The following is a 60948-nucleotide window of genomic DNA, read 5'->3' as shown; positions in this document are numbered from 1 at the left end:
TAATTTGCACGATTTTGCCTGTAGCCGCTCTACTATCTGTAGTTGTAGCCCCACAAGGACGGGATGGCGCCATCTGGAGTTCAGTTCTTGGCACTGCACTGACTGCAGTCATGGAAGATCGCTTGTAAGATCATAGACATTAACTTGTCCAGCCTGTTGCACAATTTTGCAATTGTTAAGTTTCTTAAAAATTAAGGCAGTATGCGGCGGCAAAATAAAATCAACCTTCTTTGTTTCTTATCTTTCTTAAATTTGACCCAAATGTCCCTCTGCCAAAAAAATACATATCCCACGATGCAGTTCATCAATTACAAAAACAAACGCTGCTCATGCAAGGTATGTCCTACTTTTGCAAGCACCGGTGACCCACATCCAAGATGGAATGACTTCTGTACGTCTTTAAAGGTTGGTTGGTTTTCTGTGTCATTTAGTTAACGAATAAAAGATGCACGTTTAAGGACATTCACTTCTCCAAGTCTGTTACTTTTCACTTGCTGACTGGTGGGTTGGCTAGCTAGCTAGCTAGGCCTATCACTTCAGCAGACGTTAGCTAACGTTAACTAGCGTTGGTTTCAAGTTTAAAGATGATTGGCCTCTTTAATGTAACTGCCTTGTCACTTAAGTAATTCATAATTGTTCAACTGATGTTGAATTTGATTGATTTAGAGAACGACATAACTCTGTCACGGCTAACGTTAGCCTATCCGTATGTCAAGTGCTAAAAACAAATCGGACCTGTCATGACAGTAACGCGGCGAAGCGGCACACTGGCACACTGTTGCCTCGACGAGTGCTTCATGATACTCATGTTATATGTCTGTCTGATGCAGGCTGCAACAGGCGCTGTCCAAAGCATCATGAGTTGCTCCGGTTTGCTGTGTCTGCACCGTGGGGACCTCCATCGTGCGTTGTTGCCCCTCTACTGCACCCTCACCGTCCGTGTCCTCAGCCATGGCCGCCGCATGAGCCCCAGCCTCAAGCAGAGCTACCGCGTATTGCAGCTGCCGGTAAATGAGGACAGCAGCCAAGCCGATGTGAGGGAGGCCTACCTACGCATGGCCAAGCTCTACCACCCGGACTCTGGTGCGCCGACGGCCGACGCGGCTCTCTTCGCCCGCATCGAGGAGGCGTACCGAGCTGTGCTAGCGCACCTTGCGCGCCAGAAATCCGCGTTGCAGTACACCCAACCAGCTGAAGAGGAGGACGAAGAAAAGAACAAAGGCAGTGCTGTTGCCCACCGGCAATATCTCAGCTTCGAGGGGGTCGGCACCGGCACACCCAGCCAGCGGGAGCGCCGGTACCAGCAGTTCCGCGTGGACCGGGCCACGGACCAGGTGCTGGAGTACCGGCGCAAGGAGATGGAGCGTTCAGCGGCGGACGAGGGAGCCATGGTCGAGCGTGACATGCGCCTGCGCAGCCGGCAGATCAAGATCACGCAGGCGGTGGAGAGGCTGGTGGAGGACCTCATCCAGGAGTCGATGGCGCGCGGAGACTTCCGGAACCTGAGCGGCAGCGGCAAGCCGCTCAACAAGTTCGAGCACAACCCGTACGCCGACCCCACGACACACAACCTCAACCGCATCCTCATCGACAACGGCTACCAGCCCGAGTGGATCGTGACCCAGAAGGAGATCCGCGAGAGGCTGGCCAAGTTGCGGTCAGAGCTGCTGGAGGCCCGGGGCCGACTCGGGGAGCCCATGCGGTCCCACGAGCAGCTCCGGTGGCAGGAGCTGTGTGGGAACTTCGCCGTGGACCTGGCCAAGCTCAACAAGAGGGTGGACACGTTCAACTTGATCGTGCCCTTGCTCAGCCGGCAGATGGTCCACTTCAGCCTGAAGAGAGAGGTGGAGCGGGCCTTGAGGGAGGACAAGGAACGGAGGGAGGAGAGGAGGAGGAGGGAGACAGAGTTGAGGCAGATGGAGAGAGAGAGGGAGAGGGAGACGACCCAGGCACGACAGGACGGCAGACAAGGACTGTTGGCATGGATGCAGAATCTATTGAAATAGCTACGAGATACAGACAAACCAGACCACCAGCTCAAGGACGGTTATATGGCACAGAGAGAGCTCTGAGTCAGCTGAACAAGTGAACTGAGCAGTGCTGACATTTATGATATGAAAAAGTGGCCTTTCAGATTCTCTGACTACATGAATACTTTGGGCGGCTATTATACTTCGATGGACACACCTGTCTATTTTACCTCCTTGCGTATTTTAAATAATATCTATTCAAATCACAAATGGATTGGAAACAGTTTGTGTGATTCAACTTGAGTGTCCTTGATTTTTTTGGAGCATGGAGGCCCTGTTGTTATTGACTAACATGTTTATGTGAACAGTGATTTCTATTGAGGCTTGAGGTCCACAGAGACTTCCTGATGAACTCTTACATTTAAGAATGGCAGGGTAACTGTCCAATGCTGCTAATATTACAAAAATGTGTACTGTATACATATGAAATAGACTAAACCGTTAATGAAATGTATTATATGAGACAGATCACATCCAAAATACCTGTATGCTCAAATGCTTTACTCTCAAATGCTGTTTTTGGCATCTGACCATGGAATCAACAACTGAGCACTTTTATAAATAATCATAAACCAGACACACATTTTGTCTATTTATTTTCTGAATGTAATATTACATCACACTACTTTCCTCCTACACAGTGTTAAATTGCATATTGCATATATTTGAACTTGAGTGTATGCTGAGGAGCTGCAACCAGTTCATACACAAATACACACGCTCGCCCAGTTTCCAGTGTTCCCCCCCCCTCAGCCTGGGAGACGCTCCATTGTAGTAGGGTTGGCGATAACCAGCGGGTCCTTCCTCGGGTCTGCCCCTCTCAGCGTCTGCTTGAATGTAAGCGAGGGTGGCGTGAGAGGACTGGCCCAGTCGCGGGCAATATATTGGTGGTACGGGTCCTGGGAGTTCTCCAGCTTCTTGGAGCGAATATAGCTCATCATGATGCCGAAGGTGAAGAAGCTGAACAGTCCCACCACCAGGAAGATGTAGATCATGCCCTGTCCTTGGGCTTGACCCTTGATCTGACCCTGGACCAGAGGCAGGGAGAGGGCTGGGTGGACAGTAGAAGCAGAGGAAGCAGGGGACGGACCCACTGACGTGCTGTTGAGGAACTCCAGGAGAGAGACTAGCAGCGACTGGAGACTTGTGCTGTTCGGCAGTAGCATGGTGCTCTAGAGTCTGTTCCAAACGAGATGTGAGATAAAGCTTAGTCAAGGTGGACAGGATTTCATATGAATTAGTATTAAGCACAGACAAACGTTAGTTCACGTTTCAAATCACATCTACTTTGACAAGCGAATAGAAATTCTAGTATAAAGACCACTTGGAAGATGGAGTAATTCAGTCTTGACATTACTTTCAAAAGTTAAATATCCAGCAGTATAGATTCTTAAATTCTTAACAGTGATCAATAATCAATAATAAATATATGAAATAAAAGATTTACCTTGGTGAACTCAGGAACAGGGTATAAAAGGTACCAGAGTACAACTATCTGCTTGTGCTGTTCTGTGCTGGAAAATCATAAAGGGTCTGACGGCTTTGTGTTCACTATTCTGGGGGAGCCCTGATCCGCCTCCTCCACTCATACACACAAATGCACACGTTAACCCCTGCCTTATGTTTGTCCTTCACATCCCAGGTTGTTCAACCTCCCAAACTGCAGATCCAATCACTGTCATTCTAGCTTCACCAGGATGTCATCAAGTCCTAAGATTTTCATCAGCAGGTTTAATTAAGCTGTAAAGTCAAGGTCATCCCAATTTCATCTCCCTTTCTCCACAGGCATGTTTTTGTGTCCCATGGCTATATAACGTCCAGCAGGTTCTGTTAAGTATAATATGGCTAATAATATTTCTCCAGTTTAACACCGACTGAACGGCTGGTAAGATAAAAGCTTTTCACACCCATTTTCTTGCATTTTTTTTCTGACAGAATTGGTCTCTGTTTTGTTTCTTATCTTTCTTAGCATGTCACCACAACTAATCGGGGATACAAATAAACTACGCGGGCCCTGACCAACTCTTTCATGATATGTGTACATTCAGAATCTCAGTTAAGACGAGATCCAAAACAACACTGTAGGCAGCCTCTCGTCCTGCTATCGGATGAATATTACCGAGTTACCTAAGCCTAGCGTCTGACCTTGAGCCTCACTGACTCAACGGAGGAACAATCGGCTCCATTCAGACAGCAGTGAACCAAGAGATACTGAACTCTTTTAAAAAGAGGGTCGGTAAGTGTTGCGCTCTCCTCCCCCACCGCCCTCAACCAAGTGGGTGCGCGATTCACCTTCAGAAGTCCTCAGAAATCCGTGCGTCACTGCTCCACCGTGAAAGGGGACACAGACGCGTAGGCTATACCTGTGCTTTGATTGAAAAGTGAGAGCAGAAATGTGACTATGAAGGGAATGAATACACATACACATTAATATGTGATTTTATGGAGTTTATTGTGTGAGTCTTAGTTGCATTTGATCATAATCTTGCTTGGATACACCATGTAGTGTACTGCACATCACCAAATCAATGCGTTATTCTTGTTTATGGATTTATTTGTTCTTTTTTTCTTGAAACTGAATGTTAAGAACAGTATACAAAAGGCTTTAAACACATACATACATACATACATACACTCTGATATATACAAACGTGCATTTATAATAGATCCTGGTTTCAGCCCTCAGAGTGCGTAGATTAATTCGCTTTTAATACATGAAACTCCCCAGGACTGATGCAAGGTTTTACATATTGCGAATTAAGTATGGCAAAGACACTTCTCTCACAAAGCATACACCTCGCAGAGTGCCTCCAAAGTAAATTGAGGTGTGCGGGCTGAAGAGATCTCGTCATGTCAGTAGATGTTCGTTTTTGTCAGGCAGAGCACTAACAGATAAACATTATATTTCAGGCACGCACGCACGCATGTTTTTTTTTTCATATTTGTAAAAAAAAAAAGGAAAAAAAAAAGTCAAACTTACATGTCCGAGTTAACATACATTGTGATAAATGGAGACAGGCCATAGAAAAGATGAGAAATCTATACACTTAGCACTCGATGTGGCACAATGGCAAAGAGAGACCTTAAGACACTTCATGGGTCTTAAACAGTCTGCAGTTCTTCACTTAGTTTTCTTCTGCACATCAAATAGCTCAAAAAGCAGACATTATCATGGCAAAAGATATTATTAGAAGCAGATGAATTCAGACAAAATTACCTTCTCTGGCATTTTTACTTGTCTATGTGCATGAACATAAGTGGATAAACACAGTCTGAAATTGCACCATTTCCAGCATCTTATTGGTGTAAACTCGCCAAGGTACATGTGTAGGAGTCAGTCAGGTTGTTACCTACAGCTTTTGTAACCAATGAAAAAAAAAAAGGACACAATGTTATATAACAAACTGTAATTTCATAACCACACCACTGTATGGGGATACAACATGCTCCCCAAAGAAAAACAAAATACATGTACAAGGAAAAAAATAATAACATTAAAGATTCCATGACACAAGACATATCCACCATACCCAGATCAAAAACCTAATCTTTCAATTAACCCTCTAAGCTGATCCCGTCTTCCACTAAATGCATGCAATGAAGACCCCACCCATTCGCCCTCCCAGTCCCGAGCTGTGAAATGGTGGAGATGTACAGTGTGCCCCATTCCCCAACACAGGGAGAGCTGAACTCTGGGCCACCTAGTGGCGAGGAGGACCAACTGCACGCCATGTCAGGCCGTCAGTCCTCCCGTCCTCCCGCCCACCCCCCTTCAGGGCCCCCTTCCCCCGTGACCGTAAAGCAGAGAGATCGGTGCGATGTGATTGGTCGCCCGCTGTTCACTGCGTTACGGGGTAGTCGGGGTAGTCGGGCCGGCGCGTCTGGATGATCTTGGGTCGCGGGCGTCGGGCGGCGTCCGTCTCGTCCTCGCCACCAGAGCTGTCCTGCTCGCTCTCGCACACGTGCACGACCACGCTGGGTGTTGTGGGGGTGCCGGTGTGCAGTTCGTACTTCTCACCTGAAACCCAGAGGAGAAGGCACTTCAAACACAGGAACATGCCATCACAGACTGGTTGTGAACAGCTTATATCCAGTACATACAGTGTGTGTGTGTGTGTGTGTGTGTGTGTGTGTGTGTGTGTGTGTGTGTGTGTGTGAGTGTGAGAGACAGAGCGAGAGAAGGAAGAGGACGAAGATGAGCAGGAAGAGGAGACCAAATGCGCCTGTGTACCTGGTCCGAGTTTGGCGATGGCGCAGAGCAGCTCATAGTTGATGACGGGCGTGGCGTCCTGTGCTTGTTCCCAGCCGACAGGGGGAGACGGAGGAGGGGACAGCAGGAACTGCTTATCTGGCTTGGGAGGCTCCAGCCGCGGGCTACCTATATGCACAGACTACAGAGAGAGAGAGAGAGAGAGAGAGAGGGAGAGAAAGAGAGAGAGAGTGAGAGAAAAAGAGAGAGAGATTTCCATTTATTCATCTTTACAATTCATTATTAACTAGCACACGGTGTGGATAAGATATACATTTCAGCAGTTTATGCTACCAAGGAGGGTTTGGTGCTGGTGCTGCTTTTTCTTACCAGTCAACGTAAACACGACAGAATGAGAGCGAGAAAGAGGAGAGAGAGAATGAGAGAGAGAGAGAATGAGGGAAAATGAGACAGAAAGAGGGAGAAGGAGAAAGGGGGAGACAGAGAGGGAGAGATGGAGAAAGAGTGAGAGAGAGGGAGAGAAGGAGGACAAGTGAGACAGAAAGAGGGAGAGAAGGAGAAAGGGGGAGACAGAGAGAGGGAGGGAAGGAGGACGAGTGAATCATACATGTACTTGGGGAAGAACAAGCAAAACGCATGGGGAGGATCTGAGAATGAGAAGGACAGGGAGATAAGCAGAGGAAGCCACAGAAGACCTCAATCATCAATCAAATCATCTTCCATTTGCTTCCTTTCCAGGTTGTGTCTGTTAGATGCCCCACTAAAAACGGGCAGTGGAAAGAATTACTCACGCCCAACACACACACACACACACACACAATAGAGACAAAAGGCATTCAGGCCTCCTCCATGGCAGTGATAAAAATAGAGCATTTAGAAGCAGCGGTGATGCCAATGGCGATGGGGGGGGGGGGGGGGGCCTTCATCACTCAACTCCGACTCTGCCGTCTCCAACACTCCATTTCCTCCTTTAAAAGGTTACGCAGATTCCATCTCCAAGCCGAGGGAGAGGCTGAGGTAACGGCGGATTCTCCGTGAGCTGACTGGTATGTTAAGTGAGGGAGACTTTACAGCGCATTACAGACAGGCAGGGAGCCGCTGCATGGGGGGGGGGGCTTTTAACAGAGGGAGGTCAGGGCTGGTTTTATCTAGCTGTCTATCTTAAGTCTTAATCTCCATATCGTTGTCCTTGGGAAGCCAATAACAATCTTGGTCATCAGTGACGTTAAGGGCATGAAGGATAAACCTGTGATGGTCTGGCTAACGCTTTTCCCTATGCAGAGACAACAAGGAGAGCCATGATTAAAATTTGACGAAGGCTGATGAGGCTTAAGAAGCACAAGGTGAATGGCAGCCATCCAGAGCCACAGAGAAACTACAGCTGGGATCTGAATGTGAAATGTGAAATTGAGAAAATAAATATCAACTCTTAAAACAATTAACCTTCATCCTCATACACAGACCATCTGTAAGGGTAAGCCCACCCTAAATACAGTACACTGCCTCGTCATTTAGATATCTGTTAAGAGTTATCTGCCAAGTTATATGCAAAGTGTGATTCTGTGTATATGTTCCATGTCTTTTTGTGTCTTTGTTGATGTCCTGTCATGAGCACACTGAAGCAAATCCCTCGCAACTTGCACTTGAGTTGTATGGCAATAAAATATTGAATCTTCAAGTGTCATCTTGTGTCCTATCCTGAAATGAAAAATGAGGGAAATGAAAATTGAGCGGAAGTATGTAGGAGGGCGGAGCCTCATATGAATAGTCTGTTGAAGCACAGCAAGGACAGGTGTGTGACTCAGAAAGCAACACTAAGAGCATCACACGGAGCCAGGTGCGGGCATCATTACTGTAGTTCTGCATCTTGCCAATTACATTCAGTGGCCTGATGACCTCTGCCAAGGGGGACATGTTCTCGGTGCGCTGTCTCTGCGTCCGTAAGCGGGGTTATGCAAAAGGACTTCCACTACACATGGTGGGAAGGTGTAGCGTGTAGCGTCACAGAGGAACCCTAGAGTCCTGTCTCACACACACACACACACACACACGTACGTACGTACGTACCTGGGCGAAGTAGAGTCGCACCTCCTTGCCATGGAAGTCGCTCTTGTGGAGGGCAGCGCGGGCCTCGGCGGCGGCCAGGGCATCGCTGAAGTTGATGCGCACGCGCCGGAAGCTCTTGAAGAACTGGAAGGTGGCCTCGGGGTCGAAGGAGCGGAAGAGCTCCTCAAAGCTCGCCTGCAGAGGGACAAGGCAAGAGGGACAGATGAGAGGCTGGCTCCAGTTACCCTTAACAGGGCAAGCAGGCCAGGGGAAAGGGCTTGTGGATTTGGTCAAATGTTGAAGTCATAATTATTTATATAAATTGATTTTTCAAATGTATAAAAGCCCTGCCAATGCCTGAATTCCAGTACAATGTCTAAGAACTTTAAGTCCTGCATCAAGCTCTAAAACAAGCAGATTAAACACACGCACACACATGTGACCAATGACACACATGGTCTCTGCAGTAGGCACTGTGAAAAACACAGGTCTAAGTATAAGTATAAGTATAAGTATAAATACTCTTTTGATCCTGTGAGGGAAATTTGGTCTCTGCATTTATCCCAATCCGTGAATTAGTGAAACACACTCAGCACACACTGAACACACAGTGAGGTGAAGCACACACTAATCCTGAAGCAGTGAGCTGCCTGCTACAGCAGCGCTCGGGAAGCAGTGAGGGGTTAGGTGCCTTGCTCAAGGGCACTTCAGCAGTTCATACCGGTTGGGGTTCGAACCGGCAACCCTCCGGTTCCAAGTCCGAAGCCCTAACCAGTAGGCCACGGCTGCCCCATAGGTCCACACACTCACACCCAAATATGTTCATGTGAAACCTCCAAAACCACAATATTGAACACAAATAGGAGGAAGTCACACTTCCTCATTCAGTTGCGATTCTACCTAATGTATGTGAATGGAGAGCTGTCCAAAGGTAAGTTGGGACGTTTTGCATGAATAGACTGACATATCTGTCCCTCTAGAGAAGCACAGAGTGTCTGTAAAGGGAAGGGCTGTGACGCACACACACAGGCACGCGCACACACACATGCGCACACACACGCATGCGCACACACGCACACACACACACACACACACAACTAATTTAATACGGCACCTAAAATTGACCGTGCCCAAGAGTCCGTTACGGAAGATTCCGGTTACCACGGCAACGGGGACAGATAGGGGCGGCTCGAGTCTCTGACATGGTAAAGGGGACAAGTGGGCAAGATAGAAATGGAGAGAGAGAGAGAGAGAATGAAGGAGAGAGAGAGAGAGAGAGAGAGAGAGAGAATGAAGGAGAGAGAGAGAGAGAGAGAGAGAGAGAGAGAGAGAGAGAGAGAGAGAATGAAGGAGAGAGAGAGAGAGAATGAAGGAGAGAGAGAGAGAGAGAGAGAGAGAGAGAGAGAGAGAGAGAGAGAGAGAGAGAGAGAGAGAATGAAGGAGAGAGAGAGAGAGAGAGAGAGAGAGAGAGAGAGAGAGAATGAAGGAGAGAGAGAATGAAGGAGAGAGAGTGAAAGAGAGAGATGAGAGAGAGGGTGTGCGTATGTTTTACAGCAGTCCGCAAAGCATGAGTCACTATGCCGAGTGTGTAAGAGTATATGCCTCTGCACGCAGGCATGCACGTCAGGCTGTGCATAGCACAAATTCAGTTCTTTGCTGCACTGCAAAGTTTTCTCTTTTTTTTTCCATCTAGCCTTCCTTTAAAAATGAGGGCAGCCATTTTTTTCCGCTCTGAATCTTACAGTCAGTGCCAAGCAATCGTGGCATAGAGCCAAACACATATATGCATATCCACAGCACACACACCACACACTCGCACATTCATGCACAAATACACACACACACACACACACACACACACACACACCTCTTAAACAAGCTCAACACAAGTTAGAGTGATTCACTGCAATTGATGACTCTTCAGTTGTGCAATTAAGGCATTGACTACAGAGCCAATCACCACCATCACCACCACCATAATCATCCTCTGCATCCTCTCACTGTCATCAATGCCGTTACCATCCATCATCAGCCCCACCATAGCTGTTGTAATAACTATTATAACCACCGTCATCATCAGCAACACTTTTTCAGCATCATCACAGCGGTAGTCTTCATCATCATCACCACCATTGTCATCATCACCTTAATTAAACCGTACCTGTGACCCCCCCCCGGAAAAAATATTTGTTTTGTTTTCTGCATGAACACACTTTCACTGACCATGTTATCAGGCAGTTCCTGCAGCTACAGTTACCCATGTTTTGCATATGGAAAATGACCATAAAGCAAACCTCACATAGGCCTGCAGAGAGGAGAGCTCAGCAGGTCTGACTAGTAACCTGTAGTGGTTGATGTTTCAGCAAGCAGGCAAACCACAGCCTACAGTATGCCTTCTGTATCTGCACACCAAGGCTATAGGCTCCACTCCACTCCTGAAGATTGTAGACCACATCCACATAACAATCAACTGTGGCCAGCACTCCACTGCAGACTATCCTTCATTGACATTAAAGACAGCATGATCGACGTCTACTGATGCATCTCAAACTGAAACCAAATTGTAGATAGACATCACTCAAATGTGTCCATATGCTATGCTTAAGGAGTCAGTGGTATCAAGAATATAAAGTGAGTCCCAAATCCTGTTCAACTATGGGATGCTTTTGATGGATGAGCAGGATGAAGGCTAACTCAGGAGCCACTGCAGACAGAATGACTCTAGAAGAGCCATTTCAGACTACACTAGTGGTCAACTCCAGGACTACTGGACTACAGTGGACAATGCCACCATAGCAAACACCTGTTTATGAAAAGATGGAGTGAGTGACACAGAAAGGAAGAGACATATAAGAGACAGAAACAATACTGTCCATCAGACAGAATCAACACTGCAACTAAGACAGAAACAATACTGTCCATCAGACAGAATCAACACTGCAACTAAGACAGAAACAATACTGTCCATCAGACAGAATCAACACTGCAACTAAGACAGAAACAATACTGTCCATCAGACAGAATCAACACTGCAACTAAGACAGAAACAATACTGTCCATCAGACAAAATCAACACTGCAACTGAGACAGAAACAATACTGTCCATCAGACAGAATCAACACTAGCAGAGACAGCAGCAGCAACAGTGACGGCAGTACTGCTGGGCTGGATTGTGGCTGACCCAGTTCTGTCGGCCGTGGGGCCAGTGCTCCTTACCCGGGCCTGGGGCTGGTTGAACATGTCAGGGTCTTCCAGCGAGGCGATCAGACAGAAGCGGTTGCACTTCATGCTCTTCAGATGCATGCTGGGAGATGTAGTGCTGGCGGCGGTGGCGGCAGCGGAGGTATGACGCAGGCCGATCTTGCGCAGCAGCAGGTGCTGGACCGTTCGCAGCGGGCAGCTGGGCCGGGCGCGAGGAGCGGGCCTGTTTGCCTTCCCCAGCGTGAGTGACCCAACGGGTACTGAGCCCCGGTGAGGAACGAGAAGCCTGCTCTGAGAGCGAGAGACGCTGGTGGATGGTGAGAGAGAGGCTCTGTGGTAGCCACCTCTCGTGTGTGTGTGTGTGTGTGTGAGGCGAATATAAAAGAGACCCACACACACACAAAGTCCTCTCCTCTGCCTATCGGTCTATATCAGTTGTTCTTTGCAGTCCTTTTCACAGAGTGGCCTTCCTCTTTCTTCAGTATCTGCAGTTCCTCTTGTTTGCGGCTCTGTCAAAATCTCCCCGTCAGGCGGAGAAGACAAACGCTGTCGATGCAGGAACCTCTCTCGGTTCTGTCAACCAGAAATAGGTCAAGCGGTTCTGAAAGCCGGTGTTCTAAAGCCTTGGAGCTAGACTGCTCTGAAAGCGCTTCAGTGGGGAGAAGATGAGAGGACAGCAGGATGTAATCAGAGTGGGATCTGCGGATACCTGTTCAAAAGAACGTTCCGGAAAGGCAGACTGTGCAGCGTGGCGAGGCTGTGCTTCAGCAGCAGAGTTTCTAGTCTCCTGCTTATGCTGCTGAGGCAGCCTTTTATACCCCCCCCCCCCCCCCCCCTACACAACTCCTCCCCCAGACCGACGCAACCAGCTACAGCAGCCAGCTCTGCCCAATTAGGGAGGGACCTGCAGCCGCATGGCCACTCCCCTCCCCCTCCACACGGTGCTGACTAATCACACAAGCACACACACACTGCGAGTGAAAGACAGCGAGAGGGAAAGAGAGAGAGAGAGAGTAATAAAGAGGGATGGAAAATATGTGCCATAGCCCTCCCCACAGCCCCGGTCCAGCTCCAGTTCTGTCTGTGCTCCACTTTGACACACTGGTTCTGCTCTGCTGGAAACAGCTCTGTTCCTGCCAGCTCTAACACACACATTCCCTCTCCCTCTCCCTCTTTTTCACACACACACACACACACACACACACACACACGTACGTACGTAACTCCACCTCTACTATTCCCTAACATTCTATGTCTCTTCTCTCTCTCCTCCCCCCTCTCTCTATCACCCGTTCCTCTCTCTCCCTGTCATTCTGTGTGCTGGATGGAAAAACTGGCTCAGCTGAGCTGCGCTGCGCTGAGGTGAGGTGAGCTGAGCTGAGCTGGGCAGCTGCTATCAGAGCTCCCTGCAGCATAGTTTCCATGGGTGCTTATTCCCTTCCATCTCTCTCTCTTCCCCCCCCCCCCCCCCCCCCTCTCTGTCCCTCTACCCCCTCTCTCTGTCTGTCTCTCTTGCTGTCGCTCCACAGCGCAGTGCACATCAAAGGGCCATCATCATCACCCACAGCACAGCACAGCACACACACGCACGCACGCACGCACACAGGCACATGCATGCGCACACATACTGTTTATAAAGCCTTGGAATGACAGGATAGTGAGGAGGAGAGCCAAGGGCAGTATTAACTCAAGGTTAAGGCTCTTGCCATCTGCATCTGTGTCCCTGTGCCCCCCCCCCCCCCCACCCCTCTCATGGGTACTCTCACTGCCTTGTGTGTGTGTGTGTGTGTGTGTGTGTGCCCCCCACACCCCTCTCATGGGTACTCTCACTGCCTTGTGTGTGTGTGTGTGTGTGTGTGTGTGTGCCCCCCACACCCCTCTCATGGGTACTCTCACTGCCTTATGTGTGTGTGTGTGCCCCCCACACCCCTCTCATGGGTACTCTCACTGCCTTATGTGTGTGTGTGTGTGTGTGTGTGTGTGTGTGTGTGTGTGTGTGTGTGTGTGTGTGTGTCCCTGTGCCCCCCCCACACCCCTCTCATGGGTACTCTCACGGGTACTCTCACTGCCTTGTGTGTGTGTGTGTGTGAGAGCGTGTGTGATGTGCATGTGTACTGTGTGTGTGTGTGTGTGTGTGTGTGTGTGTGTGAGCATGTGTGATGTGCATGTGTACTGTGTGTGTGTGTGTGCGCGTGTGAGCATGTGTGATGTGCATGTGTACTGTGTGTGTGTCCCTGTGCCCCCCCCACACCCCTCTCATGGGTACTCTCACGGGTACTCTCACTGCCTTGTGTGTGTGTGTGTGTGTGAGCGTGTGTGATGTGCATGTGTACTGTGTGTGTGTGTGTGTGTGTGTGTGTGTGTGAGCATGTGTGATGTGCATGTGTACTGTGTGTGTGTGTGTGCGCGTGTGAGCATGTGTGATGTGCATGTGTACTGTGTGTGTGTGTGTGTGTGTGTGTGATGTGCATGTGTACTGTGTGTGTGTGTGTGTGTGTGATGTGCATGTGTACTGTGTGTGTGTGTACTGTGTGTGTGTGTGACGTGCATGTGTACTGTGTGTGTGTGTACTGTGTGTGTGTGTGATGTGCATGTGTACTGTGTGTGCGTGTGTACTGTGTGTGTGTGTGATGTGCATGTGTACTGTGTGTGTGTGTGTGTGTGTGAGCGTGTGTGATGTGCATGTGTACTGTGTGTGTGTGTGAGCGTGTGTGATGTGCATGTGTACTGTGTGTGAGCGTGTATGATGTGCATGTGTACTGTGTGTGTGTGTGTGTGTGTGTGTGTGTGTGTGTGATGTGATGTGTACTCCAGTAGCCAAGGCCTATAACGATACAATATGGCACAGGCCTAGTGTGTCCTAGTCTAGTGTATCTATTCTGCTGCTATTGGTCGGTTTAAGTGGCATTCAGGTATCAGACGTCAGTCTTATTTTTACCCGCATTGACGTCTTTCCCTTCCACTCAGCCAGACACTGTAGCTAGCTAGCGCTCTCTCTCTCTCTCTCTTTTCTCCTGAGGCTTGATCTCTCTCTCGTTCTCTCTCCCTCCCTCCTTCTCCATCTCTGTCTCCCCCCTCAAGTGATTACAGACCTTTGCCCATCAGCACCGCTTACTCCCACCCACTCACTTTCTCTGTCCTGTCGCAACCCTTAAAAAAAAGCTTTCTGACAGTAAACACAGTGTGTGTCTTTGGATGTGGATGTGGATGTATGTATGTGTGTGTGTGTGTGTGTGTGTGTGTGTGTGTGTGAGTGAGTGAGTGTGTGTGTGCGCGCGCGCGCGCAACAGCATGCGAGCTGTGTATAGCCCTACAAATGCATGAGTGTGTGAGTGCAGTCTTGTGTCTACGTGCTCGAGAGAGAGAGTGTGCGTGAGCATCAAAACCATCAACACAGACAGACCTTAACACGTGCATAAACATACATGGGTACACACATTGCACATGTACACTTACACACACCTATACACATGGCATTAGAGTATTATGGTATATGTCAGACATATTCTTTCCTCATGCCATCATCCTCATACAAATCATTATCTATGCCATATTTACTTGTGCTTCTTCAGATAGTGAATGGCCTACAACCTGCTTCACAACTACAAACACTGTATTGTACAAATAGTCGTACAGCAATTTTATTCAAGTCTCAAGTTTATTGTCATGTACTCAGTAAAAACACTCATTGCTGTTAGCAGTGCCACACAGACTTGCACTTTATGTATGGTGTTTGTATACTAATTTATTGCTTGTATATTGTGTATTTTATGAAAATAAGCACAATGTGCGATTTATTGCAAGATATGTGACATTTGTTTTAGACACCATCAGCCACAACCAAATTCCAAATAAAGACATTCAGAACATAATTTTAAAGGATATTGCCCAATGCCTGTATAACAAATTCTTATGGCCATTAAATGGTTCGAGAGTATTAACAGGGATCACTGACAGTGATTCATTGTGCGTTTCCTGCAGCCTTACTATGTGGTTACCACACATACTTGGAAGTTGAAGCAGTAATTCATTGTGCAGCTTGATTTTGGATAGGCGTTGTGCTGATAACAATGGGAATTTGACTCTAAAGACACCATTTTAAAATATAGGATGGCCAACCCTTCACCACAGCCCTGTGTGTTAACAATAAATAAATCTGCTTCTGGTTCTCATGTACACTGTTCATATGCGTACAAACAACTGTGTTTAGGGCTCTGTGTCTGTGTGTGCGTGTGTGTGTAGCCAAGTCAGTGGCTGACTCTGCACATTGTTCTTGTGGAGGCCAGGCCACTGTTGACAGAGTGGAAAAGTGGAAATATGATACCAAAATAAGAGAAGGGAAAGAACGCAGGACGGAAAATGCCAGCAGCAAGAATGTGTGTGTGAGTGTGCGTGAGTGTGTGTGTGTGTGTGTGTGTGAGCACCGTGTGAAGTAGCTAAACCATGACTGCCTGAGAGGTGCAGAACCGGCGTTTATGACAAGGACCATTTTACGTCAGACACGAGCGCTCCTAATCTAGAACTGTGCAGCACTTAGAACCGCTGACACCAGGCCCTCAGCAGCGCAGCTCCCCTTCCCCATTTCCCTCCCTCCACCCCAAACAACACTCGGAAAACTCTGGCGTAAACACAGGCCGGCGGTCGCGTCCGCGCCTGGGTGGAAACTCAGAGGGACCTGTAATCTCCGACAGACGACGCCCAGCCATTTCTTTCTCCCACAGCAGAGCACACTTAAACACCCGTCCCAGGGATAATTACACAGCAGAGCTGAAGCCCAGCTTTCCACTGGAAAAACTGTTGGCGCATACATGCACAAATAAAACTTCCAGTACGAGCTGTTGCTTCATTAGTAGAGCATGGTTTAAGCAGGGCATGGCCTTGAACCCCAGGGGAGGCCAAGTAGGTCAATGTTATGACACAGCTGTTAGTCACTTTACGTGACCTTAAGAGCGACACAATTGAGATGATGACTTGAAATGATAGCAGCAGACACAAGTAAGGGAAGAGATTTTGAAGGCTGGGCAAATGTAAAAGTACCAAAATGCAAAGACTAAAATGCAAAATATTTTGTTCAAATTTCCATAATTTGTTATGGCTTGAACCATTACCCCTAAAAGTGTAGGTTTTTGAACATTCTAACTTCCGCAACAATTGAAGGTTCTTAAATTCTATGTTGAATTCAATGAACCCAGATATTCTTTAGAACGTTAATTTCCCAACATTCCGGTCATACCGGTGTGACGGTACTCCTTTAAGGGTTAAGTTAACAAAAAAGCTTGTCAGCTGACTGGCTATAAGAGGCTGGAGGACCAATGGTGAAATTACTGTGGAGGCTTGTGGAAATGGAGTGCTAAGGAGATTAAACAACAGCCCTGCACAAAACCCTATTGTGAACCAACATAGGTTACTTTAAGCATGTGTGTTGGTCCGGTAAAGCAAAGAATTAGCTAATCACCACCAGCTAGGTGATGTCACAATAGAGAATGGAAAAGTTCTAAGCCTGGATTCCAACTGTTCCAAGAGCATCCAGCAACACCCACCGCATTATGGAATACTGACACAGTTTCAAAACATTATCCAACTTATCCAGTCCTGGGCCAAGCAGAGAGATAATTCTACATGACTGATCCACGCCAGCCAATGAAATCAACAAAACGGCCGTTGCCTGGAAACAAAACTACTGAAGGACTGGAGTGGAATCATTACATAATTTGTTGTAAAAATCTGGTGTCTAAAATTAGCTTTATTTTGAATTGTAATTTACCAAATTTGCATGAATTCAGCCTCCCTATACACCGAGCTGGTGAATGAAAATCAACACGCTACAGCTGTCCATGTTAATTTCAGACATCTGTCACCAACTGCAGGGCGTTACCCTCCCTAATGCCTCAAACCTGACACCACCACCATCCATTTTTACTAGCACATTGCCCAGTCACTGTATCAGACAATGGAAAATACTAGCCGTTAATTTCCATCAAAGTTTACAGTCTTGGTTTATGGGAGGGTGGTTTGTTTTGGTGAGCAGTTACTTAATGTCGCGGCAGGCACTTGCACATCAATGACTAATCTCCTCCATGGAATCTTTCTCTCTCTTTGCGTTTACCTATAACAACCTCACGTGCTGATCAGGCCAGTCATGTGATGTGCGGTCTAAGCAATGGTGAGTCACAACGCGCATGCAAAACAAAACAATACAATGAAACATCATGCAGAATAAGAGTAACTAAACCAGCAAGGTGAAGAATGCCTGAAACAGAGGTCAACCGCGGCAGACATACATGAGATAGAGATATATATTGGTCTCTCTCTCTATATATTTACAGAGAGAGAGAGACAGAGAAGAAAAAAAGACGAAGTGTAAAGTCAGAGGATCTAAACTACTGGCCTTAAAAGGGACAAACCAGAAAGAAAGAGAGAAATTGCCAAGAAACAGACAGAGAAAGAAAGAGAGATGTGAAAGAGGGAGTAGTCTATAAATGACTGGCAAAGTTAGACATGCAAGCGAGAGAGTGGGCACTTCAAGAGAGTGGCCTTCAGGACCAAGATATAACACAATGACACATCGCTGCGGAATGAGCCAAAACAAAACATTTGCGCACACGCACACAGCTAACAAAGCCCACCGCTCTCCTTTGCTGAGCCATGTTTGGTCAAACTTTTCATTTTTACTGCACCAAGAGCCTGTAATCGAATGCAATAAAAGAGACCCAGCAACACACACACGGCATCTGTGGCACACTAGGCTTTCTTATTTCTCTGTGACTCACTGGATGTGGTTTTTCTGTGTTCTTAGCGCTAACGCTAGCTCTCACTGCCTGAACCCCAGCTGCTCAGCCGGTTTGTGCGAGACGCAACAAAAAATTCTTCACTGAGTCAGGCGAATGCTCTTATGAGCTAAGACGTCCATTTTTCCATTCACTAATCACACACTGGGCTGGTTTATGACAGGGATTGTGTGTGTGTGTGTGTGTGTGTGTGTAGTGTAAGAAGCATGTGGACTCACCCACTGTCAAAGCACTGGGAGAAATGGAGAGAGGAGAGGGAAGAAAATGTTTTTTATAAAAAAAAAACCCCATCTCCTTCTGGGAGAAGATGAGAGGCCTAGTCAGAGAGAGAACAGTGCGGAATGTTCCGTCATGAGATTCCTCTGCTGTGCCGCACTCCTCCAGAGAGCTGCTCCGGGCAGAACCCTGACCCCGACTCACTCGGCCAGGCGCACCCAGCCACCCGCTGGGGTCATGCGACAGCGTCTCAGGGTCGGCCCTGCGTGCTCCCCACTGTGAGACACAAACACAGAGACCCGGATCCCCTTCCTACTTCACCGTCCACCTCTTCCCCTCCTCCACTGACCCCTGAGTGGAAACACTGGCTAATGGAAAGATGGACGGACACAAACACGCAGGGTTGTGTGGTTCTGAGGGTCAAGTGGTTGCTCAGTTTGACTGAGACTGAACAGAAAGTAATTATGTAACAGAGGTCGTAATTCGTCCGCCGATCATGGCCCTCGAACCCGCCACCTCGACACACACCAGCATGGGAATCGAACGCTCTAACCACTGAGCTAAAAGCCCAGGCTTCCAACTCAGCAGTTAGAAGCGTTCTTAAGGTTAGGGGTGTGAGGATTTACACGCGCAACTAGCATGCTAGCTCAGTTCAACTCTGTTACAATTAGTCAAGTCAAGTTTATTTACATAGTGCATTTCATACACAGAGGTCATTCAATGTGCTTTACATAAACAAAAGCAAACAGTAATAACAAAAGGGGGGGGGGGGGGGTAAAGAGAGACTGTATCAGCTGTGTATGTCCTGCACCTCACAGCACTGTGCAGACACACAGACACGCACACACACATTCACACATAAACAAACACAGACATAGACACACACACACACATACTGTATACATACACATACACACACTGAGAGTGCATGATAAATTGCACTGAAGTCCAGGTCCAAAGTTCTTGAGTTGTTGTCTTTAAGTGTTTACTTTTGGGAGGTTAGGCTCTGCGCTGCGCCTCCGTTATCTTGGGAACTGTGTGGGCGCTGTCGGGTTGTTACTGCCACAGTGCGCTGAAAATAATGCCACCAGATTGGTGGACAGGAGGCGGCGGTCAGTGAAGTAGCACAGAAAAGAGAAAAGAGGGAGAAACGCAACGCAGCTCAGCTTGCACATGCCAACAGTGTGGGTCCACGCTGAGCAGTTGGCTGCTACTATGCCACTGTGGCAGCTCCACGGGGAGGGAATGGAGGAGACACGTGTGTGTGTGTGAGTGTGTGTGTGTGTGTGTGTGTGTGTGTGTGTGTGAGAAAGAGAGAGAGAGAGAGAGTATGTGAGTGTGTGTGTGTGTGTGTGTGTGTGATGGGAAGATAGAAATGGCCAACATGAATGAATCAGTGACTGCATTTGTAGTGTCCACTTGAGAGAGAGAGAAAGAGACAGAGAAGTGTGTGTGTGTGTGTGTGTGTGTGTGTGTGTGTGTGTGTGTTTGAGAGAGAAAAAGTGTGCTGTGTGTGTAAATGATAGACAGTAATTACACAGGGTTACACTGGGGGGTCTCTGTGTGTGTGTGTGTGTGTGTGTGTGTGTGTGTGTGTGTGAAAACAATATCTGTATGTGTAACAGAGACGTGTGAAAACAGTGCTTGTGAGAGTGAACGAGTGATTCATGCTAAAGCTCTTCCTTCCTGTTTCAACAATCTACAAGGACACCTCAGTCCAGTTGATAAATCAGCTTCCTGCTCAACGGTGAGAAGGGCTGCTGAGCCGGTCACACATGCACTCGCTTGCACGCACACACACACACACACGCACACAAAGAATGTCACAAGATCCATTTTCCTGCTTCTTACTGTAACAACACATTCATTCTGTGTTTCCACAGAATACAGACTTCCTGGCTATTCTGAGCCCAAGAACAGAAAGAGTGAGCAACTACACACACACACACACTATTCCACATTCCTCCAGCTGACCATCTCTGTGAACATTCAGTGGAACACAGAATGGACTAATGGAATGAAGCCGACTACACCCACATAGCTAATGTCAAAGCCAGCCATTACGTATAACACATACAAAGCATTTGGTCTCACTTTATTTAAATAGCCGTCGTTTTTAAGTGAACCAATTAAGGTACTAGGGTTGATAGACTTGTTTAATGATGAGGTTGGCATCATGGTTAAGGCTAACGGACAGAACGTTTAGAGGTTGTTCACTTGAAGTTAACCAAATATGTTTGGGGGCAGCCGTGGCCTACTGGTTAGCACTTCGGCCCTGTAACCGGAGGGTTGCCGGTTCGAACCCCGACCAGTAGGCATGGCTGAAGTGCCCTTGAGCAAGGCACCTAACCCCTCACTGCTCCCAGAGCGCGATTCACGGATTCGGATAAATGCAGAGACCAAATTTCCCCTCGCGGGATCAAAAGAGTATATATACTATACTATACATATACTAATACTATATATTAGTATATATACTATATGTCATTATATATGTATGCTTTAGTTAGTGATGGCTGATGTGATGTTTGAAAGGGGCAGTTAATGAATAGTGATGCATCATTTTAGTGGATGAATGAGAGACAGACAGACAGATGGAAAGAGAGAGGAGGAGTGGGAGCCAGTGGTGTAGTCTATGTGATACGCAGGACTTAAAAAGCATCACAATCTCAGTATACCCACTCAAAAGGCATCACCATCTCAGTATACCCACTTAAAAAGCATCACTATCTTAGTATACCCACTTAAAATAGACAAGGATACGTATTCTAACATTTGGGGTTGATTACAGTATACCCACTACAACTAACTGCTACATCACAGTATACTCACTACAGCTAACTGCTACATCACAGTATACCCACTACAGCTAACTGCTACATCACAGTATACCCACTACAGCTAACTAGACTAGACCACTGGTGGGAGCCTAATGAGAAGTGACGGTGCAAGAGAACAAAGAGTGTTAGGGAGCACTAGCCACGTTTGGACACTTTTAATCTGATTGAAAACAGAATAATGGCTCAATCGGAATATAAATTCTCGTATAAACAACTGAATTTTAATAAAAATGCCTGATTAGAATTAGAATTTCAATCCGAATGAAAGAGGTGGTGCATTCCGTTCCTAATCTGACTGAACAGCCATGTATACGGCCAATCGGATTGCCTGCGGTATCTTCTCAAGGAAAAGTAGGCAACAACGGCAATTCCGATCAAAGATTCTAAAACACTTGAGAGCTCCTGATTGGAATAGAACGTACCCCATGTAACCAGACGGCACTGATTTTTCAATCGGAATAGTTTAATCGGAATGACAACAAAACTGCACATGTAAACCCACCTATTGTTCAAGTCTCAGTCAGCTGATATACAACCACAGAAAGCACCGAAAAGCCTTGGGCAACCAGAGGCTCACTGGTTCCCACTTCCCAGCAGCGGCAATGGCAACAAAAGACTCAGTGTGTGTGCGTGCGTGCATGCAGAGAGTGTGTGTGTGTGTGTGTGTTTGTGACTTCTCTGTGAAGACGGGCTTGTTAAATGGGCAGTTGTGTGGGTAGAAATAAGATGGCATGACTGTGACAGCCCTTACACAGGTGTGTGGGAGTCGACAACAGGTGAATGAGATGATGTCTCTTGCCCTCTAGGTTTGACATTAGGCTAAATTACACGCACCTGTTTGTGGTCTCTGGCACATACTGCTCGGCCAAATCATCTCCACACACACACACACACGCGCACACACACACACACACACACACACACACACACGATGCAGCCAACACGCAGGTGTGCACATGCGCTTGTAAAACCCACCAAAACGCAGACGCACGCACACAGACACAGATTCCCTTGAAGGGTTTAAAATAAAATTCCTCCATTTACTAGTTCCAGGTAAATTCCCTTGGGAACTTTCGACATCACATCTTATGTTCAGGGTGCAAAGCTGCATTGAACCACTGCACATCCAGCAGCGTCCAGCGTCCCATTAGATCAAATCTAAAACCGGACATTGGGGCGATGACAGGCCGTCTATAGAAGGCTAATTAAGCCAGCCCCGATGGAATTTACCACGCAAGCGTCGGCTTAAATATGGGATCACTACTACTACTCGCCTGAACGACAACAATACACACTGTCTGGATATGCAGGACATCACGTCTCTGTCAACAGCAAACAGAACATTCACACAATGACATGTTGCTAAAAAAGACGGTGACAAGTTGCTGGCTTAAGCTTGGGCTATTTAAGCACTGCTCAGATTGATGTCATAGTCATATTTCTCATTCAACAGGCTATGCTCTGTTCAATGACAGAAAGGTCTGGGTATTCTTGTGAAGGTTTGTGAGAGTGAAGTTAGCACAAAAAGATACATCTGAGGTGCGTTAAAATTCACAAACATAGGTTTTGAAAACTTGCAAACAGTTTGAGGAGATAGTTCTCTGCAAACACATTGGAGAGTTGGAGGGAGGGTTCTCATTGACATGGAACATTTAAAACAAAATGGTTCAAATGTATCCATTCAGACAAACATGTTCACCATGAACATTTGACTGTGTTCCAGGAATTTGAACGCACCACTGATCTTGTTGAAGCAGGCCACAACAATACACTTTGTGTCTTCCTACTGCTTGGGGGAGAATCTATCTGCTTCCACCTGTACTTGTAGTCTGCCATACAATACTTCTATAGAATCGGCCAGCCGCCCACAGATGAACGTCACCACAGAAACTGAGGTTCATACAAAGAGATGTTTTTATCAGCCAGTGGACAGAAAAAAAGTCCCCCATGTTGTTAAGAGGCTTTGAGGCTGTCTGGCTCTCTGGAGTGAGATGATGACAACAGCGGCCAGCAGAAAACCCTTTGAACCACGACAAATCTCCTTAATCACCACACACACACCAAAAAAAACTCTCTCATTGGCGTCATCTTTTCTCACACACTTACTTACTACCTTACTATGAATAGCCAGAAGAGGTCAGCTGACTGGCTCAATCTGGTTTCTGTGGAGGCCAGTGCTCGGTGGAATTTCCCCCTTTCTTACGTATTGTGGTAAAAGCGCTCTCATTCCAGCAGCCTAATCTGCCCATGCATGCAGGGCTCTAGAAAAGAGAGCCCCAGCGTTCATGACAACAACAGCCGCGTTGTGTCTGTCCCTGGTCCGCACCTCCTTGACGTGAGGTTGTTTGCTGCTCTTGGCACAACACAACACACAGCAGCAGAGGAGTGGAGTGTGTGTAGATGAACTGCTGCCGTGACCTCAACTTCATGTTTACATCATGGAAGTGTCTCAATGAATGGGAGAGATTGGGCTATTTTTTAATGCTCATCAAAGGCCTATGTGAATGTCTTGCATGCTATCAGACTACACTAAGAATTAATACATTCATCACAAGTGGCAAACATTCGTTCAGTGACATTCTAAAGTAGGCCTACAGTATGTCATGCCAATCTCAGGCATAACCTATATTTTAACATCCGCTCCTTATTTCATCAATGAGACGTTGCTAAGCATTCTAATTTCGGTCAAAGCTAAAATGACAAGCAGCTTAAAGAAGAGTTTTTTACTTTAGGTGTAGTTGTCAGACTCAGTTTGTTTCACTTGAGCTAGCCTACATTTTGTTGTCGGCAGCTCCACCGTGCTCTGTGCACCCACACAGGCAGAGCCAACCTAACTTTTGGCCACCCGCCCACCGAGTCCGGCTGACACCACCTGCTGTCACCCAAATTAAATAAAACTCACAGACCTCCTACACAAGAAACCTCATGTTGCCTTAAGACATTAAAAGAAATGGATACGTTTAACTTTCAAAAACTGCCCCACATCTTCTAGCAGCTGAGTTTAGGGACTGAATGTCTCATTTCTTCTCCTCTATGGTTCTCCCTCTCTCTCTCTCTCTCTCTCTCTCTCACTAATGGATCATAAATTATTCCATAGCTCCACAGCCTCGTTCAGATCTTGGAATGTTTCCACTGCTGCCAAAATGAGGATCTGTCTTTTCCTCCCCTTCCCCCTTCTCTGTATTTTTTCCACATTCTTCTCTCCATCCCTCTCTCTCCCACAGGGAAAAAACTTTATCTTTCCTGCTGACAAGGCAGGTCCAACCACTATGGAAACCATTTCCATGTGAGTGTCTTTTCAGTCTGTTCAATCTTGGTGCTACTGTAGGACAATTGTTGGCCCTGGCTTATGCCAGGGAATGGGTCTATGTCTTTGTCTCATACACATAGGCACACACATCTTCAGTTGCTGGGAAAACCAGCTGGGTGTCATACTAAGCCAAACATCCTGGTAAAAAAGTCCTGACCAAGTCATCTGGGCCACAAACAGTGGAACAATGGTGGCAGGACAGACACTCACAGGGTCATGACCTAGACACAAACCTAAAGTATTTATGGTTTCCATGGAAAAGCGGTGATACTTTCCATGCCAATGTGGGCATGAAGTTATTTTGCAAAATTAGTACTGAAGCCACTTGTAGACTATGATGCAGGCTTAACTATGCTTGAACTGTGAATTTTCTAACGTAGTCTTTAAGTGATGTTGGTAAGAGGACGACGTTTTCTTTTTTTTTTATTAGACCTACTTTGCTGACTGACGTGTAGCCTATATTGGGTTATAAACATATCACACAATGTAATCATAACATTTAAAAAAATATTTCTGGCCCACACCCCCATCTTACAAGCAAATTGGCCAGTTATGGTTTTCATAGGCTCCAGTACATGTCACCGGGCGCAATGAGTCAGACTAGCAAGTTTGAGCGGGCAACAATAGCAGTAATCAGGCCATCACAGGTTAGCAGGTGAACACAGGTGTGTAATGTTGATTTGTTGAACACAAGAAGCGACCCATTTCAGTGAAGGTCAAGGACCGTCCTCGAAACGATCTTGATTCGTATAAAACATGGCGTGCGGTGACCACTACACGGCAAATGCAGGATCTTTATCGATAAATGTTGACGTGCACTTACTTTCAGACTGTGATTACTGAAGAGCTCCTCGGAAACTTTGCAGGCGACCAAGGCGTTGGGGAGGTCGGTGAATTGCACGTCTACAGTGGCCACTTCATCGTGGCTCGCTTGTTCCATGGTGAATGTCGCAATGGTCTTCAAGCTATGATAGACCACGTATAAAGTTGCTCTACGGGATTTACTTTAACTTCTTGACAGCTGTGATGCAGCTATATTTAGAAACACTCCTCTGAACTAGCTAGCATGCTAACGTTAATTGAAGACAGCAAACGAAAATGTTAGCTGATGGATCTCTTTTTTACAGCGGATAATGCATATTTAACTCGCACTTATCCTACCATAATGACAATGAGCCCACACAGCACCATACATGACTACACATATATTTATTGGTTCACACAACGGTGCTTTATCGACCAAACGAAGAGACCACCGAAAATATTTGCTGTCATCAGAAAAACGGAAGAGAAAAGACAACTGTTTTGACTGTTGTTCGTTGATGACTTGGTAAGCGTTTGGAAATAAAATGTTTTGCTACTGCCACCTGACGCAATGGAGGTTAAATACAGGTCATAGGCCTATCTGACAAATAAAAAAACAGAATGCTAGTTATTATGTCATTGACTCATTCATTGTCATGAGTTCATATTTACAAATAGATATAACTGTAAAATAGCCTATAACATAAGGTAGGGCTTTTCGGTTGATTTTTCATTTCATTATGAATTTCCCATAGCCCACTTCTTTTGGGATGTTAATTACCCTTGAACTCAGCCTTGCTGATTTGCAAGGTTTGTTTGGTACTTGTAGGGTACCAAAAGCAGTGGAGTGTAGGCCTAGCCTACTGTTTTGTTTGTTTGTTTGTTTTCGCATGAAAACATAGCTTCTACTGGTATTCCTGTAACTAATATTGCAGCCTGAAGAGACCTCTAGTGGTGGTGAAACAACAACATGGGGAACAAGTGGCCGACGCACATTATAATTATCTGCATTATAATCCATTTCAGCCTCCCCATGTATAGGCCTTGTATAGGCTACTCTAATCAGTAGGAAATGCTTTTGCATTCAAATATATGCATACTGAAAGCAGTTGTGAATCTGTAGAAATTATATGTCTAGGCTGACATGATTCAAGAAAAATGACATAGGGAACAGTATTCATAATCAAGAAACATAGTGAGATTTCACCTTGATCAAAGAAATAGAAATCCATAGAAATCTGGTTTTCCTCCAACAGGCCTGTGATTGGTTTAGAGAAAGGTCTCAATGAAAGGTGACTGGCTCAAATGCTCTTGGGGATCCACCTGAGGTTAGGGAGCTGCTGTCATGGTGATGAGCTTCACCTACCCAGGTAAAGCAGCTTGTTGTTATGAGTACCAAGCTATGTGGCCAAACACTGGCTCTGTAATGTTCATCTTTAGCAGATGCGTAGTCTAAATATTTACTCTGGTATGGCAAGTTAATAGTCACTTTATGGCCAGCAGCCTGTTCAGGAAACTATTCATCTCTGTATTGACCAAGCTGGACACACTGAGGAGCTATGTTTGTATTTATGAAGTCAAAGTCTAAATAAGCAAAGATGGACTGCTGTTCAAAACTCATCAGGTGGAGGCCTACACGAAAGCAGAATGGAGAGGGAGCTGAAGGAGGAAAAGGAGGAGACAAGCCAAAAGAACCCAAAATGAAGTAAGTGGTATTTCCTGTTTTATCCCAGAAGCACAGCACAGAGATTCATTTGAGATGTTGCAGGATTACAAATGTTTTCATATAGAAAATAAAATGAGCTTTGCTTGTGCCTTGAAAATAAGTTCCCTATTAAAAATGTCACCTTGGTGGAGGGTAAAACTCATAAAGATTTTTATTTAATTTCTACAACCCTGGTTACATTTACATCTAGTCATTTAACTGATGCTAAATCTAGTTACCTAGTTACATTCAATAAAATCAAGTTCAAGTAGTGTGTGTTTGGGTGGGGGTTCTGAGGTTTGAGGTTGATTAGCTATGGGGAAGAGAATAACAGTTCAGCATCCTGGTGGCTTGTGGATAGAAACTGTCTCTGTATCTGCTGGTACAGGTTTGCGTACTCTTGTACCTTCTACCAGATGGTAGTAGGGTGAAGACTGTGCCTGGGGTGACTGGGGTCAGCGAGGATTCGCTTGGCCTTTCTCCTGCAGTGCTGGCTGTAAAGGTCCTGAATAGTTGGTAACTCAGTCCTTGTAATGCGCAGCACTGACCTGACCACCATTTGCAGAGCTTTGCGGTCATGAACAGTGCTGTTACCATACCATGCTGTGATGTTGCCAGTCAGGATGCTCTCAATGGTACAGTGGTAGAAGTTGGTCAGTATTTCACCATCCATACCAAACTTCCTCAGCCGCCGAAGAAAGAAGAGCCACTGTCTTGCGGACTTTGTGACCATACCTATATGGTGTGACCAGCTCATATCCTTACTGATGTTAATTCCAAGGAATCTGAAGCAGCTGACTCTCTCTACTGCTGTGCCTCCAGTGTAGATGGGTGTGTGCTCTTCCTGCAGTCTCCTGTAGTCCACAATCAACTCCTTGGTTTTGCTGACGTTGAGCAGCAGATTGTTGTCTTGGCACCAGGATGTCAGGGTTGCCACCTGTGCTCTGTAAGCAGACTCATCATCACTCATGATACAGCCGATTATGGTGGTGTCATCAGCAAACTTAATGATGGTGATTGAGGTGTGAGTTGCCATACAGTCATGAGTGTACAACGAGTACAGTAGGGGCTTAACACACATCCCTGCAGGACACCTGTTAGAGTGAAGCAGGGGGCTTAACACACATCCCTGCGGTGCCCCAGGGCTGAGTGTTAGAGTGAAGGAGATGATGTTACCCAGCCGTACTGCCTGTGTCCTGTCAGTCAGGAATCCAACTGCACAGAGAGAAACTGATGTTCAGGTCTCTCAATTTCATGATCAGCCTGGATGGAACTATGGTGTTAAAAGCGGAGCTGTAGTCGATGAAGAGCATCCGTACATCTGTGTTTTTCTTATCCAGGTGAGAGAGAGCAGTGTTCAAAGCAAATGCTATCACATCATCTGTGGACCTGTTTGGCCTATAGGCAAACTGGAGTGGATCTAATGTAGAAGACAGGGAGGATGTAATATGATCTTTAGCTAACCGCTCAAAGCACTTCATATAACAACAGAGGTGAGAGCAACAGGTCGGTAATCATTAAGGCAGCTCACTGTTGATTTCTTAGGGACTGGAATGATGGTGGACAGACTGATGCAGGGAGAGATTAAAGATGTCCATAAAGACCTCAGCCAGTTCAGATGCGCAAGCCTTGAGAACACGACCTGGGATGTTGTCAGGTCCTGGAGCCTCATGTGTATTTACCCTTCTAAATGATTTACACACATCTCTTTCAGATATGGGCAGCAGTCTTGCTCTAACAGAGACTCTGACCTGATGTCATTCTCAAAGCGGGCATAGAAGGAGTTCAGCTCCTCTGCAAGAGAGGCAGACACCTCTGCTCTGACGCTCCTTCCTCTGTAGTCTGTAATTGTCTTTAGTCCACTCCACATGTCTCTGGTGTTAGAGCCGCTGTAGTGTGACTGCACCTTTTTTTCCTGTACTGTCTCTTAGCCCTTTTAATTGATTTTCTCAGTTCATAACGTGCTTTACTGTACTCGCTTGGGTTGCCAGAATGGAAGGCAGCTGTCCGCGCTCGGAGTGCTGAACAGACCTCTCCGTTCACCCATGGCTTTTGGTTAGGAAAAGTTTATACGGTCACCCTCGGTACAATGTCATCAATGCATTTACAGATAGATAGATAGATAGATATACAGTATAGATAGATAGATAGATAGATAGATACTTACTTTATTGATCCCCAGGGGAAATTCAAGGTCTCAGTAGCCTACAGACAACACACACACATTCACTAACAGCAGAAAAAGTAATTAAAAGTAGGCTATATAAGAACACAACTAAGCAGTAAGGACAGTAGAAGATAAAGAATATACTAAATATACAAATTATACTAACTAACACTTAATCTAAATCAATTCTAAAAGCAGTATCCACATAGTGGTGATTAATCAATCAAGAGGCGCTTGCAATGACAGGCAGGAACTGAGCCTGTGATTCTCTGTGCATAGTAAGGTAAGGTAAGGTGCTCTGTGTGAGTGAGTGAGTGAGTGTCACAGTGATAGTGCAAATGAGTAAGTCCAACAGTGCAACAGTGCAAGAATAAGTCTATATATCTATATATCTATATAATTATTTTAAGAAAAGGTATAATTGTGGCCACAGTTCGGCTGTGGCATGGAGGGAGGGGTTATGCATATGTGCTAATGTGCTAATATAGCATGCAAACAGTGAGGCAGAAAGACAGTGGTAAAAAGTGGCTAGTGGACAGACAGTATCCAAACATGGAGGGGGTGAAGATGCAGACAGACTATGCAGAGAAGTCTATCTCTCCTCTTCCCTTAAGTGAAGCATTGAACAGTTCAATGGCCCAATTACTTCCTCAGTCTGACTGTTGTGCAAGGCCGTGAGCGAAGTCTCCAGCTGATCAGGCTCTTCTGCTTAACAGTAGTGCTGTGGAGTGGGTGACATTCATTGTTTTTTCATTGTTTGATCAGTTTGTTCAGGGTCCTTTTGTCAGATATTGAAGTGTTACATAGTGTAATCGTTGATCAGCAGCTGTCCGAAAAACTCCCCAGTCTCTTGTGTGGAAACAGTCACGCAGGGCAGCATCTGATTGATCTGTCCAGCGCTGTACTGACCAAATCGCAGGCTGCTCACATTTCAGCTTTTGTCTATAGGCGGGCAGTAACAAGACTGAAGAGTGATCTGATTTGCCGAAGGCTGGGCGAGGGCGTGCTTTGTAGGCATGGCTGTATGGAGTGTATGCATGATCCAGGATGTTATCACCTCGAGTTGGAAAACTCACATGTTGATGATAACTTTTGGGAGTGTTTTACTGCAGGCAAAGTTATATCAGCCATGCTTTAGAATATTTGAAAGATGTTTTTGTGTATCTGGAACCTTCTGTATATTCTGTGCTCTCTTTCACCCCCCCCCCCCCCTCCACCTCCACCACACCCACACACAGACAAATACCTCATGACACAGACTGTCTCTGTCCTCCCCCAGCTGGAGAGATTGGAGACACTGGATAGTGAATCCGTCTGAAGAGTTCTACTATGTCTGGCTGCAGGTCATGACCTTCCCCATCTTCTACAACTGGGTCATCATCATCTGCAGGTGAGGTGAACACACCGGTGTCTCCGAGCTCAAAAACACTCAGCTCCACACTCCATAGCAGACCAGGCACAGTGCAAACTCTGATCGTCTAAATCTGAAATCCCATATCCCGATTGTCATAGCAGACAGTAAAAATTGGCAGCCACTGCTATTTACAAGCAAATCTGTATTACAATGTATGACAATCCTGTAATGTTAAGTCACACTTATAATTAAAGCAGATTAAAAAATAAATACATACATGTGGTTTTTAACTTTGCCTGTTTTTATCCCAGTCCTGGTCATGTCGAGTGTTTGGAGATGTTTGGGGAGAGTCCCTCTCTTTAAATGAGCCCTTCACATGTCTGCTGCACAGGGCCTGTTTCTACTCCATAGATGAGAACTTCCTGGCTGTCTGGCTGACTCTCGACTACATCTCTGACCTGTTCTACATGACCGACATGGCAGTGAGAGGACGCACAGGTAAACATGCTGCACAGCTCACTTGTATAGTATGAGAATCTATGGAAACTTGTGCGTCTACCATGTTGTTAGCCAAATGTAATGTAATGTAATGTCTTTGTTGCATATACTTCAAGTTAGATATTGTTTGTTAGGGCGGCCAAATATGCCATCTTATGTTTGTGATTGTCCAGGAGCACACATGAAATGTCCCCATGCACTCACTAAAGGCATGCATGCATGAGCACATTAAAATGCAGATCTACTGAACATATATCTACACATACACACTACAGGGTAAGCATATACAGTCTAGTGTACATAGTACACATACACACTACAGGGTAAGCATATATAGTCTGCAATGCCCTTTCATAGGCACACATTACAACACATCCCATAAGCACCACCACACCTACACACACATACATTCAGCATGTTGTGCAAACAAGGTGTGCAAACTGTTTATGAATATGGCCTTTTTCAGTTTATTTCAATCAGAATAAGGTGTTTACAAGACACACGCATATTTGGTTTATTCCCAATAAACTGATTTGAAACTGTTTATTGGCTGCATGGAAGCGTGCTGATAGTATATGACTTTGTGCTCCATGTCCCTGACCCCCCTGACAGCTTTCCTGGAGCAGGGCATCCTGGTGCACGAGGTGTCCCGTCTGCGCTCCAAATACCTGCTCTCGCGCAGTTTCCTGTTGGACCTGGCCTCCATGCTGCCCACCGACCTGCTTTACCTGCACCTGGGCGTTCACACGCCCCTTGTCCGGCTGAACCGCCTTCTCCGCACGAGCCGCCTCTCCGAGGCGCTGGACCGCATGGAGACACGCACGGCCTACCCCAACACGTTCCGCATCGCCAAGCTCATACTCTACATATTCGTGCTCATCCACTGGAACGCGTGCCTGTACTTCGCGCTGTCGCGCTACATGGGCTTCGGCTCCGACAGCTGGGTCTACCCCAACATGTCGGATCCGGGCTTTGCCTCGATGCAGCGCCAGTACATCCACTGCTTCTGGTTCTCGGCGCAGATCTTCACCACGGTGGGCGACACGCCTCTGCCGCTCCGCGAGGAGGAGTACCTCTTCATGATCGCCGACCTGCTTATCGCCGTGCTGGTGTTCGCCTCGATCGTGGGCAACGTGGGGAACGTCATTGTGAGCCTGCGCAGCAGGGACAACGTCTTCTTCCCCAACCACGAGCTCGTCAAGAGCTACCTGCACAGCAGGCACATCAGCAAGGACCTGCGCCACCGCGTCAACAGCTGGTACCAGCATCTGCACATCAACAAGTGGGTGCCTCCTCCACTCAGACAAGTCCACTGTACGTCAGACATGAGCCATAGGCTAGGTAGAAAAAGGAAACCGCACTCAGGGTGAATCTCACAAAGCCTGTCAAACTGACATCAAAATATTATCTACCTCATTTGATTGATTTTTTAATTTAAGTAACTAGAATGTGAACTTTTATTTTCTGATAAAAGTATTATGGTAAAACAATTTAATATAACTTTATTTCAATGTTATGGTAGCAAGACCTAGAATAATTCTCATTACCGATATGGTAAATGACAAACGGAGACCATTAGTAAGAAAAATATTTTTTGATTTTTCTTTTCATTTACACAAATAAGTACATTAAATGAACAGTACTGCACATCAAAATGTATATTTTATACATTTTAAGTTCCATTTTAAATTAATTAACTCTCATTACCGAAAATACAATGTGTATTGTAGAGTTCAATTTTTCAAATAATCTCTTTGTTATAGATATATTTTGAACAAAACCCACATGTGGGGCACAGTTAAGGAACATATTATAACAAAATGAAGAAATTTTTGTCTCTGAGAAATAACATCTTTACAATATCTATGCATTTTTATGCATTACGGTAATGAAAAGTCTGTTACGGAGGATGAGAATGTTACGGTAATGAGAATGATTTCATTTTACCAAATTCATTTCAGATACACACAGGAGAGGTGTTAAATTGCTAGTGTCACAGGAAGGGGATTTACCAGAGTGGCCAGTCAATCATTAAGCACTTTTACTATCAAAAAAATCACCAACAAAGCAACCTTTGTGGGCAAAAAACATCACCAAAAGAGTAGCCTTCGAGAGCATTTCACTGGGCTTACAAGCAGATACCTTCCTTCGTCTGTGTTTTGTTGAATTAGAACCCATGACACCTCCAGAATGCTCAACAGTGGTGTCTGGCTTCCCAGATCCACCCTCCTCCACACTCCTGATTGGTTCTCTACCAACAAATTCTTTGGGCATTCCGCTTCATTGCTGTGGCTGTTTATGATCCAATTAGCAACATAATCAGACAAACCTCAAGCCCTAGAGTGGGCACCAACAACTACCACTCTGGAAACACAGCAGCAAGATCTCATCTCAGTCATTTTCAGCTCCTTTCAGTGACCATATTTGAATACTAAAATCTAACAGAAGTGTTGTGGTCGACTTACAAAGCTTCAAACACCTATCTTCACTGTGTGTGCTTGTCAGCCACCTTCCCTTACCTCTGATACCAGTTCTGCATACTTTAACTTTCAAAAGCTTTCTCCATCACATCATCAAAAGAGAATAGTTAGCGCAATAAAGTAGACAATGTGCTTACTCTCCAAAAAAAAAAAATTCATGTCTGGTCTCAAAGCAGTCACATCCATGACCCATAGGCCTATGTCTCTCCAATTGCAGTAGCATCCATGGCCCTAGCCCTCTCAGTTGGTCTTCTTCTCCACATCATGCCAGTTCATCCATTTTCCTTGTTTTGCTTGAGGCACTGCTGTTGAACGTCTAGTTTGCTCCTCTTGTTCTCAAAACAAGCTGGTTACCATCTGTCTCTTCTCCTGTGCTGTGGACTTACCCAGAGGCGATTCTAGAGTCTGTGGGGGCCCCAAGCAAACATTTCAAGGGGGCCCTACAGACCAGTGTTCATCACCATTATGTTAGGCTAAAATAATCTGATACCAACGGAAAATGTATTAAATAAAACCTTTTTTTTTAATTCCAAATGTTCCAAACATGAAAAACTTCTTTGGATAAAGTCTATCTTTTATTCTTAAATAAGCTACTTGGTTGACCCATCTCCTGACAATGTTACAATGTTTATTGTTTGCTTACAAGAATTATTAGCATGCAGAGTGAGAAGCGAACTGAAGGAGTTGGAGCTGGGAGAAAAATAGCTGGGCCTATAAACAGGAATGGAAAGAAAACTTTGCGTTCATCTTAGCCAGTTTCACAAATGCAAAACCTGTGTATCAGATATGAAACAACGCTGTCACAATAAATAATATTATACCACACTACAAAACGCAGCTATTTGCTCCAAACAAGCACAAAGGCGCAATATTGAAGCGCTGGCCGAGGTCTATGCACAGCTAGCAGGATCCAGTGCATTCTGGTGTTCTTTCTCATATTTGTTTAAGCACCAAATCACAGTCTGATTGGTGAATAGGCTATTTGTAAATCGATATCGTAAAATAAAAGATATAAAAAAATAGGACTGCCAGAATAATTTGACTGGGCCAAACAATATCAGTGGCGGCAGCTTTGGCCGCCTGTTGCTGACCCATGTCGTAGATTATAGTTTAAACTCGAGGTGTGTCAATGATATTTTAATTTCATGTCGACTGAGCCGACAGGGATTTTACATTTTTTTTTAAAGTATAACGCCCATTCAGCCGACTGGGAGTTCAGAACTGCGTTAGGCGTTAGTGTTTATTAGCCTGGCTAGCGCCACCACTTCTCAGTGAGACGTGGTCTGGGAACCAAACGTTCATTTTCTCGTATTTGAAAAAAATGCCCAGATCCGTTTATTGGGTGCCACGGATGTCTATCAAATGCGTCTGTGCATAGCTCATCATCGTCTTGCTTTCCCCCCTGTTCTGTGATTGGTTCCCTATCTCAGGCGAAAATTTGCTCCATGGTCTCCAGGCTGCCTTAGCAGCGTGAATCAAATCGCGCGCAAGGCAGCATGGGAACACCCAGGCTAAGTGTTTATTATCTTCATGACTAGGCCTACAGGAGGAAGGCAGACAGTAGTTAGTCAGTTTGAGGACAATAAACGACGCATCAAAGGGTCAAAATATTGGCACCAAAGAGAATTGTTTATAACAGAACAAGTGACTGTGTAAAATTAAAAATCTTTGGCGACACACATTAATGTGATTAAAAAAATTAACATGTATGATTGGTCCTTACTCATTGGTCCTTAGCCTACTCATTAACACGTTATGCTGACAGCCCTAATATAAACATAACGTAAACCATCTCCTTGCTTTAACTAGTTGTAACTGTCGCTAGCTAGCTGAAGTATATTGTCGTATAGATGTAGCAAACCATGTTCAATCTTTCTGCCAATTAACATTAACCTATAACTTCATTGAGTAAATGTCAAAATCCGATGTTGATCCGTTATCACTGCACCCTCGATTGACGTTTACCACAGTAGCCTAAATATGTGTGGATTCTTTGAACTCTTTTGAACACAGATCCGCTGTTTATAAGGCCATAGCATAGGGCCTACATGTACAGATGTACTGTTTGTAGCCTACAACAGGACAGGAGCACGCAAAATCTCGCTTGTCCCACCGGCAAACGCGCTGAGACCAGGTCGGGGGCCCCCTAGCGGCTCGGGGCTCCAAACAGTTCCTTGGTTTGCCTGTTGACAAGGTGCGCCTCTGGACTTACCCCACGCTTTCCAACTGGTACCAAGACCAAACTCTTTTCTTCTTTTCTGCTCCTGCCCAACAACATTGTACCACCTCCCTAAATTCGTCATGTTTTTCACAATAGACGGAATCACCTCGCCATATATACAACTTTTCTTCCACTAGTTTCCCTAGATACACCTGTACATTTGCTAGGTCATATCCTTGTTATCCATTTTATCATTCAACTTGGCCTACGGGTACATGGAGCCGACGGATACATGGCCACAGGTACACACACACACACACACACACACACACACACACACATAGGCTCAGATGGGAGGTATCTGAGTGCCCACATAGGCTCAGTAGGGCCACATAGGCTCAGATGAGTGTCATCCTGCACCTTTTACTGTACCTCCAACAACCAATTTGACAACCCATTATGGTGCCCTCATAATTACCTCCATTGCCATGGTGAAAACCAATGGTAGTTACAGTAAAAGAAATAAAAAGAAAACATGACATTACTGATTGACAAGAAATAGAAAAAAACCACAAGCAACTGATTAAAACACTATCATTGGTCTTAATGCCTATGTTGTGGAGTGCCATGCAAGTACACTTAAGTAAGTAAGTATAAGTATATATACTCTTTTGATCCCGTGAGGGAAATTTGGTCTCTGTATTTAACCCAATCCGTGAATTAGTGAAACACACTCAGCACACAGTGAACACACAGTGAGGTGAAGCTAATCCCGGCGCGCAGTGAGCTGCCTGCAACAACAACAGCGGCGCTCGGGGAGCAGTGAGGGGTTAGGTGCCTTGCTCAAGGGCACTTCAGCCGCGCCTACTGGTCGGGGTTCGAACCGGCAACCCTCCGGTTACAAGTCCAAAGTGCTAACCAGTAGGCCACGGCTGCCCCCACTTGGCACCAAAAAATGAGACAGAATCCACAGTCAAAAACACAGAGCCAGTACAGAGCAGACCAGACAATCGCGTCAAAATTATATCAAGGAACCGGGCGAAACTGTGGATAAAACAGTAAAGTTAGTCAAAAATCCAAGAAGATTTAACATGAAATAGGCTACGCTTGAAAAAATGATCATCTGGGGAGGACAAAGCGATATCACATCAACTGTTTTAACGCCTTTTAACAACGGGCTGAGAAATAAGTTAGTGGAGAGAACACTAGATGTTAGGTGAACCTGACTAGTAGAGGGAACAGGTCATCTTATATCAAGATCATTACTGCATCATTACCGCAACTCAGCTTCTCATTACCATTATTACCCTTTAAAATGCGTGGTAATGAGAAATTGGAGTAACGGAAATGAGATGTCCTTGACTAAGTTGGCAAATAACACAAAATGCTAGCAAGCTATGCAACCTTAACCTTTACAAAGTCTTATATTGTCTTTATCAACATAAAATATAATTTCAAATATTTTTAAAAGCATTGAGTATCGCAGCATATCGGTAATGATAATCAACAGTGTAACAGAATAAAGATTCTATGACATTTACACAAATATCGTGATGTGAGAGAAGAGAGAACAACTGAACTTGATTCCATTTTAAACCTTTTGTCCCAAGTGATGCATCATGGGTCTGCATCATGGGTCTGCTTGTTAATTTAATGGAACACGGTAATGAGGACGGTAATGAGTTATGGTAATTTAGTGTGGACACAATATTTTTACAATAAATGTAACTTTCCTTTTGCAAAATATCATAAATATAAATATTAACCATAAATATAGACATTTTTACACAACTTTGCATAATCTTCTTCAATTTATGTAATTCATGAAATTAAAACAAACAATAGAATAATGGATCCGGACACATTTCGGTAATGAGAATTCACTGTGATTTTTGGTTAAATTGCTATGAAATAGTGTTATAATGATAGTAAAAAACATCTGTCCCTTTAGTATTCTTCACTGTCTTTGTAGAAAATATCATAGTTACTGTTAATAAAATATTGTTTTCGGAAAATAGGACCTGGACATGTTAACCACAGCTTCATGAGAATCACCCCTCAGAAACTGATGTTCAAATAGTGTTGTATTTAAATAAGCCGAAACAGTGTACAAAGGCCTTAGATTGAAAGAGACTGAGATATAAATGCTGGGCTTAGCTCATCTTCAGTGTCCCCAGTTTGAGAGTTTTGAGACACAGTGATTGGGACACACTGGCTAAGAGTTTTGAGACACAGTGATTGGGACACACTGGCTAAGCCCCAAACGTACGTCAGTCTCTGTGTATCTCAGTCTCATGCCCATTTAAGGCCTTGTGCAGTTTCCACTGAAACCTCTCTATAAGAGCTAAAGCTCTTGTTTATATATTATAGGTTATAATGTCTTCTTCACTTTTGAACTATCTGCTGCTTTAACTTTATCTGGTCTTGGACAACGTTCCAATTGTTTTTCCTTTTTAACTGGGCTTGCTTCTCTGCTTGTCCTGTGGTCCATATTGCTTTATGCAGAGCATTGTCCCCTTCCCTCCCTGGCTGATTGATTGTGTGTGTGTGTGTGTGTGTGTGTGTGTGTGTGTGTGCGTGCGTGCGTGTGTGTGACCTCTCCAGGAAGATCACACGTGAGAACGAGATCCTGCAGCTGCTGCCTGCTTCCCTCCGCACGGATATCGCTGTGAGCGTCCACCTGCCCACGATGTCCAAGGTCAGCATCTTCCAGAACTGTGAGACCAGCCTGCTGGAGGAGCTGGTGCTCAAACTCACCCCACAGGTATACTGTAGGTCACCCACAGGTCAAAGGTCAGGGGGGGGTTCATACGTCAAATGAGGGAGAGCCACAACCACAACTGACCTGGGCCCTTATAATGCTTGTCAATAAGTAGAACTACAGTATAGGGTTATATAGATCTGAGAAAATTTTGGCTGAGGAGACATTGTATTGTGGGATATTGAGAACAAACAAAAATCCAATGGCTTGGTGCTTACAAATTTCTTGTTGGTATGTGTTTGTGATGATCTGGCCGATTATAGCCAGTCCAGTCTGCAGTGGTGTGATCAGTGTGTCCTGTGAATCACCTTGGCCAATACTTTAAGTTATCACACAGTAACCTGTTCGCAACCACAACTGTTCAACAAGCTTTATACCTGATTATAAGGTTTGGAGTTGTTGAAGGACAGTGAGCCTATCCTGAGTGATGCTTGTCCTCAATAGTATGAATCTGCACAGAGAAAGATAAGCACATAAGAAAGCACAGAGTTTGTACCCCTTCAGGCCTTGAGGTAATGTGAAGGTCAACCAAATGCCCAAACCCATTTCAAATCTGCTGTTAGTATCAGCAGCAGTACATGTTAATGTTTGACAGACATTATATTTTTTTTAAATTAACATCACAGCCACCTGTTTGCACTCAATATTTACACACTTGACTGATTTGACCCAACCTGGACTAAAGGTAATTCTGAATAATTCTGAACTAAGCAATAGCTTTATTTTCTCTGTATCAGTTGACTTAACAGACCTTTACAAAGATGAACTGATATCATCAACCTGAACCAACACAGTGATGTCCAGACAGCCAACAGGGTTTTGGGCTGCTCTGTTCAATGACACCATGCTCTGCGCAGTTCACGATAGTCCCCTTTGCCCATGGATATTTGAATTGTTTCAATGTAACCAATTAACTGATTTCACTTATGCATTTTTAAATAGATTTTTTACTGTTAATTTGTTTGTTAAAGATTTTTTTTTGTTATTGATGTTATTGTCTTGATGTCTGTGTGTAGAGCACTTTGTGTTTCACTCTGTGCATTAAAAAACAAATGCACTACAGTATATCAATTACAGGCTTACTTTCTTACCTTTCGTTTTCTGTCCTGCTTTCCCCCTCCATCCTCCTTGTCCCCCCCCCCCCTCCTCCTCCTCTCCCCAGGTGTACAGCCCAGGTGAGTATGTCTGTAAGAAGGGCGATGTGGGTCACGAGATGTACATCATCAAGGAGGGGAAGTTGGCCGTGGTGGCGGACGACGGGGTCACCCAGTACGCCGTGCTCGGGGATGGGCAGTTTTTCGGAGAGATCAGTATCCTCAACATCAAAGGTACCATGCAGCGCTGAACAGCAGAATCCACTTACAGGTACTAACCTGCATGCAGTCGGTACCCCCCACCCCCACCCCTCTGACATGCACCAGATGCTGAGTGGGAGGCTCACTTTACTTTACCCTCCTTTTTTGGGCAGCCTGAAGAACAAATAAATAAAGCAACATAAATGGTGTTACTGTTTTATGTTATTTTTTGTGTGTTTAAGGTTTTATGACTTATATAACTTTATCCGTTTTGATTTCTAAATAGTTTAAAACAAAAGCCATTTTAAATCAACCAGTTTATAATATCACTATCTGATATCCAGATACATTTATATACCACACAACTTGTTTAGAGTACACAACCTTTGTTACGTTATTATCGTTATTAACAAAAATGGAATAATGGGCAAGGATATGACCAGAATTATAAAAAATCATCCAACAATCCAATTCAATACAAGTCACAGTATATTTCCTCTCTGCTCTGCAAAAAAGGGAACAAATCTGGCAACCGGCGGACAGCAAACATCCGCAGCATCGGTCACTCAGACCTGTTCAGCCTGTCCAAGGAGGACCTGACGGCCACCCTGTCCGAGTTCCCTGCCGCCAAGCGCCACCTAGAGGAGAAGGGCCGTCAGATCCTCACCAAGATGGGCATTCTGGAGGAGACTGCTGACGACGGCAGTCAACAGGAGCGGATGGAGACCAGGGTGTGTGTGTGTGTGTGTGTGTGTGTGTGTGTTTGTGTAAAAGAGAGAGAGAAAGACAGAGAGAGAGAGAGAGAGAGAGAGGGACAGACAGAGAGAGAGGCAATTTGTGAGGGGAAATCCTAAAGCAGGGGTGGGCAAACTTTTTGGCTCAAGGGTTATATTGGGTTTTGAAAATTGGCCGGCGGGCTGCACCACAACCAACCCCACCCCCCAAAAAATGAAAATGTTTTATATAATTTAAATGATTACAATGACAAAAACTAATTTTGTTTTAAAATATGAATTGCTTAAAAAGTACTGCTAATTTGATGCTCTTTAACTTTAAGAACAATTCACGTTTAGTTCTCAGTTATCTTTTGCCAGATCAACTCAAATATAGCCTCCCTATGGCTAGCGCTGTGCCTAGACTGTGCTCTCTGAAATGGTCAGTAGTGGGAACTACTGTTTACTTAATGATTTCCTTGTAAAAGTTTCTGAAGGCGATGTCAATTATCAACAATGACAAGCCATTGCTGCTCTCTCTCAGAAACTAGCATAAGTAGCATAACGTTTAAGTTAGATCTGCTGCAAAGGAGATAACACAGAGTATCATCTCTGTAACATGATGTTTTGACATTGACATTGTAAACGATCTCAAAGAATTGTGAAAAGCAGTTTGCAGTAAAGCTAACCAACGTCGTCTCTTATCGCAGGAAAAAATAGGGAGCAGCCTGATAACCTAATTAAATACTCAGTGGGCCGGATCCGGTAACATGTTAAGTATCACAGCCAGAAGTATTGAAATCCACATTCTCCCATTTGTGCAACAGTTCTTTTAAAAAAAAACAAAAAAACAGAGAGGCCATATGGAGGCCAAAATGCTTTTTACTTGCTGGGAAGTTATGTTGTCGTTGTTGTTGTTGTTGTCGTTGTTGTTGTCATTGTTGTTGTCGTCGTCGTCGTCGTCGTCTCAGTAGTTTCCCTATTCTGTCTTCCCCAGGTGGAGCATCTGGAGCGGACGCTGGACACACTGCGCACTAAGCTGGCCCGGCTGATGATGGAGCTGGAGTCCAGCACGCTGAAGTTGAAGACGCGGGTGGAGCAGCTGGAGCTGCAGACTGAGGGCTGGGGAGGGGTAGTGGCAGAGGGCGGAGAGGAGGAGGAGGTGAAGGAGGGGGAGGTGGAGGAGGGGTTTAAAGTATGGGGGAGATTGTGGAGAGGAAGAGGTGGCAGAGAGAGGGAGAGGGAGGGAGGAGATGGGGAAGGAGGAGAGGAGGGGGAGGGGGAGAGAGGAGAGGGAGATGGAGGAGATGGGATGGTGGATGAAGGGGAGAAGGAGGGGAAAGAGGAGGAGGTGGGTGGAGGGGAGAAGATGGACGTGGAGAGAGGAGAGGAGAAGGAGGAGGTGACCGCTCAGGCTGAGGAGGAGAAATCAGGTGAAAAGAAAGATGGAGAGTAGTGAGGCAAATCAATAAAGGGTCTCTTGTGAGTGATGCTGTAAATTAATTTCCCTGGCTGCAATGAATCTAATCACCAAATAAACTGACATGACTGGAAATGTTTGTACATAGTCCACACATTAACAGTAGCAATTGTATGGAAATTGTATGTGTTCATTGTATTGTAGCCTACTAAATATTTGTTTTTCATACTGTATAACAAGATATTCAAATAAATTTAAATGTATTTAGTATTCAGCTTGTGCCTCGTGTTGATGTCCACTAGATGGCAGAAAACATTCAATTTCATGAGCATTACACACAAAGTTATCTTTTCGTCCTCGTCGATGAGAAGACTTGCTTTGACAAAAGTCTTTTGTTATACAAAATATCAAAATGTGTTTTGTGTGTTCAGATGCCCTGTGAAGCCTCATGGTAGTGAGAATAAGTTAACAATATTTTTTAGAGAGAAGAATTGTCAATCGGTCATATTTGACTGCAAACACAACAGGATAAGTGCTCAGTTTGAGGAGCCCATTAGGAGAGCTTTGCCTGTGAATTGTTGGACTCTTTCTCTCCTCTTGATGAAGAAGAGGTTTCTCTACTGCTTCAGCAAAGTCATCCAACAACATGCCCTTTGGATCCTGTCCCGTCTATTCTTCTGCCATCTATCACACCTGATGTTCTGCCAGCAGTCACGCATGTGACACTCACTACTACACTCAGTTCTGGAATAGTTCCTTCTTCTTTTAAACAGGTAAGAGTTATGTCTTTGCTAAAAAAAGTACACTTCATACAATTGATAAAGAACTACAGACCTGTCTCCCTTCTTCCTTTCTTGTTGGCTTTGGAGGAAGTGTTCTTCAAGCAAGTCTATGACTTCCTGTATCAGATCAAACTGCTAGACCGTATATGCAGTCTGGTTTCAAGAGTGGTCATTCTACTGAAATTGCTCTGTCTGTGACTGAAGCATTGACAGTAGCTAATGTAACCTATTTACATTTACTGTTACTGTTTAACCTGCGTGGTTCAGCCCTGCACACGCCCGGACTCAAACCCGTATACAGCAGCACCTTAAATCAGTCTGCTCAGTCATAATTCTACTAGATTTACCTGCAGCCTTTGATACTGTAAACCATGACATTCTCCTTTCTACACTGTCTGAACAGGGAATTTCTGGGAAAGATCTTGGTTTGAATCCTACCTTAAAGGAGAATTCCGGTGTGATATTGACCTAAAGTGTATTGAAACATGATACCGAGTGTGAACGTATGTCTCATAGCCCATCTCGGCTTGTCCCCTGCACTCCAAAATCTGGCGCTAGTTAGCCGATGCTACCAACAGTTTTTTCAATAGTGGTGCTTCGGCATCGGGCTAGCCATGCAAATAAATCACTGTTTTACACCCATTTACGAGGCTCAATGCATCTCCACACTTCATTGGTAGACTTCCGAGGGCCCTGACATTTAAAACGAGACATTGAGAACTTTGAAAAAGCACTGGTAGTTTACTTACAAGACGATTTATACAAACAGTATCTTCACGAAGTTTAGCGTTTGCAGCCATCTTGAATTTAGTCACGATAAGTCGAGCAACGAGTAAGAATGAACAGGTATGATAAGGGATCAGATTCCAAAAACAATTCAGTGGAAATGCATGGATTCCAGTTGCTGCTACTTGAAGAAACTGGAATCCATGCATTTCCACCTCACCACAGGTGTGCCATAAGGATCAGTATTAGGGCACTATTTACACCACTTCCTTGGGTGAGACCATTCACTCCCATGGATTTGACTCACTGCTATGCGGACGGCTTTACCTGTCTTTATCACCTGAGGACTGTTTCCCATCAGATTTCTGCATGCCTGATATTTCAGTCTGGATGACAGACCGACACCTTCAACTTCTTCTCTCAAAAACTGAGCTTTTGGTGTTTCCAGCTAAAACAGCTATTCCCCAACAGATTTACATCCAGCTTGACTCCTCTTCACTGACCCCAACTAGATTGGCACATAACTTTGGCGTCATAATTGATGACCAACTTAATTTCTTTGAGCATGTAGCCTGAATTGCAAAATCGTGTTGGCTTGTCCTTTACAACATTAGGAAGATCAGACCTTATCTGATACAAGATTCCACACAACTTCTTGTGCAGGCCATGGTTATATCCAAACTGGACTATTGTATTTCACTGTTAGCTGGCCTGCCTGATTGTGTAGTAAGATCGCTGCAAATGATTCAGAATGCTGCAGCACGCCGGGTCTTCAATCAGCCAAAGAAGACACATGTAACTCCTCTCCTACTCTACCTTGACTCCTTATAATAGACCTTGGCCTATAGGACACTTACTGGATCTGCTTACGGCTATCTCAATTCTATGATCCAGCTGTACATCCCCAACCACTCACTGGGGTCATCTGCTGAGCATCTGTTGTGTCGACCAGCCATAAACGCTAGATCAAATTCAAGACTCTTTTCCTCAGTGGTAACTCGTTGGTGGAATGAGTATCTCCTGATAGTTTAGGCCCAAAATCCCACATTTTGAAGATATTATTGATTTTATTTATTTTTTTGCCCTTATTTTTATGCCTTTAATGCGACAGGATAGTGGAGAGTGACAGGAAGTGAGTGGGAGAGAGTGTCGGGGTGGGATCTGGAAAGGACCACGGGGCGGGAATCGAACCCGGGTCGCCGGCGTACGGTGCAGGAGCCAGTTGCGCCACCGCTGGGGCCATATTATTGAATTTATATTGTACTACAGGGCTAGTATAGTTTTCTACATAAAGAACTGGAAAACAAACGTGGTTAAAAAGGTGTGGAAGATAGTGTTTTTGTGAAAAAGGGTCATGTTTGGGAAGGGGGTCTTCTGAAAGTTGCAATATAGGCTACTGATTATGTTTCATTAATAAGTGTCAGAATTCATAAACAGCCTACATCCGTTTCATTTCCATCTTTACTCCAAACACACCGCAGCTATTATGAAGGAGTCGTAATGAGCTTGGGCTCTTTCCAGTGCCCTGTGGTGTAAGTCAAAGTTTAACAGCCATTAAAATAGAAATAATGGGCCTTTTGCTGCCAAACTTCCCTCCACATGATCTGGTGTTGGTGGAGTCAGTCACACTGCTATGCATCTGTTTTGGCACGATTTTAAATAGCTTTTGATATTCTAGTCCGGTGGACATTGTGGACCCGGAAATGTTGAGTACACCAAAGTTTTATGATGGAAATATATAGCATGGGTTCCCAGCATGCAGAAACTGCCGGATGCTAACTTGCATATGTTGGGCAATTTGTGTAATTAAGCTAATTAGCATAAATGAGCATAATCGCCTATATTGATCATATTATAAGAGCTGCTTGGCCAAAATGGTCAATGATAGTATGTTTTTAGGGGTTACCGGAGATGCTGAGTCCATATCTGACATTTTCAAGATTCAAAATCACTATTTTAACTTGGTTTGGTCACGTTTTTTACTGTCATTAACCTGATTTTGCTAAATTTTTTTGGTCCAATTTAGAAAGATTTTTGGAGGATAGGGCTGTAGCGATATACAGTAGGGCTGTAACGATACACCAACCTAACAATTTGATTCGTATCACAATTTTTGACCCACGGTTTGATACAAACCTCGATTTTTTTTGGAGGGGTCGGGCTAGACATTTCAATAGCCTACCTTAGAACACCAGAGGATTACAATATAATATATCTGTATTATTTTATGTCCTGATATTAAAAGAGAGAATACTGCATGTCTGATATTTATGACAGCACACTTTATGCAGATTAGCTTATAGCTTAGGCCTACTATTTCTATTACAACTCTACCACATTCAGCTGTCTGGTTGAAGCCTGGAAATATTGTACACAAAGAAGCATAGTTGGCTAGCTTATCATAGTCTACTGATTGAACTGTTAAGTTTCCTCATATGTGTTTAAGGTAATACTCTTCTCGTAGGGACAAGCCCTTTTGGGAAACATTGGTATTGAGATGATCACTCAACTTGAATGCAAGAGCTTTAACAAATATGTGCAGCATGCTATTGATGCTAAGCAGATTTAATAGTGTAATGACTGATGAGACAGCGTTATCTAATCAAAAGCTTTATTAAAGGTCTGGAGCAGGGACATCGGCACAGAACATAGCACATGCCAGGGAAGTCAAGAACACTCGCACCTTACACACATAGGGTTGGACGCAGCCGCACCATACAGGCAAAAGCACACATAATAACAACCCCAAAGTTCTCCCAGAATCCCCAGCGCGAAACATTGTGGGAATCTCAAGCACAGTCCAGCACGCTGACGTTACACAACTCCCCCAACAAGCCATTGCCGTCCTCGGCACATTCAGTCCAGCAAAGTCTCTGGCACTGCCACACAGCAGGTGGGGTGCACACACCGCAAGAGCCCTACTCATGCAGGGGAACCACAACCACCAGCAGCCCAATGCGGGTAGTGCTGGCAGTCATCTGGCCTGTCGCCGCTCGTCCCTAGCTCCCTTCAGAGAACACCCTCAGGTCGCACTTTCGCAGTGTGCACCACCACAACGTTCCTCCAACACCTAGCGGGGCCTAGCCTCCACCGGCACAGACTCCCCACCACTGAACACCATAACTGGCACCGCACCTCCAACGCTCTGCTCCGTCGTCTCGCCAGTCGAGGCAGCAGACTCCAGCTCCATCGTAGCCGGACCACGCTGCGCAATCGGGCTACAGCTACCGACGTTGGCGTCCCTCCTCTGCTGCCTCGTCGCATAGCGGTCCTCCGCTGCTCCCGGCCACTCTACTCTGCCACGGTTGCGTCAAGGCCTAGACCTTCTCTCTGGCTCGTGCCATCCGATTTCACACAACAAACTTTTTTTCCCCTTATTTTTCTAAAGAGCGCCGGCAAACAGGCCAACAAGAACAAGCACCCGCACAGCATGGTGCCTCCCACACGCACCCAAAGGCTTAGAGTTCCATTTTTCAGAGGGCCCTTCCGCCGGAGCTGCCCAACCGTCGTGCCTCAAACGGCTCCGCCAACCGTCCATCCGTCCGTCCAAGGCACCACCTCCTTGCCGCTCCACCTCTGCTCTGCTCCGCAGACAGGGCCACCACCAACTCCAACCTAAAGCTGCCTGGCGGGCCAGGGGCTCAAGGTCTTCTCACGGTGAAGCAGGTCGGCGTCACCACCTCATCTTCCAGGGTCGCGTGAAGCCCTTCTCCACCGTGTCCACTGCATCGAGATCCTCTTCAGGCTAGCACTCCTCCCGTAGCCAGGCCCAGGCGACGGCTGGTCTCCTCCCGCGGCTTCTACTGAAGGCCTCTGTAAGCTTCTTAGTACCCCTTACAAGGGCTCTCTTCGGATCCTTTTGCGTGGGCCTCCACCTAGCGGTGAGCATGGACGGATTATGAACTTTCGGGCCCCTGGGCCCAGATGTATTAAGGGCCCCCCACTAATTGTCGCATGTGGAAGGGGGGTTTGGGGGTCCTTCCTCAGAAATGTTTTAATTGGTTTGATGTGATTTCCTGTATACTGGTGCATTTTGGGGATGGACTAAATTCAATCAGATTCATACACCATACATCCTGATGTATTGATATTGAGGCAATGATTTCATGCAAAGGCTTGGGCTTCAGGGCCCCCTGACCCTGGGCCCGGTAAGCCCGTGCAGTAATCCATCCCTGGCGGTGAGGCCTCCCATTCCCGGCTCCTCCAGCACTGAAGACACTGTCTCCTACAGAACGCAACTTACTCCTCCATGGAAAACGTGCCCATCTACAGGTGCTGCTTTGGAAAGCAGCTGACCGCCCTGATCCACCGGCTGTGGATATCACCGCGTTTGGATGGAGTAAGAAGACAGGTATGAAGAAAGGAGAGGAACTCGCCCACCCTCGATTCAAGTCCTGTTGCTCCTGCTGATTTGTTAGATGTTATCAGCAGTAACTGCAAAGCTGGGTTAAAACTGTGTATACATGTATCTGGAAAGTGCAGCTGTGCAGCTGCAGGCCTGGCCTGTACTAATTATTGTTTCTGCAAAGGCAGTGATGTTACATGTTGCAATATATATATATATATATATATATATATATACACAGCTAAAAGAGCAGAAGGACAGGGATGAAGAGTCTGGAGAAGATGGCGACAGGACAACGGATGAGGACAGGAGGAGTAGTAGAGGCTAGTTCTTCCCTTTGTTACTCAATTGTGAGTCACAGCAGAGGGCCAGTGAATAACTATTTCCAAAATTATTGTGTAATTCAGAAATAACTTGAAATTATTCCTGAACACTGAACATTTTTATCCTCCAAAAATCCATTTAAATCGCCCCCAAAAACTCAGCAAAATCATCTTAATGAGAGTAAGAACGTGACCAAACCATGTTTAAATAGTGATTTTGAGTCTTGAAAATGTCAGATATGGACTCAGCATCTCCAGTAACCCCTAAAAACATACTAACATTGTCCATTTTGGCCAAGCAGCTCCTATAATATGATCAATATAGGTGATTATGCTAATTTATGCTAATTAGCGTAATTACACAAATTGCCCAACATATGCAAATTAGCATCCGGCAGTTTCTGCATGCTGGGGACCCATACTATATATTTCTATCATAAAACTTTGGTGTACTCAACATTTCCGGGTTCACCTTTCTGTCAACTAGACTATTCATGTTAACATCTGTGTAAAATCCTCAGTAACCCCATCTGCAACTTAGAAAACACAATTTCTTTCATTATTTTTTCATTTATTTATTTTGATTAAGGCAATTGTTTCCAGTTAATACAGCAAAAAGTGGTCAATATAAAATCACTGACTTTTAGAGAAAGAAATATGAGAGTGGTACACACGTAAACAAGATGAACACTGAATGTTAAGTTCTTCACTTGCCCTGCTTTGTTGTGCCTTTGATAACTGGAGTCTAAACGCCTTGAGAGAAACCCAATACAGAGAATAGAGGAAAGATTTTGAAAAAGAAAAGAAAGTTGTGAATTGAAAAATAGTGTTATTGTTTTGTATATTTGAGGTTGGTTGTGAAAAACATATTGATCACCATACGTTTATTCTTCATTTTTTGTGGTAGAATACAATTTCTTGGATAGACACCTCAAATTGATTTGATCAATCATAATTCAATCATCATATTTAAAATTATTATAAAATATATAATTCCTTTTTTTTTTGTTATAAAACATAATACAGCAACACACTGAATGTTGGATTTCAAAAGAAGTCATCAAAGCACCTGGCCGTGGCCCCACATGATTTGCTTGGGCTGTTCTCCTCATTGCCCATCCCTTATGCCAGTGTTTCCCAAACTTTTTTTCTGGGGACCCACTTTTTAAAAATGACAGACCATCGCGACCCATTTCACTTCAATTACCCTGCAACCACCAATATTGTTTTAGGCCACAGGTTCTCCAACTTTTCTATACCTTCCCCAACCATACATTGCTATAGGATCTAGATAGATATAGAGCCTAGATCCTGCTTTGAACACGGCTGTGTTGCATTTTGAGCACCATCAGCGTGAAAAGTTGGAAATGACTACTGAAAAGATATGTTTTACATTTAATGCGCATCCGAGAGTTTGGGGAAATTCTCGCATGTTGCGCAGTCGTCATTCGTCAGCATAGTAAGCTGTTCCTGTATTTCTAAAAAAAATGTTGTAGGCTACGTTGCGTTGCAGACAAATGGGTCCATAACATTGTGGACGTCAATTCCGATGTAAACAGCAAATAACTCAAGTCGTTATATTGTATACGTATTATATTATATTGTATAGTCATTTTATCAGAACAAGAGGCTTTTGCGCAATAGCCGGATTAATGCGCCTTTACTTTGGAGTTAGAGGTAGAAAACGAGAGGAATAGTGTTTAAAATGTCCAATTAAATTGTAGCCTAATATAATGCACTGTTGTGCATTTTAAATCAGAAATAAGAATGTGAGGAGGTTGCTATTAACTTTAAAGATTGCATCTACAATCGAAACATGCAAATTGAACAGTTTTATGTCCGGTCTATGGATGTCTGCTTTAGTTGACAGCACGGTCACTAGATTTTAATCGGTAAAGTTGAGGAGTTGGTATCTGTTAATGTTCGTGCAAATAGGCGGATTCATGTCCCTTAGTTTGCAACTGCGAGGTACATGGCAGGCGCCCCACATAACGGTTTCATTTTGAGAGGTAGATATCCATGTTCTGGCACCCCCTCTGCAATGCGTTCGTCCCCCAGTTTCATGCGCCAGTTTCATGAGCTTTTATGACAAAACCGTGACTGTGGTAGTTAACAAACTACATCCTAATAGAAAACTGTTAGCTTTCCTGGTATCAAATGACAAATGGTATCAGTTAGGCCTATAAACAACATAAATTGTGCTGGCGACCCAAATAAAATCTCCTGCGACTCAGAATTTGGGAAACACTGCCCACAGCCTTCAGCTACAGCCAGTAATACACGCGCACACACACACACACACACACACACACACACACACACACAACGACACACACACACACACACACACACAGGGATACTCAACCACGGCCTTCAGCTACAGCCAGTGACAGCAATCTTTATTTTCATCTCAAAAAATATACCCACAGGGTGCACTACACACAGACACGCATGCACACACGCACGCACACATGATGTCAGTCAAGTTAAACAAAAAAATTTTTTTTCTGAAAATTGAACTGGTGCCCGTGTTGCACTCCATTGCGGTACTACGAAGCACGTTAGACATATCTAAGCTATGTAGACATAGCGAGGCTTGACTCAGGGGTATACGTTAAGTGATACTACGATAGCAGTTATGTGATATATTTGTCAAACTAGGCTTTCAGCTCAGATCTGTGCACGTTCTCGGTGTTGGGATGACGTTGGCCAATCCTGAAACGTGGAGACGCACAAGACCGCCTCAAAAACAATTACTTCCGCATTCATGAGCGATAGCTTAATCTACAATGCGGTCATTTTTTGTGTCTAACCAATAACATCATTTGTCATCAGTTGTTGTATGGTATGCACGTCCATAGTGGGATATTTGCACGCACCGCCTTATTAAAGCGCATTCGAGATCCAAAATGTTAGTAGAGGCGGAGCTCCACCTGTAAGATATATGACAGAATCCTACACGTGAGATAACTTCGTTTTTAAGACAATTGATTGGTCAGCGGGCGGTAGATTACACGATATGAGCTATAACTTAGCACATAACCTCCTCCCGACCAGGTTTGGTTGACAGCATAAGATACCATGGTGATATAGCGACACTAAAACAGATCCACTTTCGTGTCACAGCATACCCTGGCTTTGAGCGCAACATACCTCGCTAACCCACTAATCGAGATTCGTACTACACCCCACATGTCTATATGTTTCAAAGCACCTACTTTGGTATGTTGATTATCATATCTTGATAAATTTTTCTGAGGTTTAAATGTGTACTAAAATATAAAATGGCTCTTGACACTAACTTATATTTCTTATACATGTGTTGAAAAAGCAAACACATTGTGGTGTGCCTTGTCTGGCCTTATATCTGAACCTGGATGGAGAAAATGGGTCACAACATGACAGAAAGTGTCTCGTAATGAACATAACAAGAAACAGGTAAGGCGGTGACAAGGCTAATAAACAGAAACAGGTGAGGGGTGGGGACAGAGACACTATTAAATGAAACACATGGCTATATAAACAAAACATCACATGGTATAAGTAAACAAATGTCCACTGCAACCTTGGAAAAAGACACTCACTCATAGGCATGTAAACCATTTTTGATGCCTTCATTAATATAGTTTGATTAAAGCTACCAACTCAATATTTTGTGCATGTGCTAATTGAAACACATTCTTTTCAATGATATGGTTGTCTGTAAGAAAGACGTTGTCATACATGTGAAAAATACACATAAAACCTAAATGTGAAATTATTTTTATCATTTTTAATGTGTCATAAATCATAGATTTTGATTTCTTCTGGACATATTTCTACCTGTTAATAATGCACTACAATATGTCTATGTATAAATGTAAAAGATCTGATGTGGTTCGGCTTGAAGATATATTGGTCAAAAGTTGCTATTAAAAAAATATTTAATATTATATATTTAATGCCATATTCAACATGTCATAACTTGGCAAATATTAATCTCTGGGCCAAATAACTCTGCATTCCAAAACATCTATAGTCTTGCAATATTCCCTGAAAAGTTCAAGCATCTAGCATGAATTGTTCAAAAGCAATGACCGAAGGAACTTAGTGATTTTAAAAATCGGCATTTTATCAGACTAATGACCCTGTTTTTTAAGCCTCCATATCTCCGAAAATAAAGTAGAAACAAGCTTAATTTTTTACACGGTAGTTGTTGGATATTATAGCATTATTGACATAAAGTATGAAGCAAATCCAAGATGGTCAGGCGGGAGGCATCTGTTGATTTGGCACGGAATGACCCTTGTATGAACCTATATATACGTGCATTTGTGTGTGTTCACATATATGTGCAAGTGCATGTCTGTCTGTCCCTGTCTGCACTGTGTGTATTGTCAGTATGCAATAGACCACGGCTGATTTGATTTGATTTGATTTAATTTATATAGTATATTTAGTTTTTTAGTTTTTCTTATCTTCTACTGTCTCTATTTTACAGTAGAGTTTTGTTATATGTATATATATATGTTATATGTTTATATTTACTCTTTCTGCTGTAAATGCATGTTGTGTGTGATGTCTGTATGCTACTGAGACCTTGAATTTCCCATTGGGGATCAATAAAGTATCTATCTATCTATCTATCTATCTATCTATCTATCTATCTATCTATCTATCTAATCTGATGGATTTGTTCAGGCCCTACTTCCTCCACTCCCCATGCAGTGTGTACCTGGAACCCTAGGTCTGGTCCACTCTGTTCCGTTCATGTCCTCCGCTCCGACTCAGTACTTGCTCTGCCCAAAAGTTAAAGATTCAAGAGGAGCAGGGGTAGCCTCTGGCACCTGTTTCTTTCCATCCACCGCTGCTCAGTCAGCCATGACACACCACCCTGGCTCAGGATCATTCTCCATATCTGCTTGGCAAAAACACCACAGACAGAAGCAAGCACAGACCATTCTGAGAGAGAGAGAGAGATGATATTTCCAAGTTTTCCTCCCAGTAGCTGTGACAGAGTGGAGAATATAACAACTACCGTGTCTGATTTTGTCTCTGAGGATGGCTGAAGATGAATGTACACTTGACTGGAATGAGTTGGGAATACCTGTCATAAAAAATAAAAAAACATCAATTAATCAATATCAATCGTGGAATTCAAGGAAACTTTGACAGTTCACTCACAGATAGACAACCCTGCACACACACACACACACACACACACACACACACACACACACACACACACACACACACACACACAAACACAAACAAATGCACAAAAGTACACACACACACACACAAACACAGACATCCCCCACACACAAACAAATGCACAAAAGTACACACACACACACACACACCTGTGCAGTGTGCACACAAACATGAACCGGACATAACCCCATCATTAATAAACATCAGATAACATCTAGTCCCCTGGCCACAAGGTGACCGCTTATTCTTGGCATGGGTTTCAGAGAAAACAGGTCATCCACCCAACAGATTTACATACAAGTGCATTAACCGTTAACCATATGTGCAATGGATCGGAACACCACAGTTACACTATATAGGCACTCCCTGTCTTTTCTAAGAAAACTTTCACTATATTCTCTGAGAAAAGGTCTCGCCTCCAAGAAAAGGATCCCAGCAAACACTCTGATCAAGGTAAAGCACTTCCTATTGTGGTAATTTCCAAGAAGGTCCACAAAATGTTTTTGAATATATTAACAGACTGAAACTTTATTATCAAAATCAAAGGACAACAGTTTTGTGACAAATTGCAGCATTGTGATAAACTATGATAATAAAAATTAACTTGGAGGTTATTTTTTAAGGAAATAAAAGAGTATCAGACATGCTAGCTAAAGTGCAATACACAACAATGTCAACTTTTCAACAAGTTGTTTTTTCTCTTTCTGATAGCCCAAGTCCCACTCTGGTTCAGTTGGGTAGGCCTAATATTTGACAATATTAATTCCAATTTAGGGCCTACCACCATCAATTTTGATGCGATCTTGTAGCCTATAGGCTAGATTTTGGAAAAACTATGGGCCTTGATATACCCTCTATTTAGGCTATTGAATCAGGGGTCATTCATCTTGCTAGCCTGAATTCCTTCTTTATGGGCTAATTATCTATATCTTTCTTCACTTATTTTTTTTTTCTAATTTAAAGTTTAAGCTTTGGTCCGAAGACATTGAAGGCTAAATTAGCTGTAAGTAGACTAGGTAAAGACTGCCGTTTGTTTGCATGGCTCCTATAAAAATGTAACATTGTATGTCTGAACATTCCAAAAGAGATGGGCTAAATTTCCCAACGCATTGGTAGCCATAGTAGGGCAATCAGGGCAAATTTGAAGGTAGGCCTAGGCTAACGTTACTTTGGAAATTATACCTTAGTTTTTAGAATAAATTATTTCATATATGTCTGTAACCTTCTTTGAAATTAAACAAATCTTAACCTGACTATCTTGATAGCTGCATTGAATTATTCATAACGTTATTGTTTGTCACCTAACGTTAGCTAGTACCCAGAGAAATTAAGACTACGGTTAGCTGATGTTTAACGTAATCTAACTTAAAAGTTAATCTCCTAATGTCAGCAATAATATTAAAATGGTAAGTTAATCTCCTAATGTCAGCAATGATATTAAAATGGTAAGTTTAATCAAAAATGGGGTGGGCGAATACTGTCATTTGTGAGATGTGATCACCCAAGATATCCTCTACCTAGGCTTCTACTGACTTCACAGAAACCCCCATGCTTGAAAAGGTTATCATAATTGGTTAGGCTAACTTGTGGGGTAGAAGATGGCGAGGTCACGTTTCCCTGTGTTCTTCTGTGCCTGTGTTCTTCCGTGAATATGATCCCCTAAATAGCATGCTCATTGTGTACATAGAAGCAGTCATTCTCAAAAAATATGTTCAGCCGTAGCCTACTGGTTAGCACGGACCTGTAACTGGAGGGTTGCCGGTTCGAACCCCGACCAGTAGGCACGGCTGAAGTGCCCTTGAGCAAGGCACCTAACCCCTCACTGCTCCCCGAGCGCCGCTGTTGATGCAGGCAGCTCACTGCGCTGGGATTAGTGTGTGCTTCACCTCACTGTGTGCTGTGTGTGTTTCACTAATTCACAGATTGGGATAAATGCAGAGACTAAATTTCCCTCACGGAATCAAAAGAGTATATATACTTATACTTATATACCATACTAAAAAAATAGCCCAAACTAACACGTTGCATACGTTTGTTCAGTACCGTTATACAACCAAGGTACGTATTTCTCAGGTATGCATTATTCTCACTCACGTATCTTTTTTAGTACTTAACAACGTGTGCGGTCATCTCCCTCCTCGACACCATGGCTTCGCTCTCAGCTGGTAAAGAGGTGCATGAGGTCTCGGAGGTCAAGCCTAGGGCCAAGATAATGTGGGGCCGCACGCACTACGACCGCTACCTGCTCCCGTGCGTCGCCGAGTTCTTCGGCACGGCACTTTTCGTCTTCTCGGGCTGCGCCTCAGTAATCGAGAACTCTGCAGGCACGGGTCGCCTGCAGCCCGCTGTGGCACACGGCCTGGCACTCTCCATCTCCATCGCAATCACGGCCGGAATCAGGTGCGTGAAGAGGGGGGATTGTGTTTGTGATGTTAAATGCTCACTGGTGTCTGCTGTCTGCACACTTTCCCAATTACAGATGAACAGGTTTGCAAACTGCTCATCCACAAGGTTCCAAGAAGAGACTCTTCAATCTTATACTCATTTCTAGGAATGCATTTTACTTTGCCCCTGGTTGTTTATACGTTTCAGCACCATCAGTTACTGGCAGAAAAGGCTGCATTAAGTCAAACAGCATAGTTAATGTAGGGATGGGACCAGGGGCTTTTAACAACTTAACATAATACATCTACCCTGCATATACCTGACATTTGTTGGTAGTTTAGACATATCTGCCTTACTAACATCTGGTTGTCAATGTGTCTCTATTCAACTTGAATGTATTGACTGGTATTGATGAAGCAATATGACCTCTGACCTCTGTTGCTCTCCTAGTGGCGGCCACATGAACCCTGCTGTGACCTTAGGGGTCACTGTGGCAGGCGGCCTGAAGCTCATCATGCTCTTCCCCTATTGGGCAGCTCAGTTCTGTGGAGCCATAGTGGGCGCCGGCTTTGCCAGGGTAAGACCTTTACTGCAGAGGAACACTGCCTACAGTCAGTCAGAAACACATAGTCTTTTCAGATAGATTGAACGCATACTCTCTCGAAAGAGCACCTGTTTTAAGTAAATATTGCCATAAGATGACTAGCGCTTTGATCTTATTTTTCTACTGTGGTGATTCTTATTTAAACAGGCTGTGGCCTCCTCGCACGAGAGCTTTGTGAATGCGTCTGGCGGAGCCTTTGATGCCATTAAGGCCGATCATCAGGTGGGCGTAGCTCTGCTTGCGGAGGGGATCATGACGTTCTTCCTGGTGCTGTCGGTGTGCCTGAGTGCAGTGAACCGTCAGAGCAAAACGCCCCTCGCCCCCTTCTGCATCGGCCTCACACTCTGCGTCGGCATCCTGGGAGCGTGAGTATATGTGTGTTTCCATCTGTGTGTGTGTGTATGTGTGTGTGTCTCCATCTGTGTTTGTCTGTGTGTGTGTGTGTGTGTGTCCGTCTGTGTGTTTGTCTGTGTGTGTGTGTGTGTGTGTGTGTGCCCGTCTGTGTGTTTCTTTGTGTGTGTGTGTGTGTGTGCTTGTTAATATGGGTGGCTGCAGGTGTGCGTCTAGATTCAGGTGTTCAGTCTGTGCAGTACATTTGTGTCGTTATGGGTATGGGTGGGGTCAACTGAATGTTTGTGTGTGTGTGTGTTTGTGTGATCATTCATGGCCGATAGTGTGTATGATCTGTGCACACGTGTGTTCATGTTTGTCTTGGTCTGTGTACCGTAAGTCTTTCTGAGGGTGTGATGCTTCTGTGAGCTGTACAACCAGGATGAGGACAAGACATCTGTCTGAAACAAGGCACCTCGCAATCCTAGTCAGAAAAACTCCAGAACAATACATTCCCACATAACTGTCTTCTGCCCTCTCCCTCTCTCTTTCTGCCCTCTTCCTCTCCCTCTCTCTTTCTGCCCTCTCCCTCTCTCTTTCTGCCCTCTCCCTCTCTCCCTCTCTCTTTCTGCCCTCTCCCTCTCTCTTTCTGTTTTTCTCACTCTCTCTTTCTGCCCTATCCCTCTCTCTTTCTGTTTTTCTCACTCTCTCTTTCTGCCCTCTCCCTCTCTCTTTCTGTTTTTCTCACTCTCTCTGTCGGCCTTTTTCTCACTATCTGTGTACATCTTTTTTTTTCTTCCTTTCTTTTTTTTCTATTTCTTTATGTCCTTCCCTCTCTCTCCCCTATCCCTTTCTTTTCCTCTCTCCTTATATCTCTCATGCCCTTTTTCCCCCCTCTTTCTCTCCTGCCCCTTTCTCACTCCCTCTCCTCTCAACCTCACCTGTCCTCTCTGTCCCTCTCTCTGTCTCTGCAGTGGGGCGGTCTCTGGTGGCTGTCTGAATCCGGCCCGAGCCTTCGGTCCAGCCGTGGTGGCTAAGCACTGGCCCTACCACTGGGTCTACTGGGTTGGCCCTCTGGCTGCTGGGCTGCTGGTCGGCATTGTGCTCAGGTACGACCTTTGACCTTTGACCTTTGTCCTTTCCTAGCTCAATCCTAAAAAATGAGCTTATAAGTGGCCAGGTGCTGATGCATTGCATCAGACATTGGTACATGAAAATACAGAAAGGAACAGCTTGTAAAGGACAAGCTGTAATTATTTCTTAATAATGGCTAATATACTGACTGAGAACTGGTCAGGAACATTATAATACACATGATCACATGATCAATGGCAAGAAATTGAGTTCCCAGTCCCAGACCTTGTATAATGAATGGATATTCATGAAATTAAAGTCATGTTTTTGTGAGCTGCCCTTGCCATTTCTGTGGCTCTGAAAATAGAAAGGTTCGCTAAATAAAAGGTTCTTGTTCGTTGTCTTTTGACAGGACTTTGTTGGGTGACCCCCGCACAAGACTGACCTTCAGAAAGAGAGAGCCTTCTTCCTGAACAAAACCTATCGTTTGACTCAGTCTTCATCCCATTCAATTGAACTCATTATTTTGAAATTTGCTATCATATGAAAGGTGCAAGGCATATGAAAGGTTCAGGTACACTTGAGAGTTTGTACTGTATGTAATCACATGTTGAAACAGTTGATACACGCAAAAAAAGGGGGAAATACATGTAAATAGTAAGTATGAATGTACCAGTAGGTGGAATATTTAGCTATGTTTACGGTGTTGTTAGTTTATTTGTTTGTTTGGAAATGTATTTGTTTCTCAGAAGATTACTGTGTACATTACTAGATTATTTATGCTCTTAACTAAAATGTGGATGGCTCTAATATTGTTCAATGACTAACTTTTTCTTTAATCTATTAGCAATATTAAATCTTAATCATTGTTGCCTATGTTTACAGAAGCCTTGAAAACCTCTATATTTTCCATAAATAGATAAATCAGTTTTTTCCTGAATCCATTCTTTGGGCAGAGTGCATTATCCAAACATGATAATTTTATAGAAACATTCAGAAACTAACAGCTGTTTGCTAGCATCCAGAGGCAGTAATAAAAAGATCTCACTGACTTGTCACTTCGAAGGTAAGGATGATGAGTCCAGAAAGCTTTAGCCTACCTATTCAGAAATGAGCGCCTTGGTCGCTCTCCAAGGTACTGTCCATGTGTGGCATGGAAAAGTACTGACGCAACTCTTTTCGAAGTAGATGTAACAATGACGTGATGAATACATTTGTCTACACACGCACAGCCATAACCTCGTCGGTATATTTTGGTGCTGTATAAATTATATACATTTCAGTTGTAATTGTAACATATTCCACCTTTATTGGGGCGCATGTTCGGTATCATGTTCGGTTAGTATCTGCAGATGTTCATGTTCCTCGGTTTCACGATAGCTGAACAGAATTAAATCACGTCCCTTTTATGTTGTCCCGCCAGTGGAAGAGTGATGACGGCAATAGGCAATCAAGGATGCAACTTTTCATGGTACAGGTTGCAAGTCAATGTAGGCTAATGGACTGAATGTATTTTCACAAATAGGCTAAAAATATACACAATTACCCACATGAAACATTTGTTTATGTTTAATCCACATTAAACAAAAGATTCCCACTTATATTTAGCAAGCCTATTTACTATAAATAAAGTAAACTGACAAAACGTCTTCCTATTTTTAGAAATGTGTGTGTGTGTGAGAGAGAGAGAGATCGAGATCAGAGTTGGAAACAGCTTTTTCACTTTCCCCCCTAAAGGAGTTGGTGCGGTCCTGGGCTTCTGAACTGATTCATTTTTCGTCTGTCAGTCATCCGCTGTCCCCAAGAACATCAATTTGGCGTATAATTTTACAGCAACAATCAGAGATACAAAATGAGCTGGAACGGCGCAGAGGGGAATAGCACGTAATTGCCACGCGCCAGGAACAAGGGAGTCCGCTTTTGCAGGTATCGCGGGACGGGGCTTTTTCTAAAGTGCAGGTGCGTGCGTGTTTGATCAGAATGTGGCCCGGAGGAACCGTGAACGGAACGGAGCATGTGTTCGGATAACAAAAAATGAATTTGCCCTCCCTGCTTGTCAAGGGCGCGGGAAGGGGGGTGCTGCAGCACCCCCTGCTGGCAGAAGATATATTTAAAAAAATATATTATATATATTTTAAAATAATTACTAATTCACTGTCTGACATTATTTATATTTTTGTATGTGAAATGATGAGTCAAATAGCAAAAAAGGGTTATGGATAGGTTCGAATATAGGCTACTAAAAATGAACAGTTATAGAGATCAACGTGAACGTGAGTCCGTTACTGTAAGAACCGTAGCATGGTTTCATCTATGTGATAGCGATCAAGTGTGTAGGCCTACGGTTGATATAGGCCTACATATTCTATGCGATTAACATGTTCAAAAAAACCATGAATAAGCTGAAAGAAACTTTAATTGTGTTTTACAGTTTTGCAAAAATAATAAATGCATAGGTAGTGAAATCATTTCACTATCCTAGTCGCTATGATAGAAAGTATTAGGACACATACTTGCTGTGGAGACGACACACTTTAGGCTATTCAGAAATTATTTGCGAGATCATTGCAGCCTGATTATTAGCCTATATTTAAAGCCTAACATCTCTGGTGTGGTTTTGACGATCAGAAAATAAATTTTCCTTAGCTACTGAAATACGCTAACGATGTCAAGTGCGCTTCTGTGGGGTTAGGGTGGGCGCATTGGACTCGGAGTGCTGTCTCTATGATGATGCGGTATGACACCAACCTGCATTGACTAAGAAGATAGCAAATAATAAATAGCCTATAATTGAAATAAATGCATGTTGACAGAAAAAGGCATTCTAAAGCTTTGAATAACATTGTAGGCTAACGATTACAGAAATGACTTACTCGACAGATAGTTGTCCATCAGGCATGCCAGGTATGGAACGCTTTTTCCAGTTTACCTTATCACACCGGGAAAAAAAAGTCGACCACTGCTGGATGCAGCATGGCTACGAAGTGCTCGTTTGCTGCGACACATGATAATTCCTCTTCGGGTTGATTGTCCCTAGCCATGGATGGCAAGACCTGGTCCCACTCCGTACAACACAGGCACTCAGTCTCCGTAGGCATGGATTGAAAAGCCCCGCAATTGCACCACCTGTTCAGCCACATTCGATTGCCTTTCTCTTTCCAAGAGCTCTTCTTCTGTATATTCCAGT

The 60948-nt window shown here is 44.4% G+C and overlaps 5 protein-coding genes across 7 annotated transcripts; 3 read left to right on the top strand and 2 right to left on the bottom strand.

The window, feature by feature from the left end:
- Positions 1-857: 857 nt before the first annotated feature.
- dnajc28 (DnaJ (Hsp40) homolog, subfamily C, member 28) lies at positions 858-2607 on the top strand. The gene has a single exon (XM_042076244.1). It carries the CDS (start codon positions 858-860, stop codon positions 2004-2006), a length of 1149 nt encoding a protein of 382 aa, XP_041932178.1. The 3' UTR covers positions 2007-2607.
- Positions 2608-2658: 51 nt separating this feature from the next.
- LOC121695690 (potassium voltage-gated channel subfamily E member 1) lies at positions 2659-3555 on the bottom strand. Its single transcript, XM_042076759.1, has 2 exons — positions 3478-3555; positions 2659-3209 (listed from the first exon to the last, which is right to left on the bottom strand). Exon 2 carries the CDS (start codon positions 3194-3196, stop codon positions 2780-2782), a length of 417 nt encoding a protein of 138 aa, XP_041932693.1. The 5' UTR covers positions 3197-3209; positions 3478-3555; the 3' UTR covers positions 2659-2779.
- A 908-nt stretch (positions 3556-4463) lies between these two features.
- Positions 4464-25870, bottom strand: rcan1a (regulator of calcineurin 1a). Of its 2 annotated transcripts, none has more exons than XM_042076561.1 (4): positions 25465-25870; positions 8308-8481; positions 6262-6421; positions 4464-6048 (listed from the first exon to the last, which is right to left on the bottom strand). In XM_042076561.1, the coding sequence occupies exons 1-4, from the start codon at positions 25579-25581 to the stop codon at positions 5870-5872; spliced, it is 630 nt and encodes a 209-aa protein (XP_041932495.1). In that variant the 5' UTR covers positions 25582-25870; the 3' UTR covers positions 4464-5869. The 2 variants fall into 2 exon arrangements, with proteins under 2 accessions (XP_041932495.1, XP_041932502.1); XM_042076568.1 differs by lacking the exon at positions 25465-25870 and adding an exon at positions 11503-12281.
- Positions 22326-42273, top strand: cnga4 (cyclic nucleotide gated channel subunit alpha 4). Of its 2 annotated transcripts, XM_042075819.1 has the most exons (11): positions 22326-22384; positions 24556-24617; positions 26702-26815; positions 27070-27150; positions 30597-30707; positions 31063-31169; positions 31782-32451; positions 38415-38574; positions 39734-39899; positions 40383-40597; positions 41577-42273. In XM_042075819.1, exons 3-11 carry the CDS (start codon positions 26751-26753, stop codon positions 42033-42035), a joined length of 2034 nt encoding a protein of 677 aa, XP_041931753.1. In that variant the 5' UTR covers positions 22326-22384; positions 24556-24617; positions 26702-26750; the 3' UTR covers positions 42036-42273. The 2 variants fall into 2 exon arrangements, with proteins under 2 accessions (XP_041931753.1, XP_041931743.1); XM_042075809.1 differs by lacking the exons at positions 22326-22384; positions 24556-24617 and adding an exon at positions 25894-25971.
- A 13112-nt stretch (positions 42274-55385) lies between these two features.
- LOC121695517 (aquaporin-8-like) lies at positions 55386-58631 on the top strand. The gene is made up of 5 exons (XM_042076431.1): positions 55386-55768; positions 56204-56330; positions 56505-56722; positions 57662-57796; positions 58174-58631. Exons 1-5 carry the CDS (start codon positions 55515-55517, stop codon positions 58232-58234), a joined length of 795 nt encoding a protein of 264 aa, XP_041932365.1. The 5' UTR covers positions 55386-55514; the 3' UTR covers positions 58235-58631.
- Positions 58632-60948: the final 2317 nt, after the last annotated feature.

Source organism: Alosa sapidissima, chromosome 2 (assembly GCF_018492685.1).
Source record: "Alosa sapidissima isolate fAloSap1 chromosome 2, fAloSap1.pri, whole genome shotgun sequence".
In the NCBI taxonomy this organism is placed as follows: Eukaryota; Metazoa; Chordata; class Actinopteri; order Clupeiformes; family Clupeidae; genus Alosa; species Alosa sapidissima.
The sequence above is the reverse complement of the archived record's forward strand: the minus strand, read 5'-3'. Positions and strand labels throughout refer to the sequence as shown.

Excerpts from the sequence above, each read along its gene's own strand:
- dnajc28 (XM_042076244.1), top strand. The coding sequence starts at position 858 with ATGAGTTGCTCCGGTTTGCTGTGTCTGCACCGTGGGGACCTCCATCGT.
- LOC121695690 (XM_042076759.1), bottom strand. The coding sequence starts at position 3,196 with ATGCTACTGCCGAACAGCACAAGTCTCCAGTCGCTGCTAGTCTCTCTC.
- rcan1a (XM_042076561.1), bottom strand. The coding sequence starts at position 25,581 with ATGGAACAAGCGAGCCACGATGAAGTGGCCACTGTAGACGTGCAATTC. Across the intron at positions 8,482-25,464 it reads TCAGTAATCACAGTCTGAAA|GCGAGCTTTGAGGAGCTCTT; the intron begins GTAAGTGCACGT and ends GTCCCTCTGCAG. Across the intron at positions 6,422-8,307 it reads TGCGACTCTACTTCGCCCAG|TCTGTGCATATAGGTAGCCC; the intron begins GTACGTACGTAC and ends CTCTCTCTGTAG.
- cnga4 (XM_042075819.1), top strand. The coding sequence starts at position 26,751 with ATGCTCTTGGGGATCCACCTGAGGTTAGGGAGCTGCTGTCATGGTGAT. Across the intron at positions 27,151-30,596 it reads CCAAAAGAACCCAAAATGAA|CTGGAGAGATTGGAGACACT; the intron begins GTAAGTGGTATT and ends GTCCTCCCCCAG. Across the intron at positions 31,170-31,781 it reads GGCAGTGAGAGGACGCACAG|CTTTCCTGGAGCAGGGCATC; the intron begins GTAAACATGCTG and ends CCCCCCTGACAG.
- LOC121695517 (XM_042076431.1), top strand. The coding sequence starts at position 55,515 with ATGGCTTCGCTCTCAGCTGGTAAAGAGGTGCATGAGGTCTCGGAGGTC. Across the intron at positions 56,331-56,504 it reads TGGGCGCCGGCTTTGCCAGG|GCTGTGGCCTCCTCGCACGA; the intron begins GTAAGACCTTTA and ends TTATTTAAACAG. Across the intron at positions 56,723-57,661 it reads TGCGTCGGCATCCTGGGAGC|TGGGGCGGTCTCTGGTGGCT; the intron begins GTGAGTATATGT and ends CTGTCTCTGCAG.